This window comes from Primulina eburnea, chromosome 6 (genome assembly GCF_022965805.1).
Source record: "Primulina eburnea isolate SZY01 chromosome 6, ASM2296580v1, whole genome shotgun sequence".
Taxonomy (NCBI): Eukaryota; Viridiplantae; Streptophyta; class Magnoliopsida; order Lamiales; family Gesneriaceae; genus Primulina; species Primulina eburnea.
In genome coordinates, this window is record NC_133106.1 from 18122152 (window position 1) to 18194240 (window position 72089).

Sequence of the window (72089 nt, forward strand, 5' to 3'; positions counted from 1 at the left end):
TGAAAATTTATCATATAAATATACAATAAATTTTGTTCAAACATACAATATATAAAAATATAGGTAATATTTTCAAAAAAAAGTTTTCAGGTCAACCCGCGGCCCAACCCGACCCGAACCCGAAAAAACCAAACCGGACCTGATTTTTTTCGTGTTGGGTCGTGACGGATTGACGGGTCGTATTGCATTTTGACATCCCTAACAAAAATTCAAAATATAATAAATATTGTGAGAAATTTGACGGAAATTACTATATGATATACGTTTCAAGAAAAAAGAATTAGCATAGATAAATGAGAAAATGAAGAAATCGGGACTGTGGAAGTGTTTATTAAAAAAAGAATAGTGAAATTCAATTTATTTTTTATCCTTTATTTAAACTTATTTAAAATCTAATTTTGTCAATTATGTATTTAAATTTTAATTTTAATTTTATATATAAAAAATCTAAAATTTAATAAAAAAAAACTTACATGACCCTAAAACCTACGTCTCACTCCTCCCCGACCCACCACTCTTCCCCATCTCTTGTTACCATTCTTCGCAGGTCTCTTCTTTTTCGCATCACCTCAAATTTTTCTAATTTTTTTGGATTGTTCATGTATGTTGTAACAATGAGTGTACAAGATATTGGTTTGGAAGAAATCCAATGAAATAATCATGTATTGGTAAGAACCCAACTTATTATTTTGAATTTTACTACTAACTTTTTGATTGGGTCGAGCTCGACTCACATTCGGTTAGCATGTTATTAGAATGAATATAGATCTATTGTTGATTTCTTGTTCGACTCTAATCGATTTCGACACACCGCACATACACTGCGACCCAAAATTCAATTTAGGTAGCGGCTTAACACCTGGGTCGAGCACGACCCAGATATAAAGAACTCGACCCACATGGTGGGTCGAGGCATTTCATATTTGGATCGAGTCTTAGTGACTCAAGTCAATGAGACTCGAACCAATTTTTTACTATAACACGATCCAATTTTAATTTTTTACAGTTAATAACATTTTTTTCTTGTAGATTTACTTTATTACGAAACTTGGAAGGGATCAATTCTTTGATTGTAAGTTAACTTTATGATCAAAATATATTGAGGTTTGTATGAAAATAACATCATTTTTTAATAAGAAAGAAATGGAGTATTTGGTGTAGAATATACAATTTGGTAATTTAATTATATGTGCTAAAGATTATAACAATTCGAATCAGTTTTTGATGAGTAGACAGATTTATGACAGTTGAGGATCAACGGAGGAGCTGTTGTCTGTGCACTATATGGCTGACGATTTTGTTGATTCTTATCCTAATATGATAGTCAATCACATTACGGAGTTGATTAGTCAGGGTATCAAAGTAGTGTGCAGTCAAGATCAATTGGACGACCCAGAGGATGGAGTGGGTATACAGACTGAGGATCGATAGTTTCTCTAGCCATTCACATATACATATTCCAGGTTATCTCGAGATAAAGTTCGAAAATCTCAACCGTCATCCAGAGATAGTGTTTCACACAGGAATCAGCCGTCTCCTCCATTGACTGACATGAGAGATACATCTATACATAGGAATCATACATCTCTTGCTGATTTGTATAAAGTTTGTTTGTCAAGTTTGGAAGATAAAATTACTACGATGGAAAAGGAACAAGCCGAAGGATTTTCTCATATCATGGATGTATTGAAACTTATGCAAATATATATCTCCAACTTGAAAGATATGTACTTGAAAGATAGGTTTGGGAGATCGCCTTCTGTTAGTGCCAATGTTGTTAAGTTTTATCGATATTTATATAATTTTTAACTATCTTGTTAGCTTAAAAAATGACAAAATTGTATGTATTATTCTTAAAAAATGACAAAATTGTATATATTATTCTCTCAGATTTTTGCGAGACATTAAGGAACCTGAAAAGACGGCATTTATGAGAAAAGAGGTGGTGGATCCAAATAGGCCACTTGAGATAGAAGCATATTTGACTCATGCTTTTGAAAAGACTTCAGACTATAAGTTAAAATTGGTCATTGTTGACAAAGAGTCTATGACAAATGAGACACTACATCAACTTGTTATGAATGATATAATTTCTCTATCTTTTGAGAAGAGAGTGAGAATTTTCGCAAGTAGATCGTGGGCTTGAGTAAGCGTTGAGATTAATTCTAACAACATGAGGATATCTGGGTTGTACTCGTCTTACGATAAAAAGTGGTTTCTTGAATTGAGGACACCTGCTTCTTGGTTGAATGGAACCATAAGAGTTTTCTTATTTTCTTTTTTGTTTATTACATTGAGTTAGTAATTAACATATTTCACTTTACCATTTTCAACATACTCAAGAATATTGTCGTGGGTTACTTGAATTACAAAGGACGTACACACATTTCATGTCACATGACGTGTCATTGATTCATAGATGGACGTCGATTTTCATCAGATAGTTTCGAGTGCTTTCAATTAGGAAAGACATAATAATAAAGAGTGTTTTATGTCCTATGTGAGAGCAGAATTTGGTGAATGGCCAGTTGTTCCATGGGTTAAAGCCAAAAAAAATTGATACCCTTTCATCTTCTCGGACATTGGGTTTTGTTTTTCCTACAATTAAGAAGATCACTGTCATGGATTCAGATCGCAGCATAGATAGGTTGGGCAATACATTATTTAAGCTTATTAAGCCTTTAGCGCTTATGATTCCACACATCTTAGTTTCCGTGGGTGTTAGTGATGCTTTTGAAATATGGAACATAGTTAGGCCAGAAGATTTTCCTACTCAAAAAATCAGGTTAAAATTTTTTATTTTAAAAATTATTACAAGAATTTCAATAGGGTTTTATATATTTGCACATTTTATTCGAATTATATGTTTTTTTATTGCAATGGTGAATGTGGAGTTTACACTCTAGAGGCATCATGTAATGCTCGGTTACTCGTACAAATGATAATAATGCGTTTATGTCGTTTATTATGTAGTTATTTAGCTCATTAGATTTCACGTGATGATTGAGGTATCAACATTGAGATTGAACATGGCTTTTATATTGTTCATGGTGTATTGAGAATGAATATATGCCAAAATAGTTATAGTAAGAGATGTAGGTAGAAGTAGTGTAATGAAAGTTGGTATAGGACTGCAGAAAATGAGACGAAATCGTGGTAGTTGTTACTGGTTTTAGCATAATGATGAATATTGATTCAAATTGTGTGAGGCCTTAACCATTAGAAAGCTAAGATATAATGCTACAACTTTTATGTTTTGGGTTTTGTCCAAATCATTGTGGAAGACAAGCCAAAAGTGCCCTGAAGTGTGTCGTGTATACCGTCATTCCCACACTGACACATGTTAGGAGAATGGGCATAAACTTTTAATAAGAACTCCAAATGACCTGAAACCAGTTGGAGATTCAAGCCAAGACATAGAGCTACAACTTCCTAGTTTACCACTTTTCCAGATCATGAACGGAATAGACGTTTTTGGAGCGATCTTTGATGAAGCGGTTCGCAGAAGCAGAATAGGTGGCGCCCGAGCGGTAATATTTTACCGCCCGAGCGCCGGTGCATTACCATTCCGACAATTTTACAGAACATGTGACGCCCGAGCGGTAGAAAATGACCGCCTGAGCGCCGGTGCACGATTTTTTCACCTTTTGGGCAGAAAGTTCCGCGCTCGAGCGGTAATTTATTACCGCCCGAGCGCCGCCTAATATATATGAAGATAAGTTTCAAAGTTCTAAACATTTCCATCAGTTTCCTCTCACCTATTTCCACAGCAAACACAAAAGAACACCTAGAAATCTTCCTCCCAAAGCTCCCTTCTTCCTTTCCTTCATCATTTTGAGGTTATAAGTTCATTCTCCATCCCAAGAACTTCATAAGGGTGTAAGTTTTCTTCTCTTTTAGTTATGGTACATGTAGATGACAATAAAGGAATGATTTTCATTTAGTTTATACAATAGTGACTGAATTATTTATGTATTTGACAGTATAGGAGCGAGAAACACCGTCTCAAACCAGTGTTCTTAAGTTTGGACTGTAAGTTGGCATGTTCTTGAAGTAATACATGAGTAATATTATGATTTCAAATACTTCCCATTGATTATTGCTATATGTACATTGTTAGTATCTTATTGATGAAAACATAGTACCATATTCCATTGTTATGTATTAAATATGTAAGAAACTCATGAATATTGATGATGGGTGCTATGTTATGAACATGAACATGTACATGAAAGGAAAAGAACTGATTTTTACATGATATAGAGCTTGTTGACATCATGGGTGGTTTTAAGTCCACCAAAGCTATTGGCCAATATATGTTCATGGGGCGTGGGGTTGCCAAAGGTTGCTCTCTGACATCCAACACAGTAGTAGCTATATAATAAAGCAAGCACGGTAGTACAGGTCAACTAATGAGGCTCAAGTACAAAATTGAACATTGAATATATGCTACGGTATGATATGTTTTTAAGATTCATTATTGATCACGACTTGATATGTATGTTCCTTCGATGCATATTGATACGTATAAGTGCCAACTTATTGAGTTTTATAAACTCACGTAGCTCATGTGTTACAGGATCAGGTAGTGAAGAGACGTAGGATGCCGGTTCGCCAATGGATGCTTGTGACGTGCCTTACCTCGACAAGAACCGGGACATCTTATTGTATAGCTTCCGCATATGTATTGTAGTAAATTTTATGTCAGGGTTTGAAACAAGTTCCATGTTATGTATGATGATACAAAGTATGTTTGTGTATGAAAATATGTTTATAAGTGTGTATCAATTGTATTGCTTGAGTTTTTGGTGTATACAAAATATAGGGACATCATGCCAAATTTTTTATAAACCGTCAAAGTGATGCCTCTTGTTTGATTTGCTGGATACTATAGTTATATCATTCAAAACTTATTTTGATTATGGTAATCATGGCAAGTATAGAGTAAGGGTGTGACACATCAACTTATACAATGTACAGAAAAAATGCATATAAATTGAACGATGAGAAGATTGAAGAATTTAGGCATTTTTGTTGTTGTTGTTGTTGTTGTTGTTGTTGTTGTTGTATTTGGGATAAGTTGTGGTCATTGGATTAAATATATTGGATATAAATTTTTTCTAAACGCATAAACGTTTCGGTATAACCCTTCTTTTTTGCAACGAATTTTCATATTTTGAGACAAGAGTCATATAGAATGACCATGGTATGCATTTTTGTAAATCTCACCAACCGCAACAATGATGCCCGAATGTTTGTCAAAGATAATCATCAACTCTTCCTCATCAACCACTACTTCTATGAGGTTCGTCAAAAACCAACTCCATGAAGCAATGGATTCTACATCAAAAACATCCCAAGACAAAGGATATTGATGACAATCTTCATCTTGTGCTGAAGCCACAAGTAAAGTACCATCGCACTTTCCTTTCAACCATGTACCAACAGTTAGAGTAGGTGCCCGTCGAGCCAAGTGTTGGCCGATGGTTCGTGTTGAAACTCTACGTATAAACAATATTTATTTTAATAATATTTGAAATTATTGTTTTGGCACTTCTTTATCTGTATACCCATGCTAGTTGCATAGATAAAGTCCTTGAATATACAAATCGTAGAAAGAATATGGGATGCTCATATGATGAGTATCATGAAACTTATATTTGCAATACTGTATATTTTAAACAGTTCCTAGTTAATTCAGCTGCCTCTAAGAAGGATATAGGCCGCTCGAGTCGAGAATAGTATCTGCGATGTGAGTATCATGTTTCATTGGTAGGGGACATTGATGTCCGAACATGTAGATAGGTGCTCCTTGTAGATTGCATTGAACAACCCTCCATAAAGGACTTTCCAAGAGGTTCTCACTTATCGAGTGGAAATGTCCTAGTTTATGGTTGTACACCATTAGTCCTTATGACCCGGGACAACATTGAGACTCTATATGCTAGCATTGCACTTTGACTTGTTTACCGACTCTCATGGGGTCATCAGGTGGCAAGGTTGGGTATTTTGTCGAAACATATAGGAGTCGATGCATTGTAGTCGGGGATTCACCGCCTACCTTCAGGTATGGATATCCTATGTGATCTCATGTATATGTAGTTTGAAATCTCTTATCAGAGTATGGTGGTAATTATGAAAGGGGTTTTATAGAGTACATCATCGATGCAACTACGACATGACACATAGTATCGATTCATTGACAACTCTCGATAAACCAATGATTGTCGAATCGGTCGGAATATATGAGTTGAAGGGACCATACTGTACGCTAACCATAATTGAATGGTTCGTGCAGAAATTATCATTTGATACCTATGGAATCATGTAAGCGATGCTGCTAGGCGTTTAACATGGTGGGTTGGGTACTATCAGACTTGAGTTCTGACATTCTTATTATCAAAGAGTTGATAAGTAAGAATGGAGCAATTGGGGTATGCTCATATAAGGACATGTTTAGTCCTGAATCACATGGAGACGTGAACCCAAGGCTAGTTGTACAAATGAACCATTGAGGGCTACACAAATGCTAACTTTCTAGATCTCGCTGAGAAGTAAAATAGTTCAATGTGTTGAACGGCTTATAAAGGAGTTTATAAGCATAAATGAAAATTAGAAGTATGACTTCTATAAGGGGAATGCGACTTTTTAATTTGAGAAAGTGTTGCTAAATTAAAAGTTGATCAAGCAAATAATGTATTTGAAAATTGTGATTTTCATGAACATTATTATTGACTAAATTAAATTAATTCAAGTGTTGAATTAATTAAACAACATTGGGCCTTGTAGAGACCAATTAGCAATAATTATTAAATTATCGAGCTTGAGTAAAATCAAGTAAAGTTTAAATTGACTCAAATGTGTTTGAGACATTTAAATAAAAGTACATGAGCCTTGTAATTAGATTTTCGATCCATCTTATTTATATCATTTTACATATTTATGTAATTTTCTGGTATAAAATATTTAGCCACACAAGGACACCTCCAATGGTAGTTTGTTTATCCATTGGGGTTCGAAAAATGAATCCCCAAAAATGAATCCATTCGGGATAGTGGGTTCATGGTCCAGCAAATAAACCAAAGTTCAAAACTAAGAATCTGATTCATTTTAAAAAACGAGAGTGGAAAAAGGGGTGAGACCCAAATTTTTGTTTTGTAATTTTTTTTTGAGTTTATGATGGTGGGAGAAAATTTTAAAAGTAGTTTACTTTTTTAAGAGTATGTCTCTTGTGAGTCGGTCTCACGAATATTTATTTGTGAGATGGATCAACCCTACCGATATTTACAATAAAAAATAATACTCTTAGCATAAAAAGTAATACTTTTTTTTATAAATGACCCTAATAAGAGACCCGTCTCTCAAAATATAATCCGTGAGACCGTCTCACACAAGTTTTTGTCTTTTTTAAATTTTTGACGTGAAAAAATATCATTTGATTTCACCATTGATTATGCTCTAATATGCGACCTTTGAGTTCCGCGTAAGTTGGGTCGAACCCGGTTTGTTAGTGTAGCAGTTTTTATAGTTGGCGATCGGTCCAACACATGAAGGGCCTAAAAGTGCTTGGGTTGGAGGCAACTTTTGAGTTAATGGCATGGCATGAACATGAAACTTTTTTTATTCATCTTTTTGCACAACCAAGACAACTCATCCTTCTCTCCTCCCCAATTACTTGGCTGAAATATTGACCTTCTTTTGTCCCCAATTTTGTTCTTCAATTTGTTGAGGAAATCACACACTTCTCAAAGAAAAATACCTTAATTTTCTAGTGCAAGTGTAAGGTGGATCTTTCTTGTTGGTAGTGGGCTTGATTTTGAGCAAGGAGTGCTCAAGGGGAAGTTTGTAGATCAATCTTGCCATTGAAGAGCTTAATTGTTTGACAACTAAGTTGGAGCCATAATCAATCTTTTAAGATTGATAGGTAATTTTCTAAAACACCCTATGTATGACATTTTGTGTTTTATTGTATTTGCTACACATTAGTACAATGAGGTGCTCGGTTTTTGCTTTGAAAGACAATTTTTGAAAATTCCGTTGCGCATTCAGCACCTTAATCGATCCCATTTCAAGTGGTATCAAGAACTAAGGTTACTATTTTTTGTAGCATATATATGATATTATATTGAGGTTAATTTCTAACCACATGAGATAATTTTTTGCAAAAAAAAAAAAAAACAAGGCCAAGAAAAGGGTATTTCGGGCAGCTCGGGCTGCGTGGGGCTGTATGATATGTGATATTATGCATGAATGATGATCAAAAGCCCAAGCCCAATTCGCTAGGTGTATGCTAGGATATTTTGTGTTGAATGATGTAATAATTATCAAATTTTAAGTGGTCTCGGTTTATGGCCCGTTCCCACCACATGATATGTATCCCTATTTGCCATGGATATTTAATTGTAAACATTAGTATAGTGGAAGATCAAGATTGGAAGATGTGAAGATCGAAGATATGTAAATATTGGAATCTTATGTAATAGTTGCATTTGCATCCCATGCATTTCTCTAGGATTACTGTATATAATATATACATGATATGTTATAAATAATGTGTATGTACGTTATTATTATGATAATAACAAAGTTGCATGAATCCGGCAAACATACGATCAAACATGGCGAGATTTTAAATAAAATTAATGATGAGACCTTTCAAAATTAAAAAACCTCATTTTGAATAAGATTCAAAATTAATATCAAGCCCGAAAAGGTGAATTATAAAGGTATTTATAATTTCCATGTCTTCCATCGACAATGGGTGCATGATGAACGCTACCCGTGTTCGGGGCTCGACTCATATTATTAGGGGGCCTGGACACCGGAAAGCTGTGACATCCATTGACATGGTGATGTGAACTACATGGAACTCCCATGATTTCGGCCCATATTATTGAGGGAACTCATGGCGACCGTCCATTAAAGTTCAACATCGATGGGTAAGGCTTGACATGTAAAGATGAACGACGTCATATTATTGGGTCCTAATCAAACGCGAGACAAAAGTTTACTTTAAGGGATGCATGGTGATGCAATTGGAAACTATCTTTTAGGAATTATGATTGGCTGATATTATTCGGGATCATAATTTGATAACTGGACCTTACGTACCTACTAAGGAAACGAGTTTCCTGTTTTCACTAGAGGGTAGTGAAAAATGTCAAAACAGTGGAAACGAAAATTTATAAAGTAAAAGTCAATACTTTATATCTTACTAAATATTTTAAAATAGTCATTAATATTTATCGGTTTTACTTTTCAGTACAATTTTTGACAATGTCTTCAATTCACAATCCGCTATCTGCAATACTCGACAAACACGTATTAACCGGACCTAATTACCTCAACTGGCTAAGAAACCTAAAAATCGTCTTGCATTCAGAAAGGATAGCGTATACACTTACTGAGTCGCCCCCTGTTGAGGCTCTGTCAGCTGCACTCCTGAGGAATTGCATAATTACAAGGATTGGTGTGACCATGACTTGCGAGCTAAGTCTTATATGCAGGCTTCTATGAATGATGAGCTGCAGAGACGTTTTGAGGATGCAAAGAGTGCTGCTGACATTCATTTGCATCTCAAGGAGCTCTTTGGTGAGCAGACTCGACCTCTAAGGCATGCTACAGTCAAGCAGCTGATCACTGTACGCATGCGAGATGGGGCCTCGGTCCATGAGCATGGCCTAAAGTTGATTGGGCTCGTGGATAAGCACGTTGGCATGGATCTTACGTTGCCTTCGGAGTTGACCACCGACGTGTTACTTTTGTCACTGCCTAGCTCATTTGATCCTTTTGTGGTGAATTTCAATATGAACAAGATGGAGCAAACCCTTGAGGAGTTGGTGAACATGCTTGTGACCTTTGAGTCCACCATCAAGAAAGAGAAGTCGGTTCTTTATGTGGGCACTTCATCTGGCACGAAGATTGGTCCACATGGGAAGGAAAAGAAGCGTTCTTTCCAATGTCCCAAAAAGAATGTGCCCTTAAAGAGGAAATCTCTGAATCCCGCTGTGACAACCATACTAATGAAGGCTGGCAAGACTGTTGACATATGTCATCACTACAAGAAGCCTGGACATTGGAGGTGTAACTGCAGAGAATATCTTGCCTAGAAGAGTTCTGGAAACGGTATGTTCTATATTGAAATAAACATTTCAATTAACTTTAATTCTTGGGTATTAGATACCGGCTGTGGCTCACATCTCTTTAATGATTTGAAGGTGATGGGAAGAAATAGGAAACTAAGGGAAGGTGATACCTTTTTGAGGATTGGCAATGGAGTAAGAGTTGCTGCCAAGGCCGTAGGAGATGTTTACATGTTATTGTACAATGATCTTAAGTTAATTTTAAGAGACGTTTTGTTTGTACCAGATTTGGTTAAAAACATTGTTTTCATTTCTGTGCTTGATAAAGATGGATATTCTTGTTTATTTAGCAAAGGTGTTTGAAACATTTACAAGAATGAATGTTTAATAGGTATAGGTGGACTTGAAAACGATCTCTACAACTTAAAATTGAAAGATATTCCACTAAACAATATCCAAGCAATAACAGCAACAAACATGCGAAAACAAGATACTCTAAATTCAACACAATTATGGCATGCTCGATTATGACATATTTTCCTAAGAAGGATGAACAAGCTAGTGGGACTGGGCATGTTTGATATGTCCGATATTAATTCTCTCACGACTTGTGAATCATGTCTGAAAGGAAAGATGACCAAAATCCCTTTAAAGGCCATGTGGAGCGACCCAAAGGGTTATTGGATTTGATCCATACCGATGTGTGCGGTCCGCTTAGCATCACCACTAAGCATGGACATGCCTAGTTCATCACCTTTACCGAGAACTTTTCGAGGTATGATTATGTGATATGATCAGTTAAACGAATAAAGAGTGTTTAGAAGGGGGGGGGGTTGAATAAACACTGCTCAAATTTAAAATATTCTTCAACAATATGAGTTCAGTTCTGTTACAAACTGAATCTAAATATCCCGTCGGTCAACAACAATCAGTTAAACTGAATAAAACAGTTGCGAAAAACTAACTGACTGAAAGATAGAGTATCTATCTGAAAATGGTAACTGAAGTAATGACATAGTAAGTTTCTGGATGTTCGGAGAATTGAATAACTCCTACGTCACCCCTTCTATCACGAAGATAGGATATCCACTAAAAGACTTTGATCAAATACACGACACTGTACTGACCCACTTCAGTTTGGACTTATCACTTTGCCAAAACTGAAACTCTTAGCATACAACACTTTTATAGATCGTAACTGATCTTAGCACAACTTAAAAAATCTATAAAGATTACAAAGTGCTAAATAAGCTCGAGAATGTAATCTTGAATACTACTGATGCGACTAATAAGCGTGAGCTTTGATTTCTGATTGCGAGTAGATATTTTTTGCAGCATAACAACAAGTAGAATAGGATAACTGAAAGTCGGGATTTCTTCAGTTGCTGTTCTTCGACTATTTATAGGCTCTCCTCTCAACGGTAACATTAAAGAATGTTTGAATATTCTAACCGTTGATTGCCACGTCGATATATTCTGAAAATTGTACACTGTTTATTCTGCAATGCAGCGTTCCACTACTAGTTGCAGGTATATGTACTATTTTGTCTGTTGTCGCTTTCAACTGATGATGTGTACAACTGAGAGGTCAGCTGGTAATGAATCAGTTGCCGAAAATAAACTTCAGTTGTAGAACAGTTGGCTGAGTTCAGCAGATGACGTGTTCATTTGTTGAGCAGTTCAATTGCTAAGTTCAGTTGGTATTAGTCCGTGGGTTAAATCCCTCCCCCCCAGAAACGCGAATGGACAGCAATCGTCCATGGTGCATTTCGTGTCTCGAAATTATGGTTTTCGGTTTGTACAGGGAGGTTCGAATCTTGGTTGGATTTTGGGCCTGTAACCATGGTTGGAACCCTTCCTTGACATGTCTAGGACGTGTCCAAGATGCCATTTCATGGCTTGGTTCATGTAGCCATCGGTTTTAAAAAATAAAACAAGAACAACGCCCCATCGGTATTCATTTTTCTTGTTTTGGTTGTGTCTGTTGAGTTTCGAATTTATGGTGTCAAGTGAGTTGTGGTTGGCTTCTAGCCCTTGTCCATGACTCTTGCAACACCTTAGCATGTCTAGCATGGACCATGGTTAAACTCATAGCCATTGGATCCTTCATTTGACAGCAAAACAAGCAACAACCCCACGCGTGCCATGCGTGTGTTCTCGGGTGAAGCTGGTATTGTCGTAGGTGTTGGCTTGGATTGTGTTTGGCCTAGGGCCCTTAGCCATGGTTCAAACCATACCTTAGGATGTTGGTAAGAGTTTCTGGTCAGTGGTTCAAGCCCCAATGACAAATAGCCTCACAAACGAATCATGGAAGCGCGGCCGTTGCTGCTGTATTTTGTTGGGCAGCAAGTTTGGCTTCGGTTCAGAGGTGTCATTGAGCTCTTGGTTGGCTTTTGGCCTATGGCCTTGAACTGGACAGTACCTCGTTGAGTTAGTAAGGTCATGTTTTTGGCCGTTCGTGATTTTGTTAAGTTTAGAGGTCGTACGAGAATATATGGTGCAATGTGCCAAAGTGACTCTCGAAAGAGCGTTTCATGATTTTGGCCTCCATGCACCATTTTCGTGTATTACAGCCCTTGGTATATATTTTTCATCATTTTAGGGGTATTTTAATCATGAATAAATGATGTTTCGATGTTGGTTCGGGTTGGTACAGAGTCATGGTTAGATACTAGATTTGTTGGGCGTATTAGTCTCGTTTTTAGTTCGATTTTGGAGTGTTGGTCAAGTTAAGTTTATTTTCATGTTCCTCATGTTAGAATTAGCTTGCAGTGAGCCTGTAATAGCCAAGCCTGGTGAACAGTATGGTTTAAGTTTTCGTATGTTTATGGATTATTTGGTTTAGATGTTAAGAGTTGTGATTATGGGTCATAGTATTGTTGGTTATTCTTGTTTTGTGGTAATGTTGATATTAGTTGATGGTAGTTGTTTTGTGTCAGCGTTGCGTTTCGATTTTAGTTGCATAAGGGTTGTTTGGCCGAGACCAGACCGCACCCGCGGTAATTTGAGCAGCGCCCCCACGGTCTTTATTGCAGCATTTTTGGTGGATTGCCGAACAGACACCGCACCCACGGTGTGACAGTTACCGCACCCGCGGTAAGTTTTGTACCGCACCCGCGGTCGTCAGTTTCAGAATTTTGGTTGTGTTGCCGAGGGCACACCGCACCCGCGGTGCGTGTTGGAGCGCACCCGCGGTGCATGAACAGTAGAAGCGTGTTTTCGGATTTTAGTGTTATAATGCAAGAGTTGGTCTCATTTTTCTCATTCTTTCTTTTCACTTCTCGGTTTCTTCTCTCAAGGAGACTAGGGTTTCCTCATTTCCTTCAATTCCTTTCTTTGATCCAAGCTTCTTGTTGGTTATTTGTTGAGAGAACAAGGTTATTTTGGGATCAAGGAAGCTAAGGTAAGCTTTTGGTGTAATTTATTCTTGGTTTAGTGTTGGAAGAAATCATGGGTTTAGTGTTGGTGTTGGTTTTATGGATTAATTGATATGGGTTTATAATTATTGAGATGTTGATGGTGTAAATTATGGTTTATTGTTGTATGAATTCAAACAAAGGTTTAAAACCAAGTGTTCCAAGTGTTGTAAGTGGAATTTCATTCCTTGTGCTCACATGATGATATATGTATTGTATTTCAATGGTTTTAATGTGCTATTCCCTTAATTTGATTCATGATTATGTATTGATACACTTGTTATATATATTGGAGGCATTTGTTGTCTCAATTGTGAAAAGAGAATACAAGAGATTAGAATCTTCAAAGTGTTTGATAAAATGCCAAAGAGAGAGTTCAAAATGATTTATGGATTGATAGATACATAGTCAGAGATTACATGCAATTAGTTGATCAACGACCATGACTTATATCCCTCAGAGTTGTCGATTTATAGCGATGGGATATAGGTAAGAGACAGAGATACTATATAGATGTCAATCCATACTAGAGAAAAGAGAAATACCATCGTTATTATTGTTCATGCTATGATATTCATATTTCAGAGTTGATGGTATTTAATGTTTTCAAAGTCATGTTTTTCCGAGTATGCTATGTATCGATTGCTATGTAAGAGTTCCACTTGCTGAGTTTTATACTCATTTCAGTTAATTTCATGTGTTGCAGATAAGAGCGATGGGCCGGGACGTTGATTGTGGGCCGGAGTCATATGCATACCAAGATGAAAGGAAGAAGACTATTTTTGCAAGCATTTTGGACATGATCACAAAAATGATATTTTGTATTTTGTTGTATCATTTGATTGATCATGTTTATACTTTTGGTTTTATATGGAAATGTATTTTGAATTCTTCCTCCCTTCAAAGAAAAATTTTAATTCCGCTGTGTTATTTTATTAAATGGGTCAGAGGTGTCACATTTAGTGGTATCAGAACACCGTTCTTTAGACCAATGCATATGACTTCGTCTACTTACAACTGTCCGGGTATGTCTTCTTCTACATCTATTCATTGTTATCTATTGATTTGTATTGTGTGAGCACATTGTAGAGTATGCCTCCTAAGAGGAAAGCCGCAGAGGGTGATGATAGTTCTTCATCTAGAGTTGTCGATGAGTTCGGCAAGTTGTTGAAAGAGCAAGCCAAAGTTCATAGTGAGCATATCCAACAGTTCCTACGTTTGCAAGGTACATGACAAGGTAGAGGACATGGTAGAGGCCAAGTGACTCAAGCAGTTGGAACTGATGGCATCTTTACTGCTTTCAAGAGGATGGATCCGCCTGAATTTGCAGGAAGCACCGATCCGTTGGTGGCCGTAGAATGGATCAAGGCACTTGAGGCTATTTTCGATCATCTCAACTACGAAGACAAAGACAGAATCAGTTGTGCGGTGTTCATGTTAGTCAAAGCTGCACGCATTTGGTGGAATGCTACCAAGGTTAGTGTGGACGTTCCAGCATTGAAGTGGCAAGAGTTCACTGATCTGTTTTATGACAAGAACTTTTGTGAAGGCTCGAAAATCCTTACTTGAAAATTTGCGGAAAATTAAAAATTTTCTTTTTAAAGAACTTAAATTGCCTCATTCATAAAATCAACTGATAAATCAAGTTCAATGTTTAAAAATATAGTAGCGGAAGAAAATAAAGTTTGCCAAAAATTAACAATTTAAAGAATATTCAACAACTGATAAAAATGTTTGCATAAAAATGGCAAGCGCTGTAAATGAGGTCCTCGGGTGCCACTACTGCCGACCCAAGCTAGCTCACTGGTCCCCGCCCTCGGCCCTGACCTCATCGGTACCTACAACAATCAAGTCTAGTGAGCCTAAAGACTCAGCATGCATACATCGTAGATAACGAGAAAATACTGTAGTAAAATTTGCATGGGATAAAATATTGCTCATGAGGCGTGCTGAAAATAACTTGTACTGAGCAATTATATTACGTGCATAACTGAACTGAGAAATCAAAGTAAAAACATTTGCTCCTTGGAGCCCTGCACTGAATTAAAAATGTAATAATTTTCTGTTGAGATTATGGTCTACGCATGTGGTCTCTGCACTGAACTGAACTGTCCGAACACTGGCGACCGGGGTACCAAACTGAACTGATCGGTCACTGGCGACCGTGGTACCAAACTGAACTGATCGGTCATTGGCGACCGTGTAAAATAATACTCCCATGATAGTGAATCGACCACAAGAAATATCGCATAAATCTCAAAAATAAATATTTTATATTTTATGCATGTAATAAATTAAATGACTGAATTAAATATCCTGTATCATTTTACCAACTAGATTGGATCGTTCCTAGGCTCGATGCGACCTAAATACGTCGTGAAAAATATGCAATAGATTTTTCTTGACCAAACTATGCCATTAAGTTTGAAAATGCGACAATTACGTCTACCGACTTCGTATTTAATCATGACTCCGAACCAACACTGAACCGACGTATATTCATGATTAAAATACGCTTAAAATTATGAACTAATGCTCCTAAAATGATGAGGGTCGAAATCTAGGTGAAATGGAGGCCAAAACAAGAAACGCTCTTTCGAGAGTCAATTTGGCACATCACACCGTAAATTCTCGTACGACCTCAAAAATGATCCGAATCACGAACGGTCGAAAACCTGACCTTCCCAACTCAAAGGGGCACTGTCCAGTCCAAGGCCATAGGCTAAAAGCCGACCGAGAACTCGAACAAGCCTCCGAACCGACACAGCAACTTGCTGTAATTTTCCAGCAGCTGTAACCTTGCTTGCATCGCGTCGTTTGCGAGACTTTTGGCCATTGGGGCTTGAACCACCGACCAAGCCTCTCCACAACGTCCCAAGGAATGATTCGAACCATGGCTAAGGGCCCTAGACCAGCCACAATCCGCATCACACCATCCAACTCGAAGTACATGTGCTGTCAAAACCGAAGGGGCCGAGAGGGGAGGGGGCTGTTCTTGTTTTTAAATTGAAAACCGATGAGCCATAGACCAAGCCACCAAAAAGGCGACTTAGTCACGTCTTAGAATTGCTAGGGAAGGGATCTAACCATGGCTATAGGCCCTTAGGGCAGCCAAGATCAGATCCTTTCCCCATGACAGCAAAACTGAAATTTCGAAGCACCAAATGACAGTGGTGGAAATCTGCTGTCATTTTCGGGTTTCATCATGCATCGGGCTAGTTTGAATGGACCAACATGGTCTTAATGCATCCTATTACGTGTCTAGATGTCGCCTTGGGAGCCTGGAGTCGAACCATTCACCTGAAACATCACAACAAGCGAAAACCGTAAAGCTGCCCAAGAATTCGAAAAATCTGCATGTTTGTTTTTCTTAAAATGCTTAGTGCATTTCGGTTTTTTGCACATAAAAGATGATCATGTAATGTTAAATAAATGATAATAGGACTTGATTGAGGTTTGAAAGAAATCTAAACATGCCTGGTTTCGTTTCGAAAGAAAACGAACGAAACGACGATGACGCGGCACGGAGGAGATGGAGCGCTTCTTTCCTTTCCTTTTCTACTCGATTTTTCTCCCTTCGCTTAGCTATGAGTCCCACGGTTTTCCTCTCTCAAAAACACTCTGAATTTCGTGACTAAGGGAGGGGATATGATGGTTAGGGGAGTGAGGGAGATGGGTGCAAAATATAGGGAAAGAATCAAGACCAAGTCTCCATTTTTTGAATTTTGAATTGTGGTTTGCTATCAATTCTACTTGGAGGGATTATGGTGGTGCAATGACCGATTCTACATGCTCATCTAGACTAGGATAATGTTCTAACATTAATTAATTAAAGTTGATTACCAATAGAAAAGGTTAGCATGCTAAAAGATGACAAAGAATTGGTCAAATGATGAGTTGGCAAATGAATTATTTGATCAACAAAAAGGGGTGGCCGAAATTTAACAATTAAAAGGGAAGGGAAAAATGTTATCTAGATAGTAAATTTATAATCCTTAAAAGCCTCACTAATCCCTAATTAATTTAGTGAATTAACCCTTAATTATTGGAACTTAAATGAACTTATTTCTTAATCACCTCAAGTAATTAAATTAAATCCTCAAAACATCCTTTTTAACTTAAATGAACTTACTTGCTAGCTAAATTACTTCTGGAAATATTTCTCGAATCTTAAATTCTATCTCAAAACTCCAACTCCAGTCCGGCCTCACTGAAATAACTGAAAAATAAATTACTGCATGAAACAATAAAATAATTAACTTCAAAGAAATGCATTAAAATAATCATGCAATGAAGTCAATTTAATTTTAAAAATATAGAATTATGCATGGCTTATACGTATACTGATTTACGGGTTCTACAACTTCCCAGACGCACTTCGAGCTAAGAAGGTGACTGAGTTCTTGAAGTTTCAACAGGGAGGTATGAATGTTGATGAGTACATCTTGAAATTAAAGGAGGGCTGTCTGTTTGCCCCGTATATTGCTTCCATTGACAAAGATAAGGGTGCTCATTTCATTCGAGGCCTTCGAGCAGAAATCAGGAGGGACATCAATATGTTGAAGGTTGTGACATTCAAAGAGATTGTGTCTAAGGCTTTGTTATCTGAGCAAGATGAGAAAGACATTGCCAGGGAAAGAAAAGCGAGACAGCAAGCCATTGATCAGAGAGGCTAGGGTTCAGGACAAAGAGGAAAGGATCGTTTCAAGGGGAAAGGCAAGATAGACCCGAGTCCTAAACCATCGGCAGTTCTATTTGATCCCGAGAAGCCTTTGTGTCCCAAGTGCAGTAGACATCATCGGGGAGAGTGCAGATTTGGTACTCATACTTGCTATCGATGTGGCACTGCAGGCCATATTGCCAAAGACTGTCCAAGAGGAGCGAGTAAAGAGAAGGTGCAGGGTCGCATCTTTACCATGACGAAGGAAGGTATAAACCATTCTTCTGTGATCTCTAGCACTATTTTAATTTCAGGCAGAGTAGCTACGACATTGATTGATACAGGTGCTACTCATTCTTTTATGTCTGAACTAATTTTGAGATCTTTGGGTATAGTTCCTTCTGTTATTCCCCTCCAGTTTAATGTTGTATTGCCTTCGAGGGATGTGTTGTGCCCGACATCTATTGTGCATACGTGCTCTGTTCAAATTGATGAGCGAGTGATTTGCCTGATTTGATTGTTATTCCAATGGTCGCATTTGATATTATACTTGGCATGGATTGGCTATCAACCTATCGTGCAGTGATTGATTGCGTTGCTAAGACGGTGAAATTGCAGATGATGGCAATAGGGAAGGTATGCTCGCCAGTGCAGGTACTTCGCTGGTCCATCATTTTATTTCGTGTCTTGAGGCTAAGAAGTTGCTGTTTAGAGGTTGTGATGGGTTTTTGGCTTCGATTGTTGATGTTGATAGAATGGTTAAATTGAATATTGATGATATTGATGTTGTGAGAGTTTCCTGATGTTTTTGAGAATGATGTTCCGGGTTTACCGCCGGACAGAGATGTAGAGTTTGTGATTGATCTAGTTCCAGGTATGGTTCCTATTTCTAAGGCTCCTATAGAATGGCCCCTACAGAGATGAAGGAGTTGAAGACGCAGTTGCAGGATCTCTTGGATAAAGGTTTTATTCGACCGAGTTCTTCGCCTTGGGGAGCTCCGGTTCTTTTTGTCAAGAAGAAAGATGGGTCCTTGCGGCTTTGCATTGATTACAGAGAGATCAACAAAGTGACTGTCAAGAATAAATATCCGTTGCCACGAATAGATTATTTGTTTGATCAGCTGCATGGGGCTACCGTATTTTCGAAGATTGATCTGCGATCTGGCTATTATCAGTTGAAGGTTAGGGAGTCTGATATCCCTAAGACGGCGTTCCGGACCAGGTATAGTCATTATGAATTTCTTGTGATGTCTTTTGGTCTGACTAATGCTCCTTCAGTCTTCATGGACCTGATGAACCGTGTGTTCAAGCTGTATTTGGATAGCTTTGTCATTGTTTTCATCGATGACATTTTGATCTATTCCAGGACCAGAGAGCTTCATTCAGAGCACCTCAGAGTTGTTCTTCAGTTGTTGGGAGAGAAGAGGTTGTCTGCTAAGTTGAAGAAATGTGAGTTCTGGTTGGAGCAGATTTCTTTCTTAGGTCATGTTGTCTCGAAGGATGGTATAGCTGTTGATCCAGCGAAGATTGAGGCGATTCGGAAATGGCCTATCCCTACCACGGTATCAGAGGTACGCAGTTTTCTAGGTTTGGCGGGTTATTATCGTCATTTCATTTCAGATTTTTCCAAGATTGCCCTGCCGTTAACCAATCTGACGAGGAAGACTGTGAAGTTTGAGTGGTCCAATGAATGTCAGAGTGGATTTCAAGAGTTGAAAGATAAGTTGATGATAGCTCCAGTACTTGTATTGCCCAGTGGTTCAGAGGATTTTGTTGTTTATACTGATGAGTCGAAGAAGGGTCTTGGTGCAGTGCTGATGCAACGTGGAAAGGTCATAGCCTATGCTTCTCGCCAGTTGAAGGACTACGAGAAGAATTATCCTACGCATGATCTGGAGCTGGCAGCTGTGGTTTTCGCCCTGAAAATCTGGAGACATTATTTGTATGGCGAAAAGTGTGAAATTTTCACGGACCACAAGAGTTTGAAGTATTTGTTTTCCCAGAAAGAACTTAATATGCGACAGAGACGGTGGTTAGAGCTTGTCAAAGACTATGATGTGACGATTAGTTACCACCCAGGGAAAGCGAATGTTGTGGCAGATGCATTGAGCCGTAAGTCGAGTTCTTCTTTGAGTTTGATGATTCAACAGCCGTTGTTGTTAGACTTGCAGAGAGAGGAGATAGCTTTGGTGGTTCCAGGGACCATTGCTCGCTTTTCAGCGTTGGTCATTCGTGCTACATTGACGGATATGATCCGTAGAGAGCAGGCCATTGATGATAGAGATGAGAGCTAGAGCAGAGGAGAGGGGTAATTCAGAGTTTGGGTTGAATGGAGATGGTTTGGTGAATTTCAGATGCCGTATATATATTCCTGTTGGTGATGATATTCGGCGAGATGTCTTGACAGAGGCACATACCGCGCCATATTCGATACATCCAGGTAGCACCAAGATGTATCAGGATCTTCGTAGACTCTTTTGGAGGCCAGGTATGAAGAAAGATATTGCCATGTTTATTTCTCAGTGCCTAACTTGTCAGCAGGTAAAGATTGAGCACCAGAGACCTGCTGGGACATTGTTATCATTGCCGATTCCTCAATGGAAATGGGAGCATATTACGATGGACTTCGTGACTGGTCTTCCCAGAACGCAGAAAGGTTTTAACTCTATTTGGGTTATTGTTGATCGGTTGACCAAGTCAGCGCATTTTCTTCCAGTCAAGACGACGTATTCCATGAACCAGTATGCCGAAGAGTACGTAGCAGAGATTGTTAGACTTCATGGTGTTCCTGTGTCGATCGTGTCTGATCGTGACCCTAGATTTACTTCAGAGTTTTGGAAGAGTTTGCACAGAGCTATGGGTTCACGGTTAGCGTTCAGTACAACATATCATCCTTAGAGCGACGGTCATTCAGAGAGAGTTATTCAGATTCTAGAGGATATGCTCAGAGCTTGTACTATCGATTATCCTGGTAGCTGGGATTCCAAATTGCCTCTTGTTGAGTTCACGTACAATAACAGTTACCAAGCGACGATTGGAATGACACCGTATGAAGCACTTTATGGCAGAAAGTGTAGATCGCCCGTGTATTGGGACGAGATTGGTGAGAGGAAGATGTTGGGTCCAGAGTTGGTCCAACAGACAGCTGATGTTGTTGCTGTTATTCGAGAGAGAATGAAGACAGCACAATCGAGACAGAAGAGTTATGCTGATGTGCGTCGTAGACCGTTGCAGTTTGAGGTTGGCGACCATGTGTTCTTGAAGATAGCACCTCTCAAGGGTGTGATGCGTTTTGGCAAGAAGGGAAAGTTGAGTCCGAGATTTATTGGTCCATTTGAGATTTTGGACAGAGTTGGTGATCGAGCTTATAGGTTAGCCCTACCGCCAGATCTTGACAGAGTTCACAATGTTTTTCATGTATCTATGCTCAGGAAGTATATTGCGAATCCTTCCCATGATCTTCGCCACGAGCCATTGGATTTGACGTCGAATTTGACTTACCAAGAGATTCCGGTCCAGATTCTGGATCGCAAAGTTAGAGTGTTGAGAAACAAAGAGATCGGCATCGTTAAAGTCCTTTGGAGGAATCATTTGATTGAAGAGGCCACGTGGGAACCAGAGGATGAGATGAAGGAGAAGTATCCTGAGTTGTTTGCGCAGTGACGTCAATTTCGAGGACGAAATTCCTCTAAGAAGGGGAGATTGTAATAGCCAAGCCTGGTGAACGGTACGGTTTAAGTTTTCGTATGTTTATGGATTATTTGGTTTAGATGTTAAGAGTTGTGATTATGGGTCATAGTATTGTTGGTTATTATTGTTTTGTGGTATTGTTGATATTAGTTGATGGTAGTGGTTTCGTATCAACGTTGCGATTCGATTTTAGTTGCATAAGGGATGTTTTGGCCGAGACCAGACCGCACCCGCGGTAATTTGAGCAGCGCCCCCGCGGTCTTTATTGCAGCATTTTTGGTGGATTGCCGAACAGACACCGCACCCGCGGTGTGACAGTTACCGTACCCGCGGTGGAGGCACCGCACCTGCAGTAAGTTTTGTACCGCACCCGCGGTCGTCAGTTTCAAAATTTTGGTTGTGTTGCCGAGGGCACACCGCACCTATGGTGCATGAACAGTAGAAGCGTGTTTTCAGATTTTAGTGTTATAATGCAAGAGTTGGTCTCATTTTTCTCATTCTTTCTTCTCACTTCTCGGTTTCTTATCTCAAGGAGACTAGGGTTTCTTCATTTCCTTCAATTTCTTTCTTTGATCCAAGCTTCTTGTTGGTTATTTGTTGAGAGAACAAGGTTATTTTGGGATCAAGGAAGCTAAGGTAAGCTTTTGGTGTAATTTATTCATGGTTTAGTGTTGGAAGAAATCATGGGTTTAGTGTTGGTGTTGGATTTATGGATTAATTGATATGAGTTTATGATTATTGAGATGTGGATGGTGTAAATTATGGTTTATTGTTGTAGGAATTCAACCAAAGGTTTAGAACCAAGTGTTGTAAGTGGAATTTCATTCCTTGTGCTCACATGATGATATATGTATTGTATTTCAATGGTTTTAATGTGCTATTCCCTTCATTTGATTCATGATTATGTATTGATATACTTGTTATATATATTGGAGGCATTTGTTGTCTCAATTGTGAAAAGAGAATACAAGAGATTAGAATCTTCAAAGTGTTTGATAAAATGCCAAAGAGAGAGTTCAAAATGATTTATGGATTGATAGATACATAGTCAGAGATTGCATGCAATTAGTTGATCAACGACCATAGACTTATATCCCTCAGAGTTGTCGATTTATATTGATGGGATATAGGTAAGAGACAGAGATACTATATAGATGTCAATCCATACTAGAGAAAAGAGAAATACCATCGTTATTATTATTCATGCTATGATATTCATATTTCAGAGTTGATGGTATTTAATGTTTTCAAAGTCATGTTTTTCAGAGTATGCTATTTATCCATTGCTATGTAAGAGTTCCACTTGCTGAGTTTTATACTCATTTCAGTTAATTTCATGTGTTGCAGATAGGAGCGATAGGCCGGGACGTTGATTGTGGGCCGGAGTCATATGCATACCAAGATGGAAAGAAGAAGACTATTTTTGCAAGCATTTTGGACATGATCACAAAAATGATATTTTGTATTTTGTTGTATCATTTGATTGATCATATTTATACTTTTGGTTTTATATGGAAATGTATTTTGAATTCTTCCTCTCTTCAAAGAAAAATTTTAATTCCGCTGTGTTATTTTATTAAACGAGTTAGAGGTGTCACAGAGCCTGGGAACGATCCAACCTATTTGGTAAAATAAGATAGGATTTTTAATTATATGACATGCATAAAATATAAAAGTTTATTTTGGAGATATATGCGATATGTCTTGTGGCCACTTCACACTCATGGGATTGTAGGTTATGGGATTATTACTTCATCCGGTGGCTACTGACCGGTTCATGTTCATGTATGGGTACGGACATCCAGTCCAAGGGCTGTGATGATCTCTACCGTCCAGTATACTGTGGTTTAGTCTGATCAGACGATTCAGTTCATGTTATGGGCCACTTGCGTATTACATAATCTAAACAGAAAATTATGATATGCTATTTCATGACAGGGCTCTATGGAGCAAACATTTTACGTACGATTTTCAGTTATACACGTATTTATAATTATTAATGACACGATTTTCACGTTACCCTTCACGATATGATATCTTTACTTGGCATGAAACTTGATGATATATTTTACTTGTTATTCACGGTATATGCATGCTGAGTCTTTAGACTCACTAGACTTGATTGTTGTAGGTACTGATGAGGTCGGGACCGAGGGCGGGGACCAGTGAGCCATCTTGGGTCGGCAGTAGTAGGAACCCGAGGACCTCATTTTCAGCACTTATTATTTTTATTCCAAACTCAGTTTTTTTTTGTTGAATTATTTTAATTTGTTGTTTTGAATACATTCTACTTCCGCTGCTACTTTGAACATTTAAATTTTTATCAGTTTATTTTATGAATGAGACAAGTTATTTACTTTTAAAGAAATTTTTTAAATAATTTCGTAAATTTTCAAATACGAATTTCGGGCTTCTACAGTTGGTATCAAAGCCTATGTTCTTGTAAAGAGTTGTACTACTACTGATCTCGAGAAGCTCACGAAGTCACGTCTTCGGTCTGTAAGTTTTACATTTACGCATTTCTTTTAAAGCATGAAATATTTTAACAGCATATTTTCATGAATTTTTTTTTGTCAAGATTATGATTATGCAGTATTTATTTAATTTTAAAGAAATAATAGAAATTATGCATGTTGGTTACGTATGGGTTATGTATGGAACAATATGCTTCCTAGACACATTCTTGAGCGCACGAAAGATGATCAACCTCGCCAGGAGGACGGCGAGAATTAGAGGCAGGAGAGAGATTTACCACCTCTACCTCCACCGGACGTGAATGCCCAGATGTTAGATGGGATGACTTAGTTCTTCGCACAGTTTTCGGGGAACAATGCTGTGGCAACCAGGCCAGAAGGGCCTGAGGCTACCTATGAGCGGTTCATGAAGATGAGACCGAATGAGTTCTCAGGGACTTCAGATCCTATGCCGAGGGCTGGATTAAGTCCCTTGAGGTTATCTTCGAGTTCATGAAGCTTGGAGAAGAAGATAGGGTTCTTTGTGCTATCTATCTATTTGGACGGGACGCCCGCTTATGGTGGGAAGGAGCATCCGTAGCCTTGAATTTGGCTACTCTGAGCTGGACGCGCTTCACCGAGGTATTCTACTCGAAATATTTTACTGACGAGGTGCGTGCCAGGTTGACCAGGGAGTTCAAGACCCTGAGCCAGGGAGATATGACTATTACGGAGTTCATCCGTAAGTTTGAGAGGGGTTGCCATTTTGTGTCCCTGATTGCCAACGATGCCGGAGCAAAGCTGAGACACTTTCTAGATGGTATACGGCCGATCTTGCGCCGTGATGTTAGGGTGGCTGGCCCTACTAGTTATGATGTCGCTGTCTCCAGAGCTCTAGCTGTAGAGCAGGATCAGCAGGATATAGAGAGAGACCGCCAGGGCAAGCGACTAGTCCAAGTGCCACACCGCCCTCCTCCTCGCAGCAGCCACAGAATAAGAGGCCTTTCCACGGCCCACCCAGAAACAGAGGACAACAGTAGCAGCGGGGATGCGCAGTCCCGAGGACTTTTGAGCAAATAGTCTGTCCTAGGTGCACACGTCGCCATGTTGGAGTGTGTATGTATGGTTCAGGGAAGTGTTACAAGTGTGGTAGTCCAAACCACTTGCTGCAACAATGCTCGCATGGGATTCTGCCTACCCAAGGCAAAGTCTTTGCTCTCCATGCAGCAGAGACGAACCTGGTGACCGTGCTCATGATAGGTACCTTTAAGCTTTAAGTTTTTATTTGGGAATTTACGTTTTGGGGTTGAGATTTTGAACTTAGAAATTGTGATAGGATTGCATGCTCTAATCAGTGTTATTTTTAGGAATTTAGTTTAGAAGAACTCTGGCCTTCGCATGTCTATAAGTTTAGTTCTTTTATCTATTGGGTTTAGCTTAGTGTTCCAATCTTTCAGGGAGAATTTTTATAGCTGGTTCACCTACGAAAGCCTTGATAGATTCAGGGGCTACTCATTCGTTCATTTCGGAGACCTTTGCTAATTTTCTCAAGGTCAAGACCATTGGGCTAGATATAGTATATTCAGTAATTTTGCCTTATGGTGAAGAGATGGCAGCTACCAATGTGATCCGAGACATCGACCTCGAGCTTCATGGCAATCTTGTTTATTCGGATCTTATCATTCTACCGATGCCAGAGTTTGACATCATCCTGTGGATGGACTGACTATTAAGGAACATAGTTTTGATCGACTTTCAACGGAGATCCATTCTAGTCCGACTGCCTGGGATGGAGCAGTCCTTATTTGAGCCTGACAGGTACTTTAATTTACCGCGTTATATATCTTGTGTCCAGGCTAGGAAGCTTATGCATAGAGGGTGTCGAGCGTTTTTGGTAACTTTTATATCCGTCCCCGAGGCACCCAGTCAGTCAGCCTCCGATGTCCCAATTGTTAGGGATTTTCTAGACGTTTTTCCTGACGAAGTCTCTGATGCCACCCGAGAAAGAGGTGGAGTTTTCTATTGAGCTTATGCCAGGTACGGCTTCGATATCAAAAGCACCGTACCGATTAGCACAGACAGAGATGGCAGAATTTAAGAAGCAGATTCAGGAACGTCTTGACAAGGAGTTCATTTGCCCGATTTATTTGACCAGTTGCAGGGAGATTCGGTATTCTCCAAGATTGATCTGCGTTCTGGTTATCACCAGTTGAGGGTGAAAGATGCCGATGTTTCCAAGACTGCTTTTAGGACTCGATATGACCACTTCAAGTTCCTTGTGATGCAGTTCGGTTTGATGAATGCGCCAGCGATCTTCATGGATCTCATGAATCGCGTATTTCAGTCGTATCTTGATCAGTTCGTGATAGTATTCATAGACGACATTCTCGTCTACTCAAAGAATCAAGAGGATCACAGCAGACATCTGACCGCAGTTTTTCAAACCCTACAGAAGCATAAGTTGTTCGCAAAGTTCAGTAAGTGCGAGTTTTGGTTAGAGAAGGTGGCGTTCTTAGGCCACATCGTTTCTAGCAGCGGTATTGAGGTAGACCCAGCGAAAGTTACAGCAGTCAGAGATTGGGTTGTGCCGCAGAGTTTCCTTGGGCTAGCAGGATACTATCGGAAGTTTATTCAGGGATTCTCCTCCATCGCAGTTCCACTCACGTCATTGACAAAGAAGAATGTTAAATTTGTGTGGAGCGATGACTGTCAGAAGAGCTTCGATACTTTGAAGCAAGCTCTTATATCAGCGCCAGTATTGGCCATGCTGTCAGGGCCCGGAGACTTTGTTTTGTATACCGATGATTCGAAGCTCGGGTTAGGCGCAATGTTGATGCAGCATGGGAAGGTGATAGCGTATGTTTCTCTACAGTTGAAGATCCATGAGAAGAATTACCCTACCCATGATCTAGAGTTGGCAGCCGTAGTTTTTGCCTTGAAGATTTGGAGGCAATATTTGTACGGAGAGAAGTGCCAGATCTTTACCGACCATAAGAGCCTCAAGTGCTTCTTTACGCAGAAAGAGCTGAATATGCTTCAGAGGCGTTGGTTGGAGCTAGTGAAGGACTATGACTGTGACATTAGCTACCACCGTGGCAAAGCTAATGTAGTTGCGGATGCATTGAGCAGGAAAGTCGCAGTGATGGCTCATCTAGCGATTTCGATGCCTCTTCAGTCTGAGATGCAGAGGTTTGATCTAGAGACGTATCCTCGAGGTAGAGTTCCCAGTCTGTCTACCTTGACGAGTCAGTCTTCCCTCCTAGACCGTATTCGCAATGTACAGTTAGCAGATGAGCAGTTGGCAAATTGGAAGCAGAGAGAGGAGGCCAAGGGCAGTGTTTTCTATACAGTTACCGATGGTATTGTGAGATATCGAGACAGAATGTGGGTTCCTAGCAGTGATTATATTCGAGCAGATATTTTATCCGAGGCCCATATGTCGCCGTACTCTATTCATCCGGGGAGTACGAAGATGTACAAAGATCTGCAGTTGTTGTATTGGTGGCCAGGAATGAAGAGGGATATCAGACATTTTGTATCCGAGTGTCTCACGTGCCAGCTAGTGAAAGCAGAGCATCAGAGATCAGCAGGCTTGCTCAAGCCTCTTCCTATTCCCGAGTGGAAGTGGGAGAATATTACCATGGACTTCGTGACCGGTTTTCCGAAGTCAGTCAGAGGATCAAATGCTATATGGGTGATTGTTGATCGTCTTACCAAATCAGCGCACTTCTTGCCCATTAAGACGACTTTCACCATGATTCAGTATGCAGAGTTGTATATCCGAGAGATAGTCAGACTTCATGGTATTCTCGTTTCTATCGTGTCTGACCGAGATCCTAGATTCACTTCCGCATTTTGGAAGAGTCTGCATTCAGCAGTGGGTACGAAGTTGTTGTTTAGCACAGCTTTCCACCCTCAGACAGATGGGCAGTCAAAGTGAGTTATCCAGATTTTGGAGGATCTTCTTCGTGCTTGTGTCATCGATTTCTCAGGGAGTTGGGAGTCGAATTTGCCATTGGTGGAGTTCACCTATAACAACAGCTTCCAGTCATCTATAGGTATGGCTCCGTTTGAAGCACTATATGGTCGTAAGTGCAGATCGCCTGTTCATTGGGATGAAGTAGGGGAGAGATCAGAATTGGGTCCAGAGATTATTCAGCAGGCTGCCGATGTAGCAGTCAATATCCATGATAGGATGAGGACCGCTCAGAGTCGACAAAAGAGTTATGCGGATCAGAGGAGGAGAGATCTAGAGTTTGCCGTTGACGACCATGTTTTTGTGAAGGTAGAACCTATGAAAGGTGTCATGCGGTTCGGGAAGAAAGGAAAGCTCAGTCTGAGATTCATCGGACCATTTGAGATCCTCGACAGGGTTGGGACGCTAGCTTATCGTGTTGCTCTTCCGCCGAATCTGACTGGAGTACACAATATGTTCCACGTCTCTATGCTGAGGAAGTTGCAGCTCACTCCGAACCTGTCTTATGAAGAGAGACCGGTGCAAATCATAAACAGACAGGAGAAGAAGCTTCGGAACAAGCTGGTTAAGCGAATGAAAGTCAAATGGCTTAATCATTCAGAGGAGGAAGCTACGTGGGAGTCTGAGCCAGAGATGAGGAGTCGATATCCCGAGTTATTCGGTGAGTTTTAATTTCGAGGACGAAATTTCTTTTAACGGGGGAAGAGTTGTAGAACCTGTTAAACCAGACTACGTATAAGCCATGCATAATTTCTAGTATTTAAAATAAAATGATTTTTTTTTGCATGAGTTTTTAAATTATTTTCTTTAAATTTAATTATTTTATGCAGTAGTTTAGTTGTTATCTTTTCAATTAAATATGTGAGGCCGGACTGGAATTGGAGTATTGAGATAAAATTTAATAATAAGAAAACATTCCTAGAATTTATTTAAGATAAATAATAAGTTATTTTAATGTAAAATAATGTTTAAGGAATTATTTAAGTAATTTGATATAAGTAATAAATAAGTTCTTTTAGGTGCAATAATTTATTTATTAATTCACTAAAATACTTAATGGGTAGATAAAACTTTAAAGATTTAAAATATATTATTTAAGCAATATTCTACCCCATTTTTAATAAGCAAAAATCTGCCACCTTATAAGATTTGATATAAGTTTGTCAACTCACCATTTTTGAATCCCTTCTATATCCATTCTTGGTAGATAATCCCTTCATTTTTAATCAACACTAATTATTAATTAAGCAATTTTCTCTCCCATTTTGAAAGCAAGATTCGGCCACCTCCCTTGTATAAAGATTTGATATTTGTTTAACAACTCACCCTTTTATTTCTTTCCTAATCCTTTCTTGGTAGATAATTTCCCCCACCTTTTAATCACCAATAATTAAACAATTAAGCAATATTTCACCTTGTACCTAGACTCAATTTTCGGCAACATCCCATTTAAATTATCCGTCAGAAATCCTATGATATCAAACCATTTCCATTTCTCACAAATTCAAAGAAATGCAAGATTTGATCTTGCCATTCTATCCTCATTTAATTAGTAGACTTCCTTTCAATTCTCCTAGCCATTTTCCCTCTCAATTTCACCGAAAATTTCAGAGTAAACAAGAGAGAAAAATCGTGAGTTCTTAGGGAGAAAATAAGAGAGAAAAACAGGAAGCAAAGCAACTCCGTCTCCTCCGCGCCGTGTCGTCGTAATCGATTTGTTTTCATTTCAAACAAATCCAAGGAATGTCTATACCCTTCATTTCTATTCAATCAAGCCATATAGGTATTTTAAACATCACATATGCATGATTTTTATAGCAAAAACCGAAATTTATGTCAAACAATTTTTTGAAATATGTACAGAATTTTTCGGCTCCACTTGTGCACCTCACGGTTTTGATGTGTTTGTGGTTTCAAGGTTGGCTCGATTTCCAGGGGCTCAAGGCTTCTTATAGACATGATATAGGGTGTACTAGTAAGGTGTTAGTCCGTTGGTTAAAGCCCTCCCCCCCAGCAACGCGAATGGGCAGCAACTCGTCCACGGTGCATTTCGTGTCTCGAAATTCTGGTTTTCGGTTTGTACAGGGAGGTTCGAATCTTTGTTGGCTTTTGGACATGTAACCATGGTTGGAACCCTTCCTTGACATGTGTAGGACGTGACCAAGTTGCCCTTTCATGGCTTGGTTAATGTCCCCATCGGTTTTAAAAAATAAAACAATAACAGCGCCCCATCGGTATTCATTTTTCTGGTTTTGGTTGTGTCTGTTGAGTTTCGAATTATGGTGTCAAGTGAGTTGTGGTTGGCTTCTAGCCCTTAGCCTTGACTCATGCAACACCTTAGCATGTCTAGCATGGACCATGGTTAAACTCATAGCCATTGAATCCTTATTTGACAGCAAAACAAGCAACACCACCACGCGTGCCATGCGTGTGTTCTCGGGTGAAGCTGGTATTGTCGTAGGTGTTGGCTTGGATTGTGGTTGGCCTAGGGCCCTTAGCCTTGGTTCAAACCATACCTTAGGATGTTGGTAAGAGGCTCTGGTTGCTGGTTCAAGCCCCAATGACCAATAGCATCACAAAGAAAGCATGGAAGCGCGGCCGCTGCTGCTGTATTTTGTTTGGCTGCAGGTTTGGCTTCGGTTCAGAGGTATCGTTGAGTTCTTGGTTAGCTTTTAGCCTATGGCCTTGAACTGGACAGTACCTCGTTGAGTTAGGAAGGTCACCTTTTTGGCCGTTCGTGATTTGGTTAAGTTTAGAGGTCGTACGAGAATTTACGGTGCAATGTGCCAAAGTGACTCTCGAAAGAGCGTTTCATGATTTTGGCCTCCATGCATCATTTTCGTGTATTATAGCCCTTGGTATATATTTTTCATCATTTTAGGGGTATTTTAATCATGACTAAATGATGGTTCGATGTTGGTTCGGGTTGGTACGGAGTCATGGTTAGATACTAAGTTTGTTGGGCGTAGTAATCTCGTTTTTAGTTCGATTTTGGAGTGTTGGTCAAGTTAAGTTTATTTTCATGTTCCTCATGTTAGAATTAGGTTGCAGCGAGCCTGGAAACGATCCAACCCATTTGGTAAAATAAGACATGATTTTTAATTATATTACGTGCATAAATATAAAAGTTTATTTTTGAGATATATGCGATATGTCTTGTAGCCACTTCACACTCATGGGATTGCAGCTTATGGGATTATTACTTCATCCAGTGGCTACTGACCGGTTCATGTTCATGTATGGGTACGGACATCCAGTCCAAGGGCTGTGATGATCTTTACCGCCCAGTATACTGTGGTTTAGTCTGATCAGACGATTCAGTTCAAGCTATGGGCCACTTGCCTAAAACATAATCTTAACAGAAAATTATGATATGCTATTTCATGACAGGGCTCTATGAAGCAAACATTTTACGTACGATTTTCAGTTATGCACGTGTTTATAATTATTCATGACACGATTTTCACGTTACACTTCATTATATGATATCTTTACATGGCATTAAACTTTATGATATATTTTGCTTGTTATTCACGGTATATGCATGTTGAGTCTTTAGACCCACTAGACTTGATTCTTGTAGGTACCGATGAGGTCGGGACTGAGAGCGGGGACCAGTGAGCCATCTGGGGTCAGCAGTAGTAGGAACCTGAGGACCTCATTTTCAGCACTTATTATTTTTATTCCAAAATCAGTTTTTATTTTGTTGAATTATTTTAAGTTGTTGTTGTGAATACATTTTATTTCCGCTGCTACTTTGAACATTTAAACTTTTTATCAGTTTATTTTATGAATGAGGCAAGTTATTTACTTTTAAAGAAATTTTTTAAATAATTCCGTAAATTTTCAAATACAAATTTCGGGCCTCTACAGATCAGATCGAGGTGGTGAGTACTTGAGTGCCGAGTTCCAAGAGTATCTTAGAGAGAATGAGATTCTCTTGCAGTAGACTCCACCTGCTACACCACAATTGAATGGTGTTTTGGAGGGTCGTAACAGGACCTTGATGGACATGGTTCGGTCTATGATGGGGTTCACGGAGTTGCCACCATCCTTTTGGAGATATTCGTTTGAGACAGCGGCACTGTTGTTGAAAAATGTGTTGAAAACTAAGTTTCGGCGTTTGACAAATTGCGAACCAACTAATTATGAAAATAACTGAATACGAGAAAACTTAACTACACAACCGCATGCGTACCAGCTAAATATTATACACGTCATCAGTTGAAGCAGAAATATAACTGACTGATCAGTTGAAACAAATCAGTTATGAGTTTTCCAGCAAAGTATCTTTCAGCTGATCCCTCAGCTGTACACGTCATCAGTTGAAAACTATAACCGACAAATAGTACAACAGACTGCAGCTAATAGTGGAACGCTGTATTTCAGAGATTGCAGTGTACGAATGACAGAGAATATCGACCTGGAAATCAACGGATATAAAGTTTCAAATGATATTTAATATTACCGTTGAAAGGAAGCCTATAAATAGGTGAAGAGAGCAGCTGAGAAGACGATCACACGAACTACTATTTTATTCAAGCTTGCTGTTACACTGCTAAAATCACAACTCGCATTCAGATATCAAAGCTCACTCTTATCAGATTTATCAGTAGCAATCAAGGCTATCTTTACGAGCTTGTTAGTACCTTGAAATCTTTGTTAGATTTATATTCAAGTTGTGTTATATTCAGTCGCACTGGAAAAGCTTTTGTGAACTAAAAGTTTCAGTCTGGCAGGTGTTAAGTCCACACTGAAGTGGGTTAGTACAACGTGTGTATTTGATCAAAGTCTTTTAGTGAAAATCCTATCTTCGTGATAGAAGGGGTGACATAGGAGTTATTCTATTCTTCGAACATCCAGAAACATATCGTGTGTTTTTCATTCCAGTTACTTCAGTTATTCTATCTTCAGTCCGTTTACTTCCGCAACTGTTTTTCAGTTAAACTGATTGTTATCGGCTGACGAGATAACGAGTGTCAGTTTGTCACTAAACTGAACCCATTATTAAATAAGAATACATAATCAGTGAGTGTTTATTCAACCCCCCCTTCTAAACACTTATCACCTACTAACAGATCCTTTCAAATAGTATCAGAGCGTTGTATCTTGTCTAAGAATATTTTTACTCAAACTATTCATCATGTCTTCCTTCAACAAGATCCCAATGTTTTCCAGAGAGGACTTCGATGATTGAAAATCAGGATGCAGGCTCACTTAGCTGCACAAGACGATGATATGTGGTACGTCATCACTGACGGACCAATGAAGATTCAATAAGCCAACGCAGCAGTTGCATCACCGATGGGGCACCTCATAGAATTGAAAAGCCCAGAGATGAGTGGACTGCTGAGGACAAAATAAAAGCAAATGTGAACAATGTAGCAAAGGACATACTCTTACTGAAACGCTGGACAAAGTAACATTCAGTAAAATCAAGATATGTAAGACAACTAAAGAGATTTGGGAAAAGCTGATCCAGCTTTGTAAAGGGAATGAACAAACCAAATAGAATAAACTTTCTGTTGATGTTCAGAAGTTTGACAATATCAAAATGAGAGCTGGAGAAACGATGCATGAATATGATGAAAGAACCAGCTGTATCATCAATAAACTAATGCACTTGGAAAAGTGTATACCAACAAAGAAGTTGCATTAAAAGTGATCAGAGGTCTTCCCAAGGAGTGGGACGTAAAGACCATAGCAATGAGGGAATCCAAGGATCTAAACAAAGTTGAGCTTCATGATCTATTTGCTGATCTGAAGGCCTATGAGTTTGAGCTGCAAACTCGAGAAGGAGAACCCTCTACTCCAGCAGTCACAACTGCCTTAGCTTGCTGTACGAACAGAACCAATTGGTTCAGTCGAGAAGGTTGCTGATCAACTAAGCAATGATTCCATGTCATTGTTCATCAAAAAATTTGGAAGATTTATGAGGAAAAATCAAGAGAACTTCCAGAAGCATAATTAGAGAAACAATTCTAAAGAGGAATCAAACGCTTGCTACAACTGTGGCAAACCCGGTCACTTCATTGCTGATTGTACCAAACCTAAGAAGGACAGTCAAGGCTCGTACTGAAAGAAAGAAGAAGTCATACGAGCACAAGAGGAGACCCAAGGATGATAAGAAGTCTTTCAGGAAGAAGCATGAGGTACTTTTAGCTGAAGATAGTAAATCAAAATGGGCAGAAACTGATAGCAAAGAGTCAGAGCTAGAAACCTCATGCAGTTCCAAGTGATGGTGAAGAGAAGTGAAGTGCCTAATGGCTGGTGATATAGAAGTGGATGAAGTAGTCAACAAGTCATTTGAGTTTAGCTCAACTGATTTCACTAGAGAAGAACTCATTTCAACTCTTCATGACATAGGTTAGTGAGTACCATAAGCTTGCCTTATCTTTTGAAAAGGCTAGAGCAAAGCAAAATGATCCCATAGACAATAAAACTAAAACTGATGTATCAGTTGATGTATTGAGTCTAAAAGAGTAAATTGCTGAGCTCAATGCTGAAAGAAGCATGAATCAATCAATGATTCAGAAGTTAATGCTTGAAAATTCAAAGCAAACTGATGCTTATTCAGGCCTTGAAACAAATCATCTGCTGCATTAACTGATATACAAAAGTCACAGAAATCAGTTACTGATAAAACTAATTTAGGGTTCAGTAACCAAGATGAAATGCCTTCCAATGATACTCGACCACAACTGAATATCGATAAAGAGAAATACATTCACTTTGTCAAATCAGTTTTGGAACAAGAACAAACTGAGCCAAGTAAACTGGTTGAACGGCCTACTGAAAGTACGAACAAGGCTAAAAGATATGGAATTGGTTATAGCCCAAAAGTTTTAACTGACTCACGCAGTCAGTCGTCAAAGAGATTCAGCAGGAATTATTCGAATGGCTACTCCAATTACTATAACAACAAGCCGGTTTAGAAAAGATATCGGCCGAACAATCAGTTGAACAGAGCCAAATCACATGTTGTCTCATCTGCACACTACGCACCAAGCACACACAAATCGAGAAAGACCATCTGGAATACAGCAACTAGACAGTCAGTTAGACTGATCCAAGTCTGGATTCCTAAAGGACTAATCAATTTTGGACCCAAATAGAAAAGGGTACCAATATTATATTTGTGTGTGATTGCAGGTAACAGGAACAAGAAAGGAATCAATATGGTACTTGGATAGTGGATGCTCATGACATATGACATGAGATGCAAATTTGCTATCTCAACTGATCAAGTACACTGGACCAAACATCAGTTTCAGAGATAATTCCAAATGTAAAACTATGGGTAAGGGTAAGTTTATCCATGGTAACTTTATCATTAATGATGTTTTATTAGTTGAGAATCTCAATTATAATCTGATTAACATTAGTTAGTTATGCGATAGTGGATTTTCAGTTCAGTTTGACGAACATTCCTGTTCAGTCAAAGAAGAAACTGATGAGGTCATACTAACTGGCAAACGGTGTGGAAACACTTACAAAGTCAGTTGGAATGTTCAACCTTATGCACCAGTAAGTGTTATTGCTTTAAAATCTTCTAAAAACTGGTTGTGGCATAAGAGATTAAACCATCTGAACTTTAAGTCTATTGCACCAGTACTTGTCATTGGTTTGCCCAAAATGGATTTTACCAAAGATAAAATTTGCTCAGCATGTCAGTTTGGTAAACAAGTTAAATGTTCTTTTAAAAACAAGCGTCGTAAACCTTCTTCCCGATGCTTAGAGCTGTTACATATGGATTTATTTGGTCATGAGCTTAGGGGGAATGAAATACACCTTGGTGGTTGTAGATGACTTTTCAAGATTTACTTGGGTTATTTTTCTCAAATCCAAAGACCAAACTGCTGCTCAACTGATCAAGCTTTTCAAAAGAATATTAAATGATAAATCAGTTGGAATTGATAGAATCAGATCCGATCGAGGAACTGAATTCATCAATCATATTCTTTCAATTTTTTAGAAAATGCTGGAATTAAGCATGAGCTCTCTTCAGCTAGAACTCCTCAGCAAAATGGTGTAGCTGAGAAGAGAAATCGAACGCTTAAAAAAGCTGATAGAACAATGTGTAGGACCGAGTGCTTACCGCTTTACCAAAAGTTATAGCTAGTGGTAATGGTGCAACTCAAATCTTTTAAACCGCACAGCAGCACCAGCACCATGATTCGATCGCTCTACCAAGCAAGGACAATTATTGCACCCAACAATCTCCCTCCCAATAATTGCACTCCTTGCAATCAATGGGAATCGAACCCATGACCTTGGCTCTGATACCAATTGTAGGACCGAGTGCTTACCGCTTTACCAAAAGCTATAGCTAGTGGTAATGGTGCAACTCAAATCTTTTAAACCGAACAGCAGCACAAGCACCATGGTTCGATCGCTCTACCAAGCAAGGACAATTATTGCACCCAACACAATGCTTGCTGATTCTGGTATTTCTCAAAGTTTTTGGGCAGAGGCAGTAAACACTGCGTGTTATACTCAGAACAGATCGATGATTAATAAAAATCATTTGAAAACACCTAATGAGATCTGGCATGGACGAAAAAATGTGGTTTCTTACTTCAAAATATTTGGCTGCAGATGTTTTATTCTTGACAATGGCAAAAATCATTTAAAAGCCTTTGATGCTAAATCTGCAGAGGGAATATTTTTAGGATATTTGTTAGTTAGCAAAGCTTATAGAGTTTTTAACAAGAACACGTTAAATGTTGAAGAGTCTATACATGTTGTTTTTGATGAAACTGTTCTAACTGATAAGCCAACTGATCCAGTTGAGCTAGTTGATCGATTAACAGATATCAGTTTGGAGGATGATCATGAAGAAGAAAATCATATCAATCGAAACATCCTTCAAACACATGAACCTGAAATTGTGGACCAATCAGTTGAATAGGAAGTAGTTCCTGAAAATCAGTTGGAAGAGCAAAGAAATGATATTCAGTTACCAACTGAAATAGCTCCAACTTAAACTGAAACATTCAATCACCTACTGAAGAAATTGCTGATACAGAAGCAACAAACGCTGAACTCAGATGGAAGAAATCACATCCTCCAGAATTGGTGATAGGTAATCCATCTGACCCGGTAAGAAAAAGAAATCAAATGCTCAATTTATTTATTCATTCAGCTTTAGTGTCGCAATTGGAACCAAAGAAAACTGATGAAACTCTTGCTGATCCAAACTGGACAAGTGCAATGCAAGAAGAGCTGAATTTGTATACCCGTAACAATGTCCGGAACCTAGTTCCAAGACCAATTTCGAAAACTGTTATAGGTACAAAATGGGTGTACATGAATCAACTGAACGAAGATGGTTTTGTCAGTCATCATTCTCTTGATCATGTCTATCATTTGAACAAAGCCTTATATGGTCTTAAACAAGCTCCAAGAGCTTGGTATGAAACTCTTTCAAAATTTCTAACTGATCATGATTTTTCTGTTGGATCAGTTGATAAGACATTGTTCAAATTTACAAAGAATGATCACATTTTACTAGTTCAAATTTATGTTGATGACATCATATTTGGGTCAACTAACCCCAAATTATGCGAGAAATTTGCTAAGATGATGCAAGAAAAATTTGAAATGAGCATGATGGGTAAACTGACATTCTTACTGGGACTGCAAGTGAAGCAACTGGAGACGGGCACTTTTATTAGTCAAACTAAATACACGAAGGAGTTGTTGAAGAAATTTGGCATGGAATCGTGTTCAGCTGCAAGTACTCTCATGAGCTCATCAGTAAAACTGAACACTGATCAAGGGAGAATATCAGTCGAGGAGACATTTTACAGAGGTTTAATAGGTTCATTATTGTACCTAACTGCTAGTCGTCCCGATATTGTATTTTCTGTCTGTATGTCTGCTAGATTTCAGGCAAACCCTAAGCAATCACATTTTTTAGCTGCCAGGTGTATTTTAAAATATCTTAAGTGCACACAAAATGTTGGGTTATGATATTCTAAAGACTCATCTTTCAATTTAGTTTCATATTCAGATGTAGATCATGCAGGATGTAATCTTGATCGTAAAAGTACAAGTGGATCATGTCAGTTTCTAGGAGAAAGACTGATCACTTGGTTCAGCAAGAAGCAAATATCCATAGCAACTTCCACAACTGAAGCAGAATACCTTGCTGCTAGAAGCTGCTGTGCACAACTGCTCTGGGTTCAGCAACAACTGAGAGATTATGGAGTTGATGCTAAAGAATTGCCCATATTCTATGATAATACAAGCTCGATTGCTATTACCTACAATCCAGTTCTTCACTCGAGGACCAAACAAATAGATGTCAGGCATCACTTCATCAGAGATCATGCCTTAAAGAAGGACATACGACTGGAATATGTCTCAACTGAGTAGCAAGCAGCTGATATCTTCACCAAACCATTGCCCGAGACTAAGTTTTTTCACTTTCGCAATATACTTGGATTAATTGATTTATCCTAATCAGTTTTGCTGGTGATATATCAGTTGTTGATTATTTTGTGTCATCTATCAGTTCTTTTGTCAGTTACTGTTCAATCAGTTCGTTCTTTTATTCATTTAAATTTCAACTGATGTCAGTTAATCATTTGTCAGTTATTATGTTCAGCTTATAAATTACTTATCAACTGATGAGATTAACTACTAGCATGAAAATAAAAGACAAAGATATATCAAAATAACATTTTATTCATTTGAATAAATTGGTGCGAATTACAGCGTACAACTCTTCCTGAACAAAAGACCTCCACTTGTTCAAACAACGGTTATATCACGGTGGAAGTCTTTAGGAAGCTATCAGAGTCAGCTATACGCTCAAGGATCCTCCTTTCCTTGTAGAGCATCAACTGGTAGACATTATCACCTTCGAAGATTTCCACTATACCAACAACGTGCAAACGTTCCCGATATTTCTCAAGTTTTGCCACCAGTTTGGGGGTGGTAGCCATCTCATTCTACAGAGAAACTGGAGTCTTTGTAGCTCTTCCTAGTAGCGAAGGATTTTATGGAAGACTTCATCTTCCATCTCAGTTTTTCGCTTTTCCACAGCTGAGCTCATGAAGTCTTCAGCCATGTCTGGAGTCTTTGAGCTACCTGCACCTGCCATTCTAACTGCTGAATATTATTTGCTGATATGTTTAAGACTAACTGAGCTACTCTTATTTATAGCACATGGTCGAGGAAGATGAAAGGATAAAGTCATTACAGAAGACGATTAATCTTCTAAGCATAAGATTTTATTTAATTCGTCTTGCTTAAATTTCCGTAATCTTTATATGCATTTATTAAGGGAGAATATTGGTTTAAAATGTTAACTGAGAAGAGAGCAGTTAGTAAATTCTCAACTGAAAAGAGACAGTTTCACAACTGATCGTTCAACTGATTATTTTACTAATCTTCTCACATAAGTTAACAAATTAACCATTCTTATTCTAAATTTAGTGACAGTGTCTGATTATCAAGCATTAAATGCTATCTTACAACAAATGACAGGTTGAAACGTGGACCCTTTTTAATCCATGTATTTTTCAACACGATTTTACCACACGTACTACACGTCTTTTATTCAGAATTTCCTGGACTGACACGTGTCCAATAATTCGAACAGTCATGTACATTAGTACTTTACCCGCTCCATTTCAGTTCTTCTTCCTTACGCTTACTAAAAATTCTCAGAGCAAAAGAAAATCCAAGCATTCTTTTTCGCAGGAAATCATTCAGTTCAAATGGCCAATCAAATTCCCGCATACTTGTTGAATGCTATGGCTATCAACTTTGGATCAGTTCTATCAGTTGGAGAAGCAGATCTCAAAAATGTATTTTTGAAGCTCGAATCAGCTGGGCTGAGGACATTTTTGGGGCAATCTTCACAAGAGATTTACCCAAAGGAACTTCAAGACTTCTACTCCAATGGAAAGATCAATTCTGATGAAAACATCATTTCTACTGTCAATGGTCAGTTGTTGACCATCTCTGAAGATTCTTTTGGAGAAATGTTCTTGTTGCCTTCTGATTGATTTCCACATCTTGCTGAGGTCAAAGCATCTGATGTTGAAGAGATGCAAACCCTCCTCTCTGTTGATGGACGGAAAATCAAGATTTCCGATCCAAAGAAGGAACTGAAGCATGAAGTTCAGTTGCTGGCCGATATTGTAGCCAAGGGTCTATTGGCGAAGGCAGGATCTTTTGCTGCCCTTACCTTGGAGACATTTCAAGCCATCTCTGTTATCATAGCTGGACGAATACTTAACTGGAAGCGTCTTATCTTAAATATTTAGAAGAATATGTTCCAGTCAACCAAACAGTCAAGGGATTTGCTGTTTAGCTGAGCTATTTGATGAAAGTCAAAGGGTTGGTGGCTGATGATTCTGAAAGATCATCAAAATTCAAAGTTTTCAATGCCAAAAATGTTCAGCTACCAAATACTAAGCTGGACATCTCTCTTGATCAGTTTGTGAAGATCAAGAAGGAGATTGGGACTCAGCAGGCTGCTCCCAAGTCAGTCAAAAAGGCCAAGACTCTGGCACAACTGAAGACTACCAAGAGAAAACTGATCGTCAGTGGATCATATTCTGAGGAAACACCCTTTCAATTGATTAATAAGAAGCAAAGGACTCAGAAGACAAAGCCAGTGGCTAAGTTGGCATCTATCCCAGCTGAGAGACTGAAGCCATCAGATGCTCAACAGCCTATTCAGGCTATTCCTTTGAAAGCTATTCCAGCTGATAAGAAGAAGGAATCAGCAAAAGTTGCAGCTCCTCTGATCCAAATCAATCGACCTTCGACTCTTGCTCTTGCTCGACCCTAGGGAATTGTCATTCAGGAACGAGTGGACACTACTCACTCTGGACTGAACATTCCACGTATTCTCTCTGATGAGAAAGGAAATGACAAGTTGATTGAAGAGCCCAGACCATCAAATGCCATTCAGACTCACATTGACCTCATCTAGGAACATGTCAATGCTTTTGCTGAATCTAAACTGAAGGTTTATGATGTGTGGACAAGGTTCAGAACGCACACTTTAGCTAAACAGCTGAAAAAGAAGTCAAAGCTGAATACATTCATCAAGCTGGAGGCAACTGTTCTCAGAATGGTCAAGGCTGCTACAATAATTCAGGCTTTGGGGAGAAAGACCTATTTCTTTGATCAAATCAGAGCCAAGAAGTTGGGCCAACTGATTGAGAAATTGAAAAGCAACTACATTCCCACTAGTCCAACTGCTTACAATGATCGAGTTGTGCTCACACAGCTAGACAATGATCTTATTGCTCTGCAATCGCAGATAAAATTTTTGGAAATGGATCAAGAACTAATAAATCATGAATGCACTTCAGAAGATGAAGAAAATGAATCGCCTTCTCAGCATAGAGAGCCATCCCCTATACAAGCTGCTGCTACAGCTGAAGACCTAGTCCAGGATGTGACTCAATCTACTGATGATGATCATCAAATATATTCAAAAGCTGACTTGACACTCGCAAACAATGATGAAATCATTCAGTTAGTAGTGCAAGAATCTCAAATTGATGAACCTATTTCTGAATCAGTTGATCACTCAACTGATCAAGCAGCTCAAGAGACTCCTATCTCATCTAAAGAGCCCACTCAGCATTTTGTCTCTGCTGAACCTGATGATCAAACTGATGTGCCAGCTCAGTCACCAGATCGAGAAATTGCTGACACTGTGGAGGCTCAGTTGCTCAGTATTGAAATTTACCAACTGACGAGCCAGCACAAGTCTCAGTTGATTATCAAACAGAAGCACCAGTTCATATTCAGCAGGATAGTTCATCTGCTGCTCAGGATCAATCTTCACCTTCTCTAGTTAAAGAAGAAGTCACTGAAACAGTTGTTCCAGAACAGACTATTTCTGAAACGATCGTATCTGACAGGACCTTAGTGGTCTTTGATCAAGATTCAAAGGAACATGAATCTGGAATGTCTGGACAGTCACCTCCTCATTCATCCACAGATTTTGACTTAGTTTTTGAAAAAATTCAGGATCTTCAGAATAACATGAATTAGATGATTACTTCCATCAACAAGATTCAACATACTCAACTAGCTCACACTCTGAAGCTAGAACATTCTAAAGTATTCAACTCAGAGAAATTGAAGGCAATTCAAGGAGTAACCTCTCTCTCTCTTACAGTGGATGAAATTCAAAAGAACATAGGTTTAGCAAAAAGTCTCACTGCAACTCAAGAATCTATTAGCAAACGAGTTGCAGGTCTGGAGAATTCTGTATCAAGAAAAATAGACTTGTTGCAAACCACAATGCTTTATGCTGTCTCCAGCATATCCAATACTGTCAAAATCCTCTCAACTGATGTTCGAAGATTATCTATTAAGATGGATACGTTTGACAAAAAGGGGAAGAGATTAAAGAGATTCTAGAACAACAAAAGAAGTCTTCTAGTTGAAGAGCAATCAGTTTGAAGTAGCAGTTCTTTGTATTTTTGAAGTCTATCTTTTCAGTTCAATTGATCAAATCCTTATGTTATCTACAATGAGTTCAGTTGTTCAGTTATTATTGACTTAGTTTTGTCAAACACCATAAATGGGGAAATTGTTGAAAACTAAGTTTCGATGTTTGACAAATTGTGAACCAACTGATTATGAAAATAACTGAATACGAGAAAATGAACTACACAACTGAATGCGTACCAGCTAAATATTATACATGTCATCAGTTGAATAAGAAATATAACTGAATGATCAATTGGGAACTGATCAGTTGAAACAAATCAGTTATGAGTTTTCCAGCAAAGTATCTTTTAGCTGATCCCTCAGTTGAACATGTCAACAGTTGAAAACGACAACCGACAAATAGTACAACAGACTGCAACTAATAATGGAACGCCGCATTTCAGAGATTGCAGTGTACGAATGACAGAGGATATCGACCTGGAAATCAACGGATATAAAGTTTTAAATGATATTTAATATTACCGTTGAAAGGGAAGCCTATAAATAGGTGAAGAGAGCAGCTGAGAAGATGACACACGAACTACTATTTTATTCAAGCTTGCTGTTACACTGCTAAAATCACAACTCGCATTCAGATCTCAAAGCTCACTGTTATTAGATTTATCAGTAGCAATCAAGGCTACCTTTACGAGCTTGTTAGTACCTTGAAATCTTTGTTAGATTTATATTCAAGTTGTGTTATATTCAGTCGCACTGGAAAAGCTTTTGTGAACTAAAAGTTTAGTTTGGCAGTGTTAAGTCCAAACTGAAGTGGGTCAGTACAACGTGTGTATTTGTTCAAAGTCTTTTAGTGAAAATCCTATCTTCGTGATAGAAGGGGTGACATAGGAGTTATTCTATTCTTCGAACATCCAGAAACATATCGTGTGTTTTTCATTCCAGTTACTTTCAGTTATTTTATCTTCAGTCCGTTTACTTCCGCAACTGTTTTTCAGTTAAACTGATTGTTATCGACTGACGAGATAACGAGTGTCAGTTTGTCACTAAACTGAACCCATTATTCAAAAAAATACATAATCAGTGAGTGTTATTCAACCTCCCCTCCCCCCTCTAAACACTTGTCACCTACTAACCGATCCGTTTACAATGTCCATTCGAAGGCAGTCGATAAGAAACCATATGAGATGGATGGGTAAGCCTCATTATCTTAGAATATGGGGATGCCCTGCTTTTGTGAAGGAGACAGTGAGAGATAAATTGGATAGTCGATCCATTTTATGTTACTTTGTGGGATATCCAAGAAATTTAGTTGGATACTATTTCTATCATCCCCAAGAAACAAAGGTTTTGTTTCTAAAAATGCAGCCTTTTTGGAAAAGGAATTTCTATTGGATAGAAAAAGGGAGATGATAGAACTCGAAGAGGTTCGAGAGACACACACAACACACCCGAAGAGCCAAGAGAGGAGATACAAGCTCCTAGAAGATCCGAGAGAGTCTCGAGACCACCTATGAGCAAGGCCGCTCCTAGCAATTTTTGGGCCCAAGTCTAACTTTTTAAAAAATTCTCTCATTTTGCGTTAATATTTTTAGTTCCATAACAACTTTTTCGAATTAAATCAATATATTAAAATTAATATAAAAAATTAAACGAATAAAAAGATCAAACATGTCTAAAATGACAACTAAAAAAAATCACCTTATAGAGCAGATTTATACATTTCGCCGAACCGATTGTAGACAACAGATGGAATTGTCAGGATACTATAGCAATACTACTGGTCTAGTGCTATGATACAAAATTTTAGTGCTCGATGAAGCAAAACAATCTTGTACGAGAAAATAAAAAAGGAAAACCAACCTCCAAAAATAGTCAGATTCGTTAAAGAATATAACGGAAGATTCGTGATTAGCTAGAAAGATCGAGAAACTTCATGGTTTAGATTTTCTAGGAAATTCATATTAATCCAATAACACCAAATGAATCTCGTTTCTAGGCACGGCTGTGCCGCTTGCTGGCGACAAGAAACGGTAGCGAACGTTTTTTTCAATAGGTTCTTTGTAGTCAAATATTTCATACGAACTAGTAGTGTTGGGCATGAGGATTGCGCAAATTAAAAAATAGAATCAAAAATATTTTGTCCACTAATTAAACATTGAGTAGGCAGAGCAATTTTTTTCTTTTATGCGGGTTAAGACTTAAGAAATACTAGTTACTCTGTACACGCGATGTGTGTGTACAGTTTTTTTTTTATCATTATCGATGGACTAAAGTGAATTTGACAATTATGGAGGGATTAAATTGATATTTGAATTATTGAAATAAAAATAAAAGTGTGTGTTGAAATTTAAAAAAAAAAGCAAACAAAAACAAAAATGTAATATTATTATCATGTAATATTGGTGTAAAAGATTGGTGTCCTTCCTAGGTGGTTACTATCATGTCCTCAACTTTAATGAAAAAGAATAGATACATGAAATATTAAATTGAAATTAACAAAAAGAATGATTGTTTTTGTAATAAAAATATAGAGATACCAACCTACCAAAGGTAGTTATTATAATATTCATATTTTTAATAATATAATTGTAAGTAATATTGAATATTAGAATGTGTGGAATAAAGTCTGAGGAAGACAATGACTTTGTTATGAAAAAATCCAAAATAATATATTTATGTTGGAAAAACATATACTAATTGATGTGTCCCACATCGGTTAGCAAGAGTCGTCTGGGTAAAATATATATGAATTCACAATCCTCCTCTCATGAGCTAGATTTTGAGGTGGAGTTAGGCGGATTCATATCATATGGTATCAGAGCCATACTCTTGACTGGTCGTTTGGGTGCATGTTCCTGGAAGTACCCTGGAGTGCGGGTTAACGAAGGAGTTGGCATGAGGACGTACAGTCTAAAGGGGTCGGGAATTCTCGGAAGTGCCCTGGAGTGCGGGTTAATGAAGGAGTTGGCACGAGGACGTACAGTCTAAAGGGGTCGGGAATTCTTGGAAGTGCCCTGGAGTTCGGGTTAATGAAGGAGTTGGCACGAGGACGTACAGTCTAAGGGGGTCGGGAATGATGTGTCCCACATCGGTTAGCAAGAGTTGTCTGGGCAAAATATATATGAATTCACAATCCTCCTCTCATGAGCTAGCTTTTGAGGTGGAGTTAGGTGGATTCATATCACTAATATATCATAAAATTTTCAAAAAATTATAGGCCCCATAAAATAATGGGCTTGAGTCAATGGACTCTCATGCCTCTACATAGGCACGGCCCTGCTTATGAGGTATGGTCTGCTTTTTGAAGAGGGCCATGATGAGCCTATCCATGGATGTGATCCAAGGACCTTCAAAGAAGCATTATCTGATTCCGATTCATCCAATTGGCTTGAAGCAATGGAATCTGAGATGAATTCAATGCATTCGAACCAATTGTGGAACCTTGTGGATCCACATGAGGGAACTGTTCCCATAGGGTGTAAATGGATTTACAAGAGGAAAATTTGGGCGAATGGAAAGGTATTGACCTTCAAGGCGCGATTGGTGACAAAAGGATATACTCAAAGACAAGGAGTTGACTTTGAGGAAACCTTTTCTCCAGTTGCAATGTTCAAGTCTAATAGCTGCATGGTATGACAATGAGATATGACAGATAGATGTCAAGACAACCTTTCTTAATGGAGATATTAAGGAAGAGATTTACATGTCTCAACCTGAAGGGTTGACGTATGTCGGAAGTGAGCATATGGTATGCAAACTTCAGAGATCTATTTATGGTCTAAAACAGACATCTAGGAGTTGGAACCTTGATTCGATAGTACAATCAAATAGTTTGATTTTACTAAAAATCCTGAGGAACCCTGTGTGTATAAGAAGGTTATTGGGAGTGCTGTGACATTCCTGGTGCTTTATGTTGATGACATTCTACTCATTGGGAGTGATGTAGGGATGTTGCAATCAACTAAAATATGGTTAGAGAGTAAGTTCTTGATGAAAGACTTGGGTGAAGCATTTTTTGTATTGGAAATACAGATCTATAGAGATAGATCAAGAAGATTGCTTGGTCTTACCCAGTCCACATACATTTATACCATCGTGAAGCGGTTCTCAATGGATGAGTCCCAGAGAGGACATCTACTAATGTGCCATGGCGTGTCCATATCCAAGTTTATGTCTCCCAAGACTAATGCAGAGATAGCGACGATGACAAGCATTCTTTATGCATCTGCGATTGGTAGCATCATGTATGGGATGATATCTACACGTCCTGAAGTGGCTTTCGCACTAAGTGTAGTGAGTAGATATCAATCAACCCTGATCTTCCACACTGGAAACCTGTGAAAGACATCCTCAAGTATTTGAGAAGGACCAATAAGTTGTTCTTGGTCTATGGGTGTGGAGAACTGAAATTGGAAGGCTATACCGACTCTAGCTTCCAAAGCGATATCGATGACTCAAAGTCAACCTTTGAGTTCGTATTCATGCTCAATGGTGATGCTGTCTCTTGGAAGAGTTCCAAGCAAGACAGTACTGCGGATTCCACCACTGAGGCCGAATATATAGCTGCAGCAAAGGAGGCTGTTTGGATGAGGAATTTCATCCAAGAGTTGGGCGTCATTCCTAATGGATTGCTCCTGTCCTGGTGTTTTGTGACAACACGGGAGCTATAGCTCAAGCAAAGGAGCCAAGGTCTCATCAGAAGTCTAAACATGTATTGAGAAAGTACCACATCCTCCGAGAGATTGTGGAAACAGGAGAAGTGTCGATTGACAAAGTCGGCTCCGCAGATAATGTTGCTGATCCGTTAACTAAGCCTTTACCTGGACCATTATTTGAGAAGCATCGCGAATCGATGGGTTTGAAGCATATGGGTAGTTGGCTCTAGTGAAAGTGGGAGATTGTTAGAGTAGGTGCCCGTAGAGCTAAGTGTTGGCCGATGGTTCATGTTGAAACTCTATGTATAAACAATATTTATTTTAATAATATTTGAAATTATTGTTTTGGCACTTCTTTATCTGTATACCCATGCTAGTTGCATAGATAAAGTCCTTGAATATACAAATAGTAGAAAGAATATAAGATGCTCATATGATGAGTATCATGAAACTCATATTTGCAATACTGTATATTCTAAACAGTTCCTAGTCGATTCAGCCGCCGCTAAGAATGATATAGGCCGCTCGAGTTCAAGACTAGTATCTGCGATGTGAGTACCATGTTTCATTGGTAGGGGACATTGCGATGTCCGAACATGCAGATAGGTGCTCCTTGTAGAGTGCACTGAACAACCTTCCATAAAGGACTTTCCAAGTGGTTCTCACTTATCGAGTGGAAACGTCCTAGTTTATGGTTGTACACCATTAGTCCTTATGACCAGGGACAACATTGAGACTCTATATGCTAGCATTGCATTTTGACTTGTTTACCAACTCTCATGGGGTCATCAGGTGGCAAGGTTGGGTGTTTTGTCGAAACATATATGAGTCGATGCATTGTAGTCGGGGATTCACCGCTTACATTCGGGTATGGATATCCTATGTGATCTCATGTATATGTAGTTTGAAATCACTGATCAGAGTATGGTGGTAATTATGAAAGGGGTTGCATAGATTACACCATCGATGCAACTACGACATGACACATAGTATCGATTCTTTAACAGCTCTCAATATACCAATAGTTGTCGAATCGGTCGGGATATATTAGTTGAAGTGACCGTACTGTACGCTAACCATAATTGAATGGTTTTTGCAGGCACTATCATTTGATACCTAGGGAATCATGTAAGCGATGGTGCTAGGCTTTTAACATGATTGGTTGGGTACTATCAAACTTGAGTTCTGACGTTCTTATTATAAAGGAGCTGATAAATAAGAATGGAGCAATTGGGGTATGCTTATATAAGGACATGTTTAGTCTCGAATCACGTGGAGATATGAACCCACGGTTAGTTGTATCAATGAACCATTGAGGGCCACACAAGTGCTAACTTTCTAGATCTCATTGAGAAGTAAAATAGTTCAATGTGTTGAACGGTATATAAAGGAGTTTATAAGCTTAAATGAAAATTAGAATTATGACTTCTATAAGGGGAATGTGACTTTTTAATTTGAGGAAGTGTTCCTAAATTAAAAGTTGGCCAAGAAAATAATGTATTTGAAAATTGTGATTTTCATAAAAATTATTATGGACTAAATTAAATTAATTCAAGTGTTGAATTAATTAAATATTAATGGACCTAGTAGACTCCAAATAATTAAATTTATTCACGTGTTGAATTAATTAAACAATATTGGGCCTTGTAGAGCCCAATTAGAAATAATTATTAAACTCGTGGGCTTGAGTAAAATCAAGTAAAATTTAAATGGACTCAAATGTGTTTGTGACATATAAATAAAAGTCCATGGGCCTTGTAATTGTTACAAGCCAAAATAGAATTGCATGCTTGGGAGGTGAAGGGTTGGAGGCAACTTTTGAGTTAATGGCATGACATGCACATGCAATTTTTTGTTTCAACTTTTGTACAACTAAGACAACTCATCCTTCTCTCCTCCCCAACTCACTTGGCAGAAATATTGAGCTTATATTCTCCCCAATTTTGTTCTTCAATTTGTTGAGGAAATCACACACTTCTCAAAGAAAAATACTTTACATTTTCTAGTGCAAGTGTAAGGTGGATCTTCCTTGTTGGCGGTAGGCTTGATTTTGAGCAAGGAATGCTCAAGGGGAAGCTTGTAGAACAATCTTGCCATTGAACAGTTTAATTGTTTGACAACTAAGTTGGAGCCATAATCAATATTTTAAGATTGATAGGTAATTTTCTAAAACACCCTATGTATGACATTTTGTGTTTTATTGTATTTTGTACACATTAGTACAATGAGGTGCTCGGTTTTTGCATTGAAAAACATTTTTTTTAACTTTCGTTGCGCATTCGAGCACCTTAATCGATCGCCTTTCACCAACAATATATACGAATTTTCTCATGCATCTATATATATCCTCATGCACATGCACCATATGCCAAAAAAAAAAATTTGAATCTATTATACTCATCTACTACTAAATCTATTATACTACTTGACCATCTTCAAATATGAAGGCAGTAGAATAAAACTTCTTTCTGGATCACCTCTGAAGATATCATGACCAAGTTGTTTGTCTTTTAAGGCTTTCTAATAGGTAATGTCAATCCCCTTATTGCACATCATTTTCATAATAGATTTTAGTTGAGGTGTTTTATGGTGCTCCCGAAAGTTCTCTAACATATCACAAACGACAGATGAGCCAATTAATTGTCGATGTCTTTTATGCATTCCCATCAAGTCACAATTGTGTGTGTTCGAATATGTAAAAATCACAAAATCTGTTGAGTCCTCATGTTTTGAAGTTCAAATTATTCAGCTGCAACCTTTAGTCACATCTGTTGAGTCCTCATGTAAAAATCACAAAATTGTTTTTGAAGTTCAAATTGTGTGTGTTCGAATATGTAAAAATCACAAAATTGTTTTTGAAGTTCAAATTGTGTGTGTTCGAATATGTAAAAATCACAAAATCTGTTGAGTCCTCATGTAAAAATCACAAAATCTGTTGAGTCCTCATGTTTTTGAAGTTCAAATTGTGTGTGTTCGAATATGTAAAAATCACAAAATCTGTGACGCATCTCACAGAGGGTTAGGATGTGTTCTTATGCAGCGAGGGCACGTGATAGCATACGCCTCTAGACAGCTGAAGCCGCACGAGACTCGTTATCCGATTCATGATCTTGAATTGGCGGCGATTGTTTTTGCACTCAAAATCTGGCGTCATTATCTGTATGGCGAGAAATTTGAGATCTATTCCGATCATAAGAGCCTGAAGTATCTCTTTTCTCAGTCAGAGTTGAATATGAGGCAGCGACGATGGCTTGATCTGCTGAAAGATTTTGATTGCGAGATCAAATACCATCCAGGAAAGTCGAATGCAGCGGCAGACGCCTTAAGTCGAAAGGTATGTTCTTTGTCCTTGTCGACTATATGTGTATCGAGTTTAGTAGAAAATTGTTGCTTGTCTGGATTGACATTTGATACAGAGAGTAGACCGCTGCGACTTGCTGCGATTCAGATTGAACCAGATCTGATTTCGAGGATCAAAGAAGCACAGAGAACTGATCCGAGCGTGCAGAGATCGATTGATATGGTCAGAGCTGGTCATATATCAGAGTATCAGGTTAGAGATTCTGTTCTGTATGTGAATAACCGCTTAGTAGTGCCAGAGATTTCAGATTTGAGACGACAGATCATGTCAGAGGCACACTGTAGTCGGTTCAGCATTCATCCTGGAGGCAGGAAGATGTACAATGATTTGAAGACACAATTCTGGTGGAAACAGATGAAGACAGACATTGCAGAATTCGTGTCTAGATGCCTGAATTGCCAGCAGGTGAAGGCAGAAAGAAAGAAGCCCGGAGGTGTACTTCAGAGTTTGTCTGTTCCTGAATGGAAATGGGACCACATTTCCATGGATTTCGTGACGAAGTTACCTCGATCTTCGCGGGGCTGTGACGCGATTTGGGTTGTGATAGACAGACTGACCAAATCAGCGTGCTTTATTCCGTACAGAATGACCTATCGACACGAGCAGATGGCAGAGTTATATGTCAGAGAGGTCGTCAGATTGCACGGTGTGCCGAAGTCGATCGTATCAGATCGTGATCCACGATTCACTTCTCACTTTTGGCACAGCTTGGAGCAGGCTTTGGGTACGACTTTACACCTGAGCACTGCTTATCATCCTCAGACGGACGGACAGTCAGAGCGGACTATCCAGACTTTAGAGGACATGCTGAGAGCTGTAGTACTAGACTTTGGTACTAATTGGCAAGATTCATTGCCGTTGTGTGAGTTTTCATACAACAACAGCTATCATACTAGCATTGAGATGGCACCGTTCGAAACTTTATACGGAAAGAAGTGCAGATCTCCGTTGTACTGGGATGATATCTCTGAGGTACCAGAGTTAGGGCCTGATATGATTCGTGAGATGAACGAAAAAGTGAAGATCATTCAGAAACGAATGAAGACGGCACAAGATAGACAAGCGAAATACGCCAATATCAGATGCAGACCGTTAGTATTCGAACAGGGAGACAGAGTATTTCTGAAGATTTCACCTTTCAGAGGCGTTGTCAGATTTGGCAAGCGAGGAAAGTTGTCTCCTAGATACGTCGGTCCGTACGAGATCCTTGAGAAGATTGGCGATCGAGCTTACAAACTTGCTCTTCCTCCTTCGCTGTCCGGTATACATGATGTTTTTCATGTATCGATGTTGCGCAAATATATGCCGGATGATTCTCATGTCATTCAGCCTGACGAAGCCGAGTTAGATCATACTCTGAGCTATGTGGAAAGACCGATACAGATTCTTGATCGGAAGGAGAAACAACTTAGAACCAAGACTATTCCGCTTGTGAAGGTTCAGTGGAGTCGTCATGGCATCGAGGAAGCAACTTGGGAAACGGAGTCTGAGATGAGACAGAGGCATCCCGAGCTATTCTTATGATGTGAGTCTTTCTTCCCGCTTTGACTTTACTGTTTTGTGTATACTGGTGTGATTACTGGTTTACGAGTTCGAGGACGAACTCCTGTCTAAGAGGGGGAGAAATGTAAGGCTCGAGAATTATCCGTGCCATCGATGTGAGAGTTGAAGAGGATTATGCAAGAATGCATGAATTATGAGATTTTGAGCAGCATGGCCGAAGCCACACCGCCCCTGCGGTGCTAGGACTACCGCACCCGCGGTGTTGGTGACAGAAAGTTGAGGGAAATGTGCGAAGCAACACCGCACCCGCGGTGCGCGCAAGACCGCACCCGCGGTGGTGAGACCGCACCCGCGGTGATGCAAGCGCCGCACCCGCGGTGATCGACATTTTGGAAAATAATTGTGCTGTCGAGAGCACAGCGCACCCGCGCTCCTGCTGTACCGCACTCGCGGTGTTGCGTGGTGTGTAAAGGATGAACCATGTGTTACATGACATGCAAGATATATATATGTATTGTTCGATTCCTCTTCATTTCAGTACATGATAGCACCGAGAAATCCCTTTGGTTCCTTCAAGCTTTCGCATATTAGAATTTAGATTGTGCAACAATTTGCCATCCGATTTGAAATCCGAGTAGAGATTCGTGTTCCTCTTGACAAGGGCTACGAAAGGACGTAAGTTTCTTATATTTTCAGCATGTTTCGAAATATACTTGTTGGGGAAATTCATATTTGGGTTAGAATATGTGTTCTTGATATCTTGAGCTTGTTATATTTACTATCGGATTGATTTTCGGATATCGTATGCTTTTGTTCGAAATTCCAGCATGTATTATGTGAAGATTTTACAGATTCTAACTGGTGGATTGATGTTTCGATGAGATTATGAGTTGTTGGGATTGATTATGATATTGTTATGTTGAGATTGAGTTACCGGTATCAAAGACATACGCCGTTATGCCGTCAATTGTTACCGAAATGGAATATTGACTTGTACAAGATTTTGATATGAGTTATATCTTGATAGAATGCATTGTTATATTGCCATTTCAGATTTGAAGTGACAGGTTTGACATTTGATTCGAGATCTTGACAGACAGTGCGACAAGAAAGGTATAATTCACGTGGTCACGGGATTGCACAACTCGATTCAGATTTGATACGAGTTTCCCTAAATCACATACTAGATTGTTATTACATTGGATTATGTAATGTTTTGTTTATTAATTTAGAATCGAGTCCTGAGATAGGAGATATTGGCAGACTGGCCAAAACTAGACGTTTCGGTGTATCGACGCATAGGAGTAGATTTGCTCTATGTGTAGACCCTCGATACAGAGTTGACCGAAGTCTAGGAATAAGACGTACCGTCACCCCGATTGGTTGAGTAGGTGACAGACCGTCTTATTCACACCGGGATCCCTAGATTAGAAACGAGTCGAGTCAAGATTTAAATGTTGAGTACAGATTTGTATTCTTTTACATGTTTAGATTTTATTCATGTTAATTGATATATGCTATGCTTTTGTACATGATTTATGACATTGCATGCATCCATGTTTTATACTGGGATATGTTCTCACCGGAGTTATCCGGCTGTTGTCGTGTCTGTATGTGTGCATGGCAACAGGTGGGGCAGGATCTGGGTCTCGAGCTAGATGAGAGATTGACGATAGCGTGGAGATCACGGGCGTTGCAGATTTCTAGTGTTTTCCTTTTGACTTGTACTACTTATGTTGTAGTTGGGATTTGAACACTAGCGTATGATTTTACCAACCAGACATGTATGTATATTATGTTGTTTATTTAATATCAAGACATGATATGCTTTAGTTATACATTTAAATTAATGTTAAAAGCAAAATTTTGACCCACATTTTCGAACAAAGATCTAATTAAATCCCAAAAGAATAGAGTTAGAGCCCGGGTCCCCACAGTCTTGCTTGAAAATTTTTGACCAATAAATAGGTTGGAACCATCGGTGAATGAATATGTATCATTGCTAGCCTGAACATGATTCTAAGTATCATGGGCTACACCGATGTGCTCGATGTACGTTTGTTGCATGACATCATTATCATTAACATTGATGCGAACACGGGTGGTCAAGCTCCAAGGAAGGCATGGGATCCTTTGTAACGACCCATTACAGGCCCAGTGGACCGCCCATACGGCCCACTGCCCCGATCGACCCAAGGCTATCCCGATCTTGGGCTCCCTCTATGGGGCCTTTTCCCTCACGGGCTTTCCATAGGCGTCGTACGGATTACTCATAGAACTCCTCCAGCCCATGAACTAGAGTCTGTGCCTTCCCAGGATCGAACCTAAGACCACATGGATATATAGGTACTTAGCACAATCCTGGTACCAATTGAGCTACTAGCTCAATTGGTACCAGATATGTTGCCAAGTACCTTATATTCAGGGAGGTCTTGGGTTCCATTCTGGGAAGGCACAAAACTATAGCCTGGACTATAGAAGTTCTATGAGTAACCCGTACGACGCCTATGGAAAGCCCGTGAGGGACAAGGCCCCATAGAGGGAGCTCAAGATCGGGATAGCCTTGGGTCGATCGGGGCAGTGGGCCGTATGGGCGGTCCACTGGGCCTGTAATGGGTCGTTACATCCTTTGCAGTTGCCGGAGGGACCAACCACGAGGGGACGCCTCAAGAAGTTCAAGGAGGCACTACATGGAGTCATGAGAAAGCATGAAGGGGTCGTGATGCATAAGAGTACGTCGGGAGGCCAAAGGAATATCATTCAAACATTGTTGGAGACAGCCGAGACTCCACGGACTTGTAAACGGACCTGCACACGGGGTCCGTGTCCTATGACATTTGCGAAGGCCGAGTGTACACGGACCCGTACACGGAGGTGGACACGGGGTCCGTGCCCCTTGTTTCCAGCTGAAGATGATTTTCCCGAGAGTACACGGACCCGTACACGGAGGTGGACACGGGGTCCGTGTCTGAGATGGCTGAGCGAGAATATTTTCCTTTCTAGAGTTTTAATTATTTTGGAGACTAGATTATTGATATCTTTTGTTTATTAAAACATGTTTGGACGAAATTTTGAGCACTAATTCAGATTATTATTGATATTTTATCAAAGTTTAGAGTTTTTCTCTCAACATTCAAAGCTTCGCTTTGTTATTCAAAAATCAAACTTATCAAGATTCGTCTTGTGGCGTTTGTCGATCGTGCTTGTGCGGATTGTCTTAGACTTGTTCTTTGAAGGTTCGTTGAGTTTTCGATTGTTTATTTCGTGATTATTTGTTGCCAGACTTTTTATAGTTTTGAGGTGAAAATCACAACACACACACATGATTCAAAAGATCGGAACAATAATGATTCTTTGTTCGTTATTGAATTGAGGGCGCGATTTGATTTTAATCGTGTTTGCTATTCGTTTCGCACGAAGATTCACATCATTTGGTATCAGAGCTTTTGGTTAATTGAATTCAACTAAGTTTATCATTCGTTCTATTAACAGATCTAATTATTCTTTAGTTCCGCTTTCAGATATGTGTTGTTCTATCGTTCTTCGTCGTTCGTGAATCTGTGATACACGAAATTTTGGGTCTTATTTATTTATCTTTGAATTTTCGGAATTCTTAGAGGGAAAAAAAAGAGTACAAAAATTCCGGAAATTCACCATTATTTATTTTTGATACTTTGTTCTATTTCTATTTGTGAGTCATATATAAGTGTCTCACACAGTCAAAAAAAAAATTCATTCATCTTCAAATTGCTTGTCTACGCACTCCAACTGAGTCGATCGCAATTGTTCACAAGTTTGAAACTTGATTGTTTTATATACTAAAATACAAAGCTTGAGCACACTTTCGAGAGAAACATCAAATTCGAGTGGAAACATTTGAGTGTGAGTGTTATTTCTTTGGAGTGACTAGTGAGTATTTGTTGTGAGCAAAAAAAATGTGGGGACCCGGACGCTAATCATGTTCTTAATCATCTTTTTGGGATTTAATTATCAATTAAGATAAAACAAGGTCTAAAAATTTTTCTTTTTTTAAAATGCAGTGCGGAAGGTAATGGAATCATGCTATTATACAAATCTGTATAATAATACAAATCCTGTACAACATGCTGAATTTTTCAAACCAATTAATATGATGTCCGTTCTTCGATCCGATTACGGTTCTATAATCTCTATATACTCAAGAACACATATCAACAATTAAATCACAAATCCTCCAACATCTAAAATTTGAAACATGCTGGAAATGGATGAAAATTAACTCCCCTTGAAGCTCTTAAGGTAAGGATCAAGAATCTATACTTGGATTAGTAAGTTGATGGTTGGATGTTGAGATATGAATTTTTGAAGATCAAAATCCTTGAAGGAACCCATGGAAACTCACGTTTTCACCCTTCCAAGCTAGGCATCCATGAAAAAAATGAAAATTGGAAAGGAATGCCACGTTTTCACCCTTGTCAAGAGGTGACCAAGACAAGTGTCCCACTTAAATTTCCATATTTGCACTTTAGTTCCTCAACTTTTCACTAATTGCATATTGGCACCCGCTCAATCTTTTTAATTCAATTCAATCCTAAATAATTCCATTTCAATCCTAAATAATTGCAAACATCTTGGAATATAATTCAACACTCCAAAAGTTTCCAATTACATACTCTCGGATTAAAATAATATCATCTTTATTATCTCGGGCCTTACATTTCTCCCCCTCTAATATACGATTTCGTCCTCGAAATCACAGGTAATCAAGTCAGATATCAACACGAAACGTATACAAGAGGTAAATCAAAATTCAAATATCTGATTCCAGTCTGGAATAATAATTCACTAAGTATAATGTCATAATACTTCTCCAGTCCTTCTGATAGAATCAATCTCGCATTACTGGCTATACACCATCCGTATAAACCAAGCTACAACTCATCATATATCAGTACCATCTGCTGTTATCAAAACTGTTTATCTCAATCAAGGACATATACCATCTTCAGCTTCAAATACTAATCGTCATCATCCGACGTTGGTTTCTTAAATCTGTCCATTCTGAACTGTCTTAATAGCTATTGTCATACAGTAATTTATACAGTGACAATAAGTCATAACAACTAGTGCTAACATCCAGCACTAAAGCTGTATAGTGCTAACATCCAGCACTAAAGCTGTACCAAAATCTTCTAATATCTGGCTAATACATTCTGACGGTCTGTCAATCTGTAAAACCATTTAAGAGAGAGCTCGTGATATACTCTGTCACACATACAAAATCAATCAAATCACAATCTGATATAATCTACTGTGGCATTCTGATCTTTCTGACCACTTCTCTGATACCGATCTGTGTCATTTGGTCATGTTTGTACGTCATCTTGTACAAACTAATAGATATAGATTGAACAATCTGTCAATCCTAATCATATCATCTCATAATCTGGAAAGTATTGTAGTAATCTCATTACGAAATTCATCGAATTATACTCTCAATATCTAGTCAGAACTATACAAATTCTGTAAGAAATCTTCTGATCTTTATATTTCTGTCTTTTCTGTTAGCGATTCAGACATATCAGTACAATTTCTGCCAACATTTCGATACAAACTCTGTCATAGCTGATCTAATCTGTCTATAACAACATTATCTGCTCAAATATAATACATTCTCAATCATCAAACTGAAAACTGAATCCACCACGGTGCATTTCTGACCCTATCTTTGATTTCAGATCCGAACTACTGACATAAACAAATCAGTTAATAACATAAAGTAAAGAAAAAATACCTACCTGGTATTCGGCTCTGACTATCGATATCAATTCTGTTATTCAATTCTTAAACATTCTGATACCACAAGATAATCAGTCTCATATCTGTTACTCGACTCTGATTACTAAAATCTAGTTCTGAACATTCTGATCACATTCCTGAATTACTGTAACTCTCGAATTCAACTCTGATTCGAGTATTGATCAGAACAACTTGTGGAATTGAGTTATACATTGATACAGTGTATTCGATATTGTCATTTCAGATTTGATATGGACAGATTGGACTTCGAGACTTCGTCTTCGTCAGACCGGGACGACAAAGGTATAATTCATGTGATAATCGGGAAGATACAACTCAATTGAGATCTCATTTGAGTTTCCCAATAAAATCACATACTAGAATTATTGTTGTTTATTTTATGATATGATTATGCTGTGTTTGAAACAGATTGTATTCAGAGTATGCGTTATCTGACGTTAGTATACCGAGTGAGTTTGACACAGTTGAGATTGCAATCAGTGACAGATAGGATACCGATATCAGAAAGATCAGAAATTTCAGAAATGTCAGAAATGTATTTTGTCTGATTTGGCAGATTATTTTATTCGAATGTTGCTTTATATCTGCTGAATATTGTTATTGTTCTAAATCAGTATTTGAGACATCTTATATTGTTTTGGGGAGCATATTTTATTTGCAGATGAGATATAACAGTTGATCAGAATGACATGAAGATATTTACCAGAAATCCTTGTTTTATGAGTTCACTGAACTCACTAGATCTGTATAGGATATTGATACTTCGTTTCTGATTTGATATTACTATTGTTTTGAATCCGTATATGTGATTTAATTGTTGATATGTGTTCTTGAGTATATAGAGATTATAGAACCGTAATCGGATCGAAGAACGGACATCATATGAATTGGTTTGAAGATCAAAATCCTTGAAGGAACCCATGGAAACTCACGTTTTCACCCTTCCAAGCTAGGCATCCATGAAAAAAATGAAAATTGGAAAGGAATGCCACGTTCAAGAGGTGACCAAGACAAGTGTCCCACTTAAATTTCCATATTTACACTTTAGTCCCTCAACTTTTCACTAATTGCATATTGGACCCCGCTCAATCTTTTTAATTCAATTCAATCCTAAATAATTCCATTTCAATCCTAAATAATTGCAAACATCTTGGAATATAATTCAACACTCCAAAAGTTTCCAATTACATACTCTCGGATTAAAATAATATCATCTTTATTATCTCGGGCCTTACAAAAAATAAGAGAGGAGATACGAGTGAATTTTCTTTGGAGTGATCGTGAGAATTTGGGTGAGCACTATTTTGTTTTCTACTAATGTTTTCTTGCAGGTACAACTTTGAAATTAAAATGGAGAGGGAGGTAGGAGATAGTTCGAACCAAGGTTTATCTAAGGTTCAAATGGAGGTGTTGTTTGGGCATTTTAGTAGGATGATGAGGAATGAACTAGAGCCCTTACATGAGAGGTTGGATAAGCTTGAGGTTAGTGCTAGTGGGAGTAAATCTAAGCCTAAGGATTTGGGTAGAGATGATGAGGAGTATGATTTGGGAGGAGACGAGGAGAATCAAAATGAAAATTCGGGTAGGAAAGAAAATGAGAGGAAAGAGGCCAAAAAGAAATAATATATGGCCCAAAAAGGTGAGTTGAAGCAATTGATGCACACACATGAACCACTTGTGTTGATTCTTTACAAGGAGATCCTCCTTAACACAAGTGATATAGCCGGGTCCCTTCCGAGCATTGTTGTTTCACTTTTGCAGGTATTTTAAGACGTATTTCCGGAGGAGCTACCTCAAGGACTACCACCATTGAGGGGGATTGAACACCAAATTGATTTGGTACCCGGGAGTGCCTTACCAAATCGTCCAGCTTATAGGAGCAATCCAGAGGAGACCAAGGAGCTTCAACGACAGGTAAGTGAGTTGTTAGATAGAGGTTTTGTGCGTGAGTCCATGTCTCCTTGTGCTGTACTTGTTTTACTAGTTCCTAAGAAAGATGGCTCATGGCGTATGTGTGTAGATTGTAGGGCAATTAATAACATAACCATTAAGTATAGGCACCCCATACCTAGACTAGATGATATGTTAGATGAATTACATGGTGCATGTGTCTTTATTAAAATTGACTTGAAGAGTGGTTATCACCAAATTAGGATGAGGGAAGGTGACGAGTGGAAAACTTCTTTTAAAACCAAATACGGGTTATATGAGTGGATGGTCATGCCTTTTGGCTTAACTAACGCTCCTAGCACCTTTATGAGGTTAATGAATCATGTTTTGCGTGCACAAATAGGAAAGTTTGTTGTGGTTTACTTTGATGATATCCTAGTGTATAGCAAAAATTTGGATGAACATGTTAATCACTTGAGACTTGTGCTAGTCACATTAAGAGCTGAAAATTTATATGCTAACTTAACGAAATGTGATTTTTGTACAAGCAAACTTGTCTTCCTTGGTTTTGTGGTAAGCTCGCAGGGGATACATGTGGATGAATCAAGTTTGCTTGTACAAAAATCACATTTCTTTAAGTTAGCATATAAATTTTCAGCCCTTAATGTTCGCAGGGGATACATGTGGATGAATACAAGGTAAGTACTATTCGAGATTGGCCAACGCCTACTACTGTTGGTCAAGTTCGAAGTTTTCATGGATTTGCAAGCTTTTATAGGAGGTTTGTTAAGGATTTTAGCACACTGGCAGCACCGATGACAGCGGTAATCAAGAAAAATGTTCCATTCCATTGGGGCGAGGAGCAAGAGAAGTCTTTTAATCTTATTAAACAAAAATTGATTAATGCTCCTTTACTTGTTTTACCTGATTTTGCTAATACCTTTGAGATTGAATGTGATGCTTCAGTTGTAGGTATTGGTGGAGTCTTGATGCAAGGAGGTCGACCGGTGGCCTACTTTAGTGAGAAGCTCAATGGAGCAGCGCTGAACTATCCCACGTATGACAAGGAGTTCTACGCGCTCGTAAGGACCCTAGAGACGTGGCAACACTACTTGAGGCCTAAGGAGTTTGTGATTCATACGGATCATGAATCTCTAAAACACCTTAAGGGTCAACAAAAGCTGAACAAGCGGCATGCCAAGTGGGTGGCATTCATAGAGACATTCCCCTACATCATCAAGTACTAGCAAGGTAAGGAAAATGTAGTGGCCGACGCACTATCACGGAGGTACGTACTGATCTCTACCTTGGAGTAAAAAATTTTGGGGTTTGAGCATGTGAATGAATTGTATGTGCTAGATGAGGATTTTAAGAGTTTGTTTGAAACTTGTATGCATGGTCCACATGAGAAATTTTATTTGCATCATGGTTTATTGTTTAGAGAAGATAGGTTATGCATCCCTAAAATATCCATTCGTGAACTACTTGTTAGGGAGGCACATGGAGGTGGTTTGATGGGACACTTTGGTGTGGCGAAAACGTTGAGTGCTTTGCATGAACATTTTTATTGACCTCATATGAAACGTGATGTTGAACGAGTTTGTGATAAGTGCATAACTTGTAGGCAAGCTAAGTCTAGAACACAACTACATGGATTGTATACGCCACTTCCTGTCCCTAGTGAGCCTTGGGTTGACATCTCTATGGATTTTGTTTTGGGGTTGCCTAGGACTAAGAAGGGGAGGGATTCAATATTTGTTGTTGTTGATAGATTTTTTAAGATGGCACATTTCATTGCTTGTCACAAAACAGATGATGCTTCTAACATTGCGGACTTGTTTTTTAGAGAAGTCGTTAGGTTGCAAGGCATGCCTAGGACTATTGTGTCTGACAGTGATGTTAAGTTTTTGAGTTACTTTTGGAAAACTTTATGGGATAAACTTGGCACTAAATTGTTGTCCTCTACTACTTGTCATCCTCAAACGGATGGACAAACTGAAGTTGTTAATAGAACTTTAGGAACACTTTTGCGTGTTATTCTTAAAAAGAACTTAAAGAATTGGGAGAATTGTTTGCCATTTGTTGAGTTTGCTTACAATCGATGCGTGCATTCTACTACCAATTATTCGCCGTTTGAAATTGTTTATGGTTTTAATCCTTTGACTCCGTTGGATTTGTGTCTTTACCTGTGAGTGAAAGGTTAAACATGGATGGGAAAAAGAAGGCTGAATTTGTTAGGAACTTGCATGAGAAGGTCAAAATCAATATTGAAAAGAAGAATGAACAATACACAAAGCAAGCCAACAAGGGAAAGAAAAAGGTGGTGTTTGAGAAAGGCGATTGGGTGTGGCTACACCTGAGGAAGGAAAGGTTCCCTGAGAAGCGGCGTTCAAAACTATTACCAAGAGGCGATGGACAATTCCAAGTTCTTGAGAGGATCAATGACAACGCCAACAAACTCGATCTACCAGGTGAGTACTACATTTAATGTTAGTGATCTGTCGTTGTTTGATGTAGGTGATAAGCAAGATTTGAGGACAAATCCTTTTCAAGAAGGGGAAGATGATGCGAACACGGGTGGTCAAGCACCAAGGAAGTCATGGGATCCTTTGCAGTTGTCAGAGGGACCAACCACGAGGGGACGCCTAAAAAAGTTCAAGGAGGCACTACAGGGAGTCATGAGCAAGCATGAAGGGGTCGTGATGCATGGGAGTACGTCGGGAGGCCAAAGGAATATCATTCAAGCATTGTTGGAGATGGCCGAGACTTCATGGAGTGAAGGAGTGCCCGCAGTGGAAGCAGCCAAACCAGGGCAAGGTATTCGCCATGCACGCACAGGAGGCGGATCCAGACACCACTTTACTGACTGGTAAACTTTTCTACCTAAACTCAGTATTATTTTGTCACGCATGTGGAAATTTTGCTTGGGATTATTAGTGTGCTAGTAATATTTTGTGTGACTTGGGATATTGAGTTCTATTATGCTTTAGGTTACTGTTTGTATGTTGGGGATATAAGTTTTGTGTTGTGCTAATGCATCTCCGAAAATATTTTTATTAAGAGATTATCCACAACTGCACTGATAGACTCAGGAGCCACTCACTCCTTCATATCATAAACTTTTGCTAATCATTTAGACCTCAAGTTCATTGTCCTAGACGTGAACTTTTCAGTGACAATACCATCAGGGGAAGAGCTGTTAGCTACCAGTGTGGTCAGAGATATCGATCTAGAACTGCATGGCCACCTAGTATATGCGGATTTAATCCTATTGCCGATGCCAGAATTCGACATCTATTGGGAATGGACTGGCTGACTAAGAACAGAGTTCTTATCAACTTTCAGAAGAGATCAGTGTTAGTCAGACCATTGGGCATGGAGCAGTTTCTTTTTGAGCCAGCCAGATGGAGGAGTTTCCCGCACGTGATCTCTTGCATGCAGGCACGGAGACTCATTTCGAAGGGGTGTCAGGCCTTCTTGGCCAGCATTATCTCAGCACCGGACGTGCCCACTCCTTCTGTATCAGGGGTGCCAGTAGTCAGATATTTCCCAGACGTCTTTCCAGACGACGTCGCAGGCCTTCCACCAGATAGAGAGGTGGAGTTTGCAATCGATCTCATGCCAGGAACAGTGCCAATCTCTAAGGCACCGTACAGATTAGCTCCAGCAGAGATGTTAGAACTTAAGTAGCAGATTCAGGAGCTCTTAGACAATTAGTTTATCCGCCGAGTTTCTCACCGTGGGGCGCACCAGTGCTCTTTGTGAAAAAGAAAGACGGAAGCATGAGACTGTGCATCGATTACCGTGAGCTGAACAAGGTAACGATCAAGAATAAGTACCCGTTGCCTAGAATCGAAGACTTGTTTGATCAGTTGCAGGGAGCTACCGTGTTCTCTAAGATAGATCTTCGATCAGGTTATCATAAGCTGAAAGTCAAGGATATAGATGTCCACAAGACATCTTTCAGGACCAGATATGGGCATTACGAGTTCTTGGTGATGCCATTTGGATTGACAAATGCTCCAACAATTTTCATGGATCTCATGAACCGAGTATTTCAGCTGTTCCTCGATCAATTCGTCATAGTATTCATTGACGACATCTTTATACACTCAAAGAGTCATGAGGAGCACAGCCAGCACTTGAGGACAGTTTTACAGATTTTGAAGAGTCGCAAGTTATTTCCGAAGTTCAGTAAGTGCGAGTTTTGGTTGCAGAAAGTAGCGTTTTTGGGGCATATAGTATCTAGCAGTGGAATCGAGGTGGATCCACTGAAAGTATCAGCTGTCGAGGAATGGGTTGAGCCAAAGAATGCATTTGAAATCCGCAGCTTTTTGGGTTTAGCGGGTTACTACCGAAAGTTTATTCAGGGTTTTCGTCCATAGCAGTGCCGCTCACTTCACTAACCAAGAAAAATGACAAATTTGTGTGAAGTGATGAATGTCAGAAGAGCTTCGATACGTTGAAGCAAGCTTTTATTTCTGCGCCGTTGCTAGCCATGCCATCAGGGCAAGAAGACTTTGTGTTATATACCGATGCATCTAAGCTCGGGTTAGGCGCAGTATTGATGCAGCAGGGTCGGGTCATAGCTTATGCTTCCAGGCAGTTGAAAGTACACGAGAAGAACTACCCGACGCATGATCTTGAGTTAGCCGCCGTTGTCTTTGCACTGAAAATTTGGAGACACTAACTATACGGCGAGAAATGTCAGATTTTCACTGATCATAAGAGTCTCAAATATTTCTTCACGCAAAAAGAGCTGAATATGAGACAAAGACGATGGTTAGAGCTGGTGAAGGATTACGACTGCGAAATTAGCTACCATCCGGGAAAGGCTAATGTTGTCTCAGATGCATTGAGCAGGAAGGTGGCAGTTGTAACGCAGTTGTCAGTGCAGAGACCTCTTCAGTCTGAGATTCAGAAGTTTGGTCTAGAGATTTATCGTGAGGGCAGAGCTCCTAGGCTGTCTAATCTGACAGTCAAATCTGATTTGCTAGACCGTATCCGGGCAGGACAGTCGTCAGATGAGCAGCTACAGAAATGGAGACTGAAAGATGAGGCCAAGGGCAGTGTTCTTTATACAGTGTCAGATGGGATTGTGAAATACAGAGGTAGAATGTGGGTGCCTAGTGGTGAATCGATCAGACAGGATATTTTGACAGAGGCACACGCATCTCTGTATTCTATCCATCCAGGAGGTACCAACATGTATAAGGATATCCAGATTTTGTGTATCCTTATACATGTCAGCAGGTGAAGGCAGAGCATCCGCCGATTTGTGTGAGAATTGTGTCAGAATGCCTCACTTGTGTCATCCGCCGATTTGTGTCAGAATGCCTCACTTGTCAGCAGGTGAAGGCAGAGCATCAGAGGCCAGCAGGGATGCTTAAGCCACTCCTGATCCCAGAGTGGAAATGGGAGAATATTACTATGGATTTTGTGGTTGGGTTGCCTAGATCAGTCAGAGGTTTTAATGCTATTTGGGTTATAGTGGACCGACTCACCAAGTCAGCGCATTTCTTGCCAGTGAAGACGACTTTCTCCATGACGCAGTATGCGGAGCTTTATATCAAGGAGATAGTCTGTCTGCATGGATTCTGTAAGGCCCGAGAATTGGATTACCGTAATCTGAGATTAATCTGGGATGATTTCTTGATTAATTGAGATGATTATAAACAGAACGGATTAGACCGGGAAAATAAGGGAGAAAAGATGTAAATATATGTGCAAGGAGGTGTGCTTGCGCACATGCGCGACGAGATGCGCGAATCATGCGCGGAGTAGGCAGAAAGGTTGGCGCATATGCGCGGCAGAAGGCGCGCATATGCGCGAGTTGATGTATGCAGAGACAGTAGGTCTCGTGCATTTGCGCGATGTCAGTGCACGCATATGCGCGAGTAGTCCAGTAGCCTAAGGAAGTGCTCGGCGCACATGCGCGGCGTGAACGGCGCACATGCGCGAGCATGGCAGAACAATTGGCGCACATGCGCGGACTGGAGGCGCGCATATGCGCGGAAGCTGCCGAGACACACACGCTGAGAGATTGTGTCTCGCGCATATGCGCCGATGGTGGTCGCGCATATGCGCGAGACGTGCAGCACAAAGGGGCGAGCCACTTGCCTTACATGCGTTCGTGGATGTATATATATATATATATATATATATATATATATATATATATATATATATATATATATATATATATATATACAAACGAATTCTTCAGAAATCAGAAACAAAAGAATCGAGAAAAGTTTCTGAAAAAGGGTTGAAATCCTTATGCCTTTTGTGAGAAATCCGTCCGTCCAATTTTGAATCCGACTTCGGTACCGTGTTCCTATCGACGTAGGCTACAACTGGACGTAAGTTTTGCTACGTTTTGATATGCTTTGAAATTATGGTATTGTCAGAATCTGATATGATTCATATATGATGTTCTTGGCATGTTAGACATCGTATAATCGAAACCGGAATGAGGAAAAGATACCATATGAAATTGTTATGATTTTTAGAGTTGAGTTGAATAAGAATTGGTATCCAGATTGAGTGATTATCGAGTATGAGGTGTTGGGATTGATATCAGACTGATATGGTAGTACTTGATATATTGAAATTATGACGTTATGTTGTTGAAACAGAATTTGATTGGATTCTGATTATATCCAGTATTGATTGAGTGGTGTATTGATATTGTACCCTCAATATTGTTATTGTCAGATTGAGTATTGACAGGCTTTGAGTTCGAGACTTCGACAGAGTCAGAATATCGAAAGAAAGGTATAAATTAATGTTGTGTTGGTATTGCACAACTCGAGTGAGGTTTGACTCGAGTTTCCCTAAATCACATACTTAGTTTATTACATTGATATTTGTACTTGATGAGAGGGATATTTGTTTTCTATTGATTTATAGTCACTGCATGTATTGACTACTGAGTCGTTTAGTCATTGGCTGATTCGCCTAGTCACCGGCTGATTCGTCTGGTTATTGGCTGATTCGCATAGTCACCGGCTGATTTGTCTGGTTATTGGCTGATTCGTCTAGTTATTGACTGATTCGTCTAAACTTTGGCTGATTCGCTTAATTACTGGCTGATTCGTCTAGTATTGGCTGATTCGCTTAATTCTTGACTGATTCATCAATTCTGCGGCTGTTTCGCCCTGACACTGGATATATTAATTATATCGATGCCGTTTAGGGATTGATTCATTCCTATCGACTGAGATTCGGTATATTTATCATTATCCAGACATCGGGATCCCTAGGATAGAGTTGAGTCGAGTCTGAGACGACGCGTTGTTTGAGTCGAGTTTGAGTCTGAGTGTGATTCATTGCTTGATATTGAATTATGTTTCTGATTCGATACATGTTATGAATATTTGTTATATGCTTTTGTATATGATTTTATATGATAGCATGTATACATTGTTTATACTGGGATTTATTCTCACCGGAGTTATCCGGCTGTTGTCTTGTTTTGTATGTGTGGATGACAACAGGTGGGGCTGGATCAGGGTCAAGAAGAGGATGAGAGAAGACTAGATAGCGTGGAGATCCGGGCTTTGAAGCAACATAGGATTCAGTACTGATATGTAGTTGAACCTAGTTAAATTCTGTAGATAACACAGGATTGTATGTTTATGTTTAATATGTAATTTGAAGTGAATTACATTACGTTTCCGCTTTGTACTTTTAAAAAAAATTTAGACCCTGTTTTATAATTGATTAATTAGTCCCAATGATGATTAAGAACTTGATTAGCGTCCGGGTCCCCACAACAGGTGGTATCAGAGCGATAGATCCTTTAGATTGAGATAGAAGAGGCTAGTGAGTGGGGTAGATTGAGGTTTTATTTCCTGCTTTTGAATGCTAGCATGTCTTGCTGCTTTAATACATGTTACTTCCTTATCTCATTTGATATAGTAATATGTTTTATTGAGAATGGATCAGCAGCGATTCTAGATCAGCAGTAAGATGATCGGAGGAGGGACTGAATTGAAACAGGTTTGTTGGATTGGGTTACTAATCCTTTTGATATCAGATATGCCTCCCAGACGAATCCCAGAACAGGGTAGTACATCGAATCCTCCAATGGATGTAACACCGACTCCAATGGAAACCTTGCTGAAGAGGTTTCAGTCATTCAAACCACCCACTTTGAAGGGTACTGAGACATCAGTCGAGTGTGAGAGTTGGTTAGGTAGCATTGAGATGATGTTTGATTCACTGGAGTACAGTGATGAGCGCCGGATTAAATTGATTGGGCACCAGTTGCTTGATGTTGCAAAAAGCTGGTGGATTACAATGAAGAAGGCCTTGGAGCAACGAGGTACGATTATTACTTGGGATGTATTTAAAACTGAGTTTTATCAAAGATTTTTCCCAGTGTCGTACAGGAAAGACAAGGGGGCGGAGTTTGCCAATTTGAGACAGGGTCAGCTGAACATTGAAGAATATGTGACCAAGTTCTCTACCTTGTTGAAGTTTGCTCCACATGTGGCTGAAAATGACGAAGCGGTTGCCGATCAGTTCATCAATGGTCTGAACCCCGATATCTTTACATTGGTGAACACAGGGCGACCGAATAACTTTGCTGATGCCATGAATAGAGCAAAGGACGCTGAAGCGGGCCTGATAAGGCAGAGAGGAGCTGAATTTGTTCCTCCAGTGTCGAGACCACAGCAACCACCTCCCCGATTCGAGAGTGGCAGTAGTAGTGGTGGGAAGAAATATTTTCTTAAGGCTAGAGGAAAGCAGTTTAAGAAATCTGGCGGCAGTTCTTCTAGCTCCAGTGGTTCTCAACAGAGTTATATCGGGACTTACTGCGGGAATTGTGGTGGGAGACATTCCACTGAGCAATGCCAAGGAGTACTTGGTAGTTGCCACTTCTGCAAACAACAGGGACATTTTGCCAGAGTATGTCCACAGAGGGGTTCCCAAAGATCCCAGGGAGCCGAATCATCTGGATCAGCGGCACAGTGGAGTAGACGATCAGCTGCTGTTCATTCATTCCAGCCAGCACCATCTCAGTCACAGCAGAGGCCAGAAGGAAGCCAGACAGTTGGCCATCCTCCTAGACCGCAGGCCAGAGTATTTGCTTTGACCGAGGAACAGGCTCAGGAAGCACCAGATGATGATGATGTTGCAGGTAACTGATTTGTTTGATTATCCTGCATATGTATTGAGGGATACCGGTGCTTCGCATACTTTTATTTCTGAAAGATTTGCATTGATGTATGCATTATCTGTTGAGTCCCTATTTACTGTAGTATTTGCTTTTGTTCCTTTGTGAAAAGATCTTGTATCAGTGAATTCTGTAGATCTTGTATACTACAGTAGGATAAGAATGAGATCGAGTTAGATTGTGTGGTAGATGGTATTGTACTGGTGTTCTCTGATTTTGGAACTGCATTACTGATATTGACATGCTGATCAAGTACAGAGCTACCATAGATTAGTTCCGGAAGATGGTGAGAAGCAGACCTGAGATGACCAAGAGATGAATATTGTACGATAAGGATTCTAGATTGAGAATTCCTTTGATATTCATACTAGCTATGACTCGATTAGTACAGGAGGGAGCAGAGAGACTCCTTATGTATTCAGTTGATTTACTGAAGTTGAATTTATCATTGGCTGATTTACCAATGATATGAAAGTTATTAATGTTTTCCCCAGATAAGACTTCAGATCTGATTCCAATCAGAGAGATTGATTTTAGCCTTGAACTGATATTAGAAATTGTTGAAATTTTGAATCCTGATTGAGACAGATTGCATTCAGGATGTGTTATATCTGAATATGATATATTCGTTGATTTTAACAGAATTAAACCGTAATTAGTTGGCCGAGGTGGATATCAGTGTCAGATATTTGCGGTTTTATGAGTTTAACAGATCAGTACCGATGAGTGATGTTTTGAATCTGATTAAATCTTGTTGTTGTTCTGAATCCGTTTTTGAATCAGGTAAGTAATACTGTATTGTATGTTAATAACTGATTTGTTTGTGCCCGATATTTCGAATGTGAAATGACATAGATTGTCAGAAAGGTGCAATACTTGATTCAGTAAGCATCCTGATAGTAGAAACTGTTTTGATAGAAACAGATGAGATTAGATATGGCAGAGTTTGGACTGAATGTCTGAATTATAGACAGATAAAGACAAAAAGAAAACGAACCAAGAGATTGGTTAGATAATTTATCGGTTCCTGAATGGAAATGAGATTACATTTCCAAGGATATCGTAATGAAGTTACTACATTCCTCTCGGAATTGAGTATTGATTGAGTTAGGAATGACAGACTGATCCAGTCTGCGAGTGCTAAACCGTACATGAAGATGTACAAATATGATATATTACTGAGATTCTGTCAGAAAAGTGATTAGATTACACGGAATGTTGAGAGTTGAGTATATTAGGCCGTGATTTTGGTTGATTTTGCATGTTGGGCAGAATCTACCGTAAGAATTAGATACTAGATTATATCTGAATACTGAATAGTATTCACTACCTGATGGACAATCAGAGTGGATTATCCAGATTTCGGAGGATATGCTGAAAGCTGTAATGCTTGATTTTAACACTGAATGGCAGGATTCATTGCCATTTTGTGAGTTTTCGTACAACAACTATCAAACGAGTATTGAGATAACTCCTTTCGAAGCGTTGTACGGAAAGATATATGGATTCCCTCTTTATTGAAATGATATCTCTGAGGTTCTTGAGATTGGATCTGAAATGATCAGAGATATGGCTGAAAGATGAAGCTAATTCAGAAGAAAATGAAAACAGCTCATAATAAACAGACTGAATATGCCAACGTCGGACGATGACTGTTGGTATTTGAGACCAAAGATCGAACATATCTTAATTGAGATAAACACACTTAATAACAACTGATGGTGTTGAGCTGTTACGAACTGTTAGTTGGGTATATACAGATGTTGTATAACCAGTATTGTGAGATTGAATTTATCAGAGCTATTTTTAGAAATAGAATTTGATATGAGATTGGAATTTCAGAACAGATTCATTGAGATGAGTTTCTGATTTAAACTCTATATACATTTCTTCTGATATATCTGAATTGATTACTTTCGAGTTCGAGGACGAACTCAGATTTAAAAGGGGGAGAAATGTAAGGCCCGAGAATTGGATTACCGTAATCTGAGATTAATCTGGGATGATTTCTTGATTAATTGAGATGATTATAAACAGAACGGATTAGACCGGGAAAATAAGGGAGAAAAGATGTAAATATATGTGCAAGGAGGTGTGCTTGCGCACATGCGCGACGAGATGCGTGAATCATGCGCGGAGTAGGCAGAAAGGTTGGCGCATATGCGCGAGTTGATGTATGCGGAGACAGTAGGTCTCTTGCATATGCGCGATGTCAGTGCGCGCATATGCGCGAGTAGTCCAGTAGCCTAAGGAAGTGCTCGGCGCACATGCGCGACGTGAACGGTGCACATGCGCGAGCATGGCAGAACAATTGGCGCAGATGCGCAGACTGGAGGCGCGCATATGAGCGGAAGCTGCCGAGACACACACGCTGAGAGATTGTGTCTCGCGCATATGCGCCGATGGTGGTCGCGCATATGCGCGAGACGTGCAGCACAAAGGGGCGAGCCACTTGCCTTACATGCGTTCGTGGATGTATATATATATATATATACAAACGAATTCTTCATAAATCAGAAACAAAAGAATCGAGAAAAGTTTCTGAAAAAGGGTTGAAAATCCTTACGCCTTTTTTGAGAAATCCGTCCGTCCAATTTTGAATCCGACTTCGGTACCGTGTTCCTATCGACGTAGGCTACAACTGGACGTAAGTTTTGCTACGTTTTGATATGCTTTGAAATTATGGTATTGTCAGAATCCGATATGATTCATATATGATGTTCTTGGCATGTTAGACATCGTATAATCGAAACCGGAATGAGGAAAAGATACCATATGAAATTGTAATGATTTTTAGAGTTGAGTTGAATAAGAATTGGTATCCAGATTGAGTGATTATCGAGTATGAGGTGTTGGGATTGATATCAGACTGATTTGGTAGTACTTGATATATTGAAATTATGACGTTATGTTGTTGAAACAGAATTTGATTGGATTCTGATTATATCCAGTATTGATTGAGTGGTGTATTGATATTGTACCCT